Source organism: Lactuca virosa, chromosome 5 (genome assembly GCF_052849685.1).
Source record: "Lactuca virosa cultivar CGN04683 chromosome 5, Lactuca_virosa_CGN04683_v6, whole genome shotgun sequence".
Classification (NCBI taxonomy): Eukaryota; Viridiplantae; Streptophyta; class Magnoliopsida; order Asterales; family Asteraceae; genus Lactuca; species Lactuca virosa.
Genome location: NC_136430.1, coordinates 301,026,765 through 301,098,853, shown reverse-complemented (window position 1 = coordinate 301,098,853; position 72,089 = coordinate 301,026,765). Strand labels below are relative to the sequence as shown.

Sequence of the window (72,089 nt, the reverse complement as noted above, 5' to 3'; positions counted from 1 at the left end):
CTTTGATGGGTCTAGTAGGCGATAGTAAGTTGTATGATTGATATTTTCCAAAAATTTATGTGCCTACTTGATCTTTTGTATGTTGACATTCTAGTCCGATGACTGATTGGGCCATGGTATTCCAGTCCGATGACTGATTGGACCCATTGTATGTTGGCATTCCAGTCTGTTGACTTATTAGGCCAAGGTATTCCAGTTTGATGACTGATTGTACCCGTTGTATGTTGGAATTCCAGTCTGATGACTGATTGGGCCAGGGTATTCCAATCCGATGATTGATTGGACTCGTTGTGTGTTGGAATTCCAATCTGATGAATGATTGGACTAGGGTATTCTAGTGTGATCACTGATTGGACCCATTTCATGTTTTGTATTTCTTTGGTGTGTGTGGTATTTTTGTGGAAACTCCATAAGGTTTGTGCTTACCAAGTAGTTTACATTTCTAGGTTCTATCGGTGATCGTGGGAAGGCGAATGCGGGATGTACACACTCATCAGCAGAATTGAGGATTTCGTGTCTTTTATATTACTCTGATTTTCGATTAATGTAATTTGGAATTAATGGTTTTTCTTAAAATGTATTTATAATTGGGAAGTTTCACCTTAATAAAAGCGAAAAAAATTGTTGTAAAAATGGGATGCTACATTACTATCGGAGATTCATCAAGGATTTCTCCAAGGTTACAGTTCCTCTCACTAGGCTGACAAGGAAAGATGTCACTTTTAGTTGGGGTCCTAAGAAACAGGCGACATTTGAGACTCTGCGGTAGAAGCTTTGGGAGGCACCGATACTTACCCTCCTCGAGGGAGTCGAGGATTTTGTTGTATACTGTGATGCATCGATTATGGGTTTGGGTGATGTGTTGATGCAGAGGGGCGCATGATTTCTTATACTTTGAGACAGCTAAATCCTCATGATGTTAAGTATCCTACGCACAATCTCGAGTTTGGGGCTATGGTTTTCGCCCTTAAGATCTGTCGTCAATATTTGTATAGGGTTCGGTGTACCATCTACACGGACCACATGAGCTTGAAAGATCTGATGGATCAGCCCAACCTTAATATGAGACAGCGTAGATGGCTTGATGTGGTGAAAGATTATGACTACGAGGTCTTGTACTACCCCGAGAATGCCAACGTGGTGGCCGATGCTCTGATCCGTAGGGCGGGTTGTGACCTAATTCGGTTCGTTTAAGGATGAAAATGGTGACTCCAGTATTGGAGATTATTAGGGATGATTAGGCAGAGTCCATCAAGGAGGAGAATCTGTAGAGCGAACGAGTGGTCGGTCACGTTTCAGCTTTTGATATTGACATCAGGGGGCTACTGACTCTTCATGGAAAGGTTTGGGTGCCCTATTCGGGTGGGACTTGATAGGTTTTTATGGATGAGGTGTACAAATAAAAAATTTCCATTCATTCGAGCGTAATGAAGATGTATCTTGACCTGAGACATAGCTATCGGTGCCATGTATGAAGAGAGATATATCTTCGTTTGTGGAGCGGTGCTTAACCTATCGGAAGGTGAAGGAGGAACATTAGCACCCACACGAAAAGTTCTAGCCTCTGGAGGTCCCATTATGGAAATAAGAACAGATAACCACAGATTTCATTATGAAGCTACCAAATACAACAAAGGGTTTTGATTCCATTTGGGTGATTGTGGATCGATTCACGAAGAGTGCTCATTTTATGGCTATTCATGCGAGCTCTGATGCTAAGAACTTGGATGAGATCTATGTTTGGGAGGTGGTCACTCGTCACGGTGTGCCTAGTTCTATCATTTTAGACCGGGATGTCCGTTCCACTTCCAGATTTTGGAAGAGGTTCCATGTGGAGTTGGGTACCCGTTGTATTTCAATACTGCTTATCATCCGCAGACGAATAGGCAGAGTAATTAGACCATTTAGACACTTGAGTATATGTTTAGAGCTTGCATAATTGACTTTGGTGGGATCTGGGACCCATACCTCCTCTTGGAAGAGTTCTAGTACAGCAACAACATTCATGCCAATATTAGTATGCCTACCTTCGAACTTCTCTATGGGAGGAATTGTCGAACCCTCTTTGTTGGGGGAGAGGATAGACATAGAGTTATTGGGATCACGAAGATAGTACTCAAGATGATGGATCTCATACAACAGGTAAGACGGAGATTATAGACTGCTCAGAACCATTAGAAGAGTTACATCGACCGACATCGATCCGAGTTAGAGTTCCAGGTCGGGGATATGGTACTCCTGAAGGTGTCGCCTTGTGCCCCAGGTTTATCGGTCCTTTCAAAGTTATGGCCAGGGTAGGAAAGGTAGCCTACCGGTTGGACTTGCCAGAGGAGCTTATTCAGATTCATAGCACCTTCCCGTTTCCTAATTGCGGAAGTGTGTGACCGACGAGACAACGATAGTACCTTTGGATGATATTCAGGTCGATGATCGCTTGAATTATATTGAGCGACTGGTAGGGATTATCGACAAAAAGATGAAGACCTTTCATAACAAGGTGGTGTGCTTAGTGAAGTTGCAGTAGTAGCACCAGAAGGGTTATGAGTGGACTTATGAACCCAAGGAGGAGATACGTATCCATTACCCCGATTTATTTATTGTAGAGCATTTCGGGGGCAAAATCTGATACAAGTGGGGGAGAATTTTAACATTGTCTTTGTAGGTATGCATTTATGAGATTAGCTATTTTATTATTATTATTATAGACTGGGCCACAGTGTGGCATTAGGGGTACCATGGTGTGGCACTCGTTAATTGAGAAATGCACATCCGTGAAAGGCCACGGCGTGGCAACCGTTTTGGGCTTAAACCTTAATTTCGGGATTGGTTCCCTATTTAAGGGCACTAACTCCTAGGGTTGTCTCATTTGGTATCCTCCACCCTTTGAGAATGAACCCCATCCAAACCCTAGGCTCTATTTATGTGTTTTGAGTGTTTAAGCTCTATTCTTGTGAAGGTTGAAGGAAGAAGGATCCCTTGGTGTTGCTTATGAGTGTGGTTTCAGCTTAGATCCATCATCTTCATCGCATTTCTGACTTGTTGGAGGTAAAAACTCTGTACCTTCATCATTATTTCTTTAAATCTAGTTCTAGGTCATTTTATGAGCTTTTGGTCCCAAATCTTCTTGTTCTTAGAGTTTGAGTGAACTCTGGAACCCTTGAGTGCTTTGTTAGCTTCTTGACCTTGGCGTTGGTAGGAAAGATGGCTTGCATGGCTTATTGAGTGATTCCATGCCTTGGTATTGTCATTAAGAACTTGTGAGATCTTGTCTTAATAGGATGTCTTAATGGATAAAGTTGGAAACTTTATCCATCAAGACCTTGAGGGAAACCATATATGAGCTTTAGAACTTTTGGGATTTAGGAATAACATCTTAATCCATGAAGTTATTGGTGCCCAGTGCCCACGGCGTGTCTTCCTGTTGCTATGATGTGGCGACAGGTGTTTCCATGACAGTTTCACCAAAAAGTTGCCACGACATGGCCTATAGGTGGCAATGGCGTGGCGTATGGCTGGTCACGGCGTAGCCTATGGTTGGCCACGACGTGGAGGCCTGTCAAAGTTGAATTTGACCGTTGAGTTTTGACCATGTTTGACTTTTAATCAATTTGGGGTTTATAGATTGTAGACTGAGTGGGTATTTCCTTATTGTTCAATAGGTATTTCAAAGTACTGGTCTTCATCGTGTGAGAGTTGTTATGTTTTAGCTGCTATCTACGAGGTGAGAACTCTCACTATACTATAGGATACTAGGTGTTGTTTGTGCAAATGTTTATGTGACTATTTGTTGTGATATGTCTCCGGCTCGACTCCTGCTTCGCAGGGGGATGGAAAAAGGGGGCCTGAGAATCACAACAAGGAAAACAAGACCGTCAGTCGTTGTCCGGGAAGATGTACCATGGCTGCTGTGACTGCAGCAGATACAGCGGCTTGAAACGCGGCTGAGTTGACTTCCGGTGGTGTCGGTGGTTGGTTATTTCCGCGGTTTGGTCTCTGAGGCATCTTGCTGTTACGGAACAGAAAGATGTTGAGTATGAATTGTATTTAAGCTGAGAAGTTCGTGAATCGATTTTTGTATCTAGTTGTTCCCATAAATTCACACCAACGATAATAGTATAAAACACATAGCAGGTCACAACATCACCATAAAACACATAATATTTTTTACTAATAATTTCCGTACTTTGATACATGAAAATTTGCTCGAAAGAGCATACATAGAGGTACAAAGTTCGACAGCATAACGACTCTATGAGTAGTGTAATCACTTAAACATGGAGTCGGTAGTACATAATATAGCGAGCATAGGGAACATAGCACTAGTAGGGAACTCTACTGGTCCGAAGTGCTCTGAGATGCATCGGGTGGTGGGGCTGACGATGTGGATGCGCCCTGAAGAGGCACCACCTGACGTTCTGTGGCTCGTAGTCGATCCTCCCACATCGCTTGACGTACCTGAAAGTTATGGATTACCTCTTGAGTTTCTCGCTACGCCCGGGCCACTGCGGCTCGCATCTGATTCAGTTGCTCGGCCGTGTCCTGGGCCAGGTCGCCAGTGTTCCGTAATCGTCTCACCATGACAGGAAGTGCTCGGTCAGCCGGTCCTCCCTCCCTCAAGTCATAGAACTGGCGAGCCATGCCAAACGGGGGTCGTTGTCCCTGTTGTCTGCTCCATCTCCAAATGTCGATAACCCAGGGAGGGGTAGGGCCGTTAGGGCCCATCTGGTGAGCTGGCACCCTCACTGGGTATGGGGGGTTGATGACTACAGACTCAGTGTCCGAATCATCGCTGCTGTTGCCACCCGACTCTTCCTCTTCCATGTCTGCCACAGGTTCTGCAGGTTCCTCTTCGATTTCCTATTCCGGTTCCTCTTCTTCCATGGGGTCCTCTTCAGGCTTCTCGTCGGATTCCCCTAGCCATCCGTTATTTCCCTGATTGGGGAAATACGGATCTCCAGGGAGATGGAACCCAGCCATACTGTCTGCAAGGGGGGGGGGGTATATCAATAAACTATTATTAATCCTAAAATATTTTTAGTTGTTATAAAAATTGGGTTGATGCATTCTTCTTGTTTAACAATAGGGTATGCCTTGGGTTTACTGACCATCGCGATCGTTCCAGGGCATGTGATAGTTGTATTACGAAGAAATGTAGTTGATCAGGCTACATTCATCCCTAATACAACTGTGAACAGTCCTGGCTTAACCGGGATGTCAGGTTCTCCCAATCGTTTTATTCGATTTGTTATTGTGTTCATTTTTATAAGTCGCACAAATAAGAGTGTTTATTGGTATATTTTATTTGTTTTGTTCAGAGTTATTTAGTCCCTCTTTGGGTTTATAGTTGCATATCAATGTGTGGTTAGATATGCTAGTTCACTATAAACAGAGCTCTGATACCAACCTGTCACACCCCCGAACCAGACGGCGGAAACGTCCGAGGGCACGCGTGACTTAAATTGAAATATCATCACAATGAATATATATGAAACATAACACATGCATCACTAACCATTACATAGTACAACTGGCATTGTTTACATCAAGTACAAGGTTTACATTACATGATTTCAAAATATAAAGTGTTTGGTGATTAGCTACTCCAAAAGAAACTTTCAACACACCGGATGCTTCCTTGTCTAACGATTACCTGAGAATACAAGTTATTTTGAAAACGGTCAATATATATAATGTTGGTGAGTTCATAAGTGTGTTTGATGTAAAGTAGTTTATGTCATTGGTAAAACCCAGAAAATCCGATATTTTCTGTATTAAAACTTTTCTTGAAAATGTTGTGATGATCCTGTAAGTATATGCGTGAATGATTTCAAAACATGAATAAATGAGAAGTTTTGCATTATAGTTTTTGAAAGGATAATTGAGTAAGATTGGTTTCCCAGGAAAACCCGATGTCTTCCGAATAAAAAGTTATGATTGTTTTTGTTTTATTGAATCGCTACATAAAATGAATATGATTTCCCTTGATTAATGGTTTTCCTTTGATTAATGATTTCCCCTGATTAATGATGTCCGATTTCTACGTGAGTCGTTATAACCATGCATGATAATGACTAGTTCGTCTGTCTTGGTATTCTAATGAACACCGAAATTTGATCTTAAGACTTTGTCACCCTAGACTGGCCGAGTCTAACTGTAGCGAACAACTTAGGTGTGGGGGAGTCACCCCCGTATAGATCTATACACAAACTCTCGCTCTCCCTCCAGGAGACTTTGATTACAACTACAGACTACGACTGACACTTATTGGTGTCACCCGTTATTACTCACTCAATCCACATGAATTTGATTAACCTTGATTAATGATCTAATTTTATTTGACTTGAAGAGAATGTAAGCCTAATAGACGAGGAGAAGAGGACTACTAGGTCCTACTAATTTCGTATGTTATTTAAGGCTGTCGAGTATACGAAAAGCGCGTTGGCCCATTTCGCATATAATTTATTTGGACCTTACTAGTAATGCTAATGGGCCACTGAGGCCCAATAGCATATAAAAACCATTGATGGTCTATTAAGCATGTAACTGGGTCACAGGAGGCCCAATAACATGTATTATTTATGTTGGGCCCAAAAGCCATGTTAATGAGTCATGAAGGCCCATTAAGCATGATTAGAATCTCTCAAGCCCAACCACTTGAACGTTTACTTGTTTTATATAGAATTAATGTTGCGAGTTGTTTAATCGATGTGTCGTATAAATCACGAATTTGTTATATAACGATTTATAGATTTATAAAAATAGTTATTTTTCTATTTACAACCCATAAGTTATATAGTTTTACATATTTTGACCCAATTATTATTATTATCAACATAATTGACCAAAAACATTAGTTTGACCTATTCAGCCCCTTATTTTGTAAAGTTGGCAATTTTTGCCCTTTTTATAAAAAAATGACATTTTAGGTCCTTGAACCATTTTTCTTGACATCTTTGACCCAAACACTTATTTAAATAATGTTTTAAGCCCAAAAGTAAATTTTTGAAAGTTTCAACTCTTTAGTTAAAAGATTTGCATTTTAGTCCACCTTTTTCGCAATTTTTACACTTTTTTACCCAAATTCCAAAATCTTTGAATTTTCAATCCTTTTTACAAATATGATCATTTTAAACCCCAGAAATAGATTTATTTACCTTTCTACCCACTGTTTTGTGAAATTTACCATTTCAGCCCCTTAAGAACCATTTTTTTCGCAACTTTGGGCCTATGGGCCGAAAAGCCCAAAATTTAACCCAATAAGCCACAAATTTCATTTTTAGTCCTTTGAAAATACATAATGTTCATAGAAGCTTTCATTTTAATTGTTTTGACAATTTGGACATTGTAAAAACCGTAAATGACAACTATTTCCCAAACTTTTGTTTATTTGACAAAAATAGTCCAATAATGAGTTTTATAATGTAGTGTGTTATTTTAAAACTTGTATGTTAGTTTATCTTGACATGTTAAGTGAAATATGAACTAGATCACATATTTTTCCTTTTTGAACTATAGATCTCGAATTATCTTTCATTTTTAGCACATATATACCATAAAAACACAAGAAATCACATATATCATACAAATACACATAGATCTTCACATTTTACTTGCATTCTCCCCCATAAAACATATGAAAACTGAAAATAGAGGGGTATGAACTCACCTTAGGTTTATGGGTTTGGTTTTGAAGAAAAATAGAGGAGATGAGGTTGTTTTTGGCTTGAATGCTTTCTTAGAGGAAGTATTTAAGCTTTGATGGTCCTAGAAGACATGATCACGAAATGAAGCCATATGAAGGAGTGTTCTTAGCTTAAAGATAGAAATAAAAACTTATGTATGACAACAACTTACCAAGGATGGTGATATAAGTGAAGATTCTCTTGAAGCCCTTCTAAGTTTTCGAGATTTTTGAGGAAGGTAGGGAGACGTTCTTGAAGATTTAGAGAGAGTTTGAAATGTTTTGTGTGTGTGTGTTGATCCTCGGCCGCAAGAAATAAGAAGGAGGAGAAGAGAGAGATGAATGCATGGGAACATGAGATTTGTCTTGGATGTATGTTGGATAATCCCATAATTAACCACTAAACAACAATGAGGTGTCATGGGCATTTATTCATCATTTCTCCCTTTTTTTGTTTACTTGGGCCGAGAGAGAGGGGAGAGAAGAGAGTAGCTTGGGCCTTTTGTGCTTGAGTCCATAATATGAGGCCCAATTTGATGATTTTTCGGCCCATTGGGCCTTTAGAGTAGTTCACGGCCCAATTTAGCATAAAGGAATGGATTTAAGTCTATTAAAGTTATTTGGATTTGTTATGGCCCAATAAGGCCCATTAAGGTAAACCAATCCATTTTAGGCCCATTATGGCCCAAAAAGTTAAGTTTCATGAAAGTGGGTTGAACTTCAAGAACAACATGAATTAGGGTTTACGAGTTTACAGTAGATAATGTTTACAAGAGTACATAATTTCCTACCTACAATGCTAGTTGTGACAGTAATTTAGTTTATGCATTTCATCAAACAGTTGGAGTGCATACAATTTAACTATTTTAAAAATGTTAAAAACATGATACTTCCAATTCAAGTTATCAATTCCAAATCATCATATACTTCCGATTTCGACTTCGGATGCGACATCCTATGTCTGATCGATTTCTCATTTTGATTTTGATTTCCGAAAATCCGATTGGGAACCTGTGACTACCGATTCCGAGTCCTTCAATGTCGACTGTGACTGCGAGTCCAGAACTCTGATTCCAATTTCATGAACAACGAAGAAATTCTGATTCCAACTCAGTTCGTTTGCGAATCTGGGAATTCCAGTTCCAAATCCGTTATGAACTTTAACAGATGCTTGCAAGCTACGAACATTTAGAGTATTCAACAAAGAAATCGATGAATTTGATGAATTTGGGTTGTGAATCTGTCTTGAACGGCGAACCTCCCAGCCACGAATATCGATGATTGATTAACACTGGATGACATTGATGATGGTTTAGTTGAAGAAATCTGGATGATTGTTGAAGGTTGGAGGAGAAATTTTGATGATAAACGAACTGTTATCGAATTCTCTATAGTTACGTATTTGAGATTGAAGGTTATTAACATATTTACAAGTTTGTCACCGTGTCTTTTTATGCTTAGATTAAATGAGTGGCTGAGAATGATTCCCCCATTCTCAACATTTTTTTATTTTCTCAATTGAACTTATATATATATATATATATATATATATATATATATATATATATATATATATATATATATATATATATATATATATATGTTGTATTCATGTTTGCATCAATGTCGTTCGACAGCCCTATACTGTATGTAATTTAGAGGAAAATGATTTATCATCTTTTTTCTTCTATTCTAAAATATGCAATTCTTTCTATAAAAAAAATGAAACGTGAGATGTTAATTAAACAAATAAAAAAGTTTAAAAAAATGATAATGAAACATATGGTCATGCACAACAAAGATAGATAACTATAATGTTGGAAACAGTTAAATAAACTCAAGACGAATTAGGATATACCCGATCCATGAACATCACGATAAATTGATTGGAAAAACATGAATTTAAATGTTGAAAAGAAACAAAAACTGCATACATAAGATTCGTTGAGCATTAACGTGCACAATAGCCGCCAATAGGCAAGCAAGAGTCTTTTCAGATCCTATTTCAGACACTCCAATGAGTTCATGACCCTTTAAAGCCATTCCCTGGTCTTGAGGTTGAATTGCAACTGCACCAGGTGGTATCACAAGGAAGCATACTCAACAAATTCAATCATCATTGTCTTTAAAGTCTTGTCTACTGGTTGGAGTAGTTTATGAGCTTCCTAAAATTTAATAATAAACGTTAACATTTTATATAAACATGGTTTTCTTAGTGTCATAGTTATAATTTTAACATATTTATATATACCTACCCGTCTGCATATATATTAGTTCTTCATTCAGGTTTTGGAGCAGAAAGTGCAGCAATACCAACAAACGGAAGGACTGAAACATAATAACAATTACTCAAATATGGTATTTTATGCATATAAATCTACACGTATAAAATATATAATGAGAAAATTCTTGAGCCTTCCTGATTGAAATGCCAAAAGTTTGCCTCCAATGCTCTTCATTGCCATAAAAGCAGTCTTGATCCCAACACCAAAAGCTGAAGTTAAACAAATTGTAGGTAATTAGAAGGAAGTTATGCAAAAGACTATAAAGTATTGATTAACTGTTGAGGAGAGTGAATAACGTATGAGATCAAACTATCTATGGTTAGTATTGAGAAGATCAGATAAACATGGAAGTTATTGGGTGTTGTTACTGTCATATCCCTTCCTTGTATAACTCCTTATCTTGTGTACAAATCCTTATATATGTAATCCCTCTGGAAAGAAAATAATATAGAAAACCCTTCATACGAATTTCTTGTCTACATGGTATCAGAGCATACCGTTAAAAACCCTTTGAATCAAATCGAAAAATCACCCCTCAAAGAATAATAAAGATAATGACGTCATCTCTCCTCAAGAACCTCGCCTTGTTGTTCAGGATGCTCCCTTCCCGACTGGGATCATCCTCGATGACACGAACTATCAGTTGAGACCAAGTTGTGGTCTCAACTGATGGAGATGAGGATTGGAGCACGCAATAAACTAGGATTCCTAACCGGATCCTCCAAGAAGTCTGACTCCGGTGAAAAGCAAATCAAAAATTGGCTCATGGATAATAATCGGGTCAAGATTTGGCTCATAGACTCGATGAGCCCCACCTTGATCCTGAGGTTTATCCGTTTGAAGACGGCGAAAGAAATATGGGACGCGGTGCCAAAGACGTTGTATGACGGGACAGGCGAAACACAGTTGTTCGAACTGAATCGTAGGTTGTTCAGTACAAGACAGAATGGACGACCACTCGCAGCATACTACAACGAATTGATAGGGATCTTTCAGATGATCGATACCCAAATGATGGTCCAGGAAGATGATGTGAGCCATGTAGTTTCAATTAATAAAATATTAGGGCATCTCCGAGTACACATCTTTCTTGCAGGGTTAGATGCAGAATTTAACCAAGCACGAGGGAAGATCCTAAGAAAAAATCCACCCTTGGATCTTGAGGCGTGCTAAGCGCTCAGACGAAAAGACCAGTCCCAAAGAAACACTATGGAAGACATGAAGAATGAACCTGATAGTCTTGTGCATCTCACAACTCAAAATCGCCCTTCAAAACTCAAAAATTCCAGCAACAAAAAAAACACTTTTGTGTGTACTCATTGTGGAGAAGAAGGGCACTCAAAACAGAAGTGTTACGAGATCGTAGGTTACCCGGAGTGGTGGGATTTTTCAAAGAAGCCACGAAGGAAGGTGGGATAAGCCTCTATAGCCACAACAAAGAATGATGAGGCGACCTCAATTGCTGCCCATGCTGAGTCATTCAACAACCATGGTATGTCAACTACAAGTAAGCCTGTGATTAGTGAATAGATTATTGATACAGGTGCGACGGATCACATGACAAATGATTCGTCTAAGCTGGTATTAAAAACCCAGCCTAAGCAAAACATGGTGAAAATAGCAAATGGGGGCTTAGCAAAAGTAACATCTGAAGGTTCTGCTCAAGTGTCGAATTCTATGAATCTTGACACTGTCCTAGTTGTTCCATCCTTGTCATCGAATCTATTATCTATTAGTCAGATCATAGATCTACTTAACTGTTATGTAACTTTTTGGCCAAAAAAATGTGTTTTTCAGGACATTATGACGAATCAGACTCTTGGCTATGGTATTAGGAAGGGTAACTTGTACTATCTTGAAGAAGAAAGACCAGCTGAAGCTTACAACATGGAAGAAGGAAGTTCTTTATGTTAGTTATGGCATCGTAGATTAGGGCATTTGTCATTTGGTTATTTGAAAAAACTGAAACCCGAATTGTTTTTGAATAATAAACAGTTTGATTCTAATTGTGATGTGTGTGAAATGGCCAAAAGCCATTGGATTTCATATTCCCAAAGTGAGAATAAAATACTATTCCCCTCATGAAGATCCACTCTGATGTGTGGGGTCCGACAAGAATAGCTACTCCGAATGGGTATCATTTATTTTGTTACTTTCATTGATGAATTCTCACAGATGATTTTGGATTTCCCTGTTAAAACATAAAAATGAAGTAATACATGCCTTTAAAGAATTATACAAGTTAATAAAATCTCAATACAAGTGTGAGATAAAGATCCTCTAATTTAATAATGGAGGAGGTTATGTGAACCATGACATGGAAGTATTTTGCATGGATAACTTTGTTAGACACCAAACATCATGTTCAAACATGCCTCAACAGAACGGACTAGCGGAAAGGAGAAATAAATAAATACTTGAAATTGTGCGAGCCTCTTTATTTGACATGAAGATTCCACGCCAATACTGGGGAAAAGCGGTAAGAAATGCTGCATATTTGATGAATAGAACACCGTCAAGAGTTATACAGTTTAAAACTCCATTGCAACTGTTACACGAAAAACTAGATATTCTGATTGGGTCCAATCTCGAACCATGCGTATTTAGGTGTGCAGCATATGTACACTCTAATACTGGAAAACTAGAACCACAGGCAATAAAGTGTATGTTTCTAGGGTACGCTGACTTCAAAAAGGGGTACCGATGTTACGACCCGAAAGAAAAGAAAATGAATGTCACTCGTGATGTTAATTTCCATGAGAGCACCTCCTATTTTACTCATGAATATACCTCTCAGGGGGAGAAGTCGGATGAGGGTAACATGCATGATATCAATAAAGATATTGGGCTGGAGGAAGTAATAGATGGACTCGAAGAAGATGCAGATGGGCCAGAAACGTATGAAGATGGGCCAGAAATGACTTATGAGCCTGACAATTTCGAGCAAGGTAGTAGAACGAGCCCAAGCCCAACCTATACCGATTCCGATCCAACGTTGCCACAAGGTACATTAACTAACGAAAACTCTAACAGTTCTCATGAGAATGTCGATGTACAGGTAATACCAGAGATGAGATATCCTGTGAGAAAAAATGGAGGGATACCACGGAGGCAATACCAACCGGATCTTACGTCAAAATCGAAGTACCCGATCAATCACTACGTGTCCATATATAAGTTGGTCGAACCACAACAACACATAGTGGAGGAGTTAGTCGCTGTAGTCATCCCCAAAACCATACATGAAGCTATGAGAGATCTAAAGTGGAAAAAAGATGTATATGAAGAGTTAGATGCATTAAAACGGAATCAAACGTGGGGTGAAGTAGTACTCCCTCCAGGAAAGAGAACCGTAGGGTGCGGATGGGTCTTCACGGTCAAACTAGATTCAAATGGAAAGGTAGACAGGTATAAGGCCAGACTAGTCGCGAAGGGCTATACACAAAAATGCGGCATAGACTATGGGGATACTTTTGCACCGGTGGCGAAAATAAATACTATTAGAATCCTGGTGTCAATTGCTGCAAATAGAGACTATCCACTTAAACAATTCGACGTAAAAAATGCATTCTTAAATGGCTAATTGGAAGAATAAGTGTTCAAGGAACCCCCACTCAGAATGAATTATGATGAAAAAGTATGCAAGTTGAATAAGGCGTTGTACGGACTAAAAGAGTCCCCGATAGTGTGGTTTGGGAGGTTTTCAAGGTTCATGAAAAATGTTGGATATAAACAGTCAGATGCTGATCATACTTTATTCATAAAGAACTATGGGAAGAAGATAATTTCCGTGATTATGTATGTCGATGACATGGTAGTGACTGGCAATGATCTTGATGAAATAAACAAACTACAACTAATATTGGGTAAGGAGTTTGAGCTGAAGGACCTTGGAAACTTGAGATATTTTTTGGGTATCGAGTTGGCGAGGTCCAAATAGGGAATTACAATGTGCTAACGTGTCACAACTAGCAAATCTAGGGCTGAGATGGTAATTCATGTACAAAAATTTCCTCCATGTAACCTTGCAACATCAAATTAGTGAAATTCAAACTACAATGTTATTTGAATACTTATGAGCGTGCATTTAGAATCAAGCTGAAATAGCCTCATGCAAGCCCAAAACTTGATCCAATAGCCAAGCCCAATCAATTTTGGGCTTTAACCTAAGAATTCTCGGCCAAGATCAAAGCAATTGAAGTTTGGGCAACCCCAAGAAGCCCAAAGGAGATCAGGAAATTCTTAGGCCTCGTTGGTTACTACATGAGGTTCATACAGAATTTCTCTAAAATCGCCAAGCCGCTCACCGCTTTAACCCAAAAGGGTGTACCCTTTATCTAGGATATAAAACAAGAAGCGGCTTTCCAAACCTTGAAACAAGCTCTATGCAGCGCCCCTGTCTTAACTCTCCCAGAAGGGACAGAAGATTTCATGGTATATTGTGATGCTTCCAGTCAAGGACAAGGCTGTGTACTTATACAGCGCGGAAAGGTTATAGCCTATGCGTCAAGGCAACTAAAGACCCATGAGGTGAACTATACCACACATGATTTGGAATTGGGAGCAGTCGTGTTTGCGCTAAAGATTTGGAGGCACTACCTCTACGGTACAAAGTGCACCATCTTCATGGATCACAAAAGCCTCCAACATATCCCGAACCAGAAAGAACTAAACATGAGACAACGGCGATGGGTTGACCTGCGGAATCATTATGAATGTGAGATCCGTTACCATCTGGGAAAAGCCAATGTGGTGGCTGATGCCCTAAGCCGAAAAGGGTACTCGGGTCGCCGAGTAAGAACACTAACAATGACCATCCACTCCCACTTGTCTTCACAAATCAAGGATGCTCAACTGGAAGCCTTGAAGCCGGAAAACATTGCAAACGAAGCCTTGCGTGGGATGGACAAGAATCTTACGATCAAAGAGGACAGAGTCTACTACCCCATGGACCGAATCTGGACCCTGAAGTTTGGTGGGTTCAGAGACGTGGTTATGAATGAAGCCCACAAGACAAAGTACTCCGTCCATGCAGGTTCCGATAAAATGTACCTAGATCTCAAAAAACATTATTGATGGCGGAATATGAAAGCCGAAATTGCTATCTACGTAGGCAAGTGTCTGACTTGCGCCAAGGTTAAGGTAGAGTATCAGAAGCCCTCGGGTCTACTATAACAACCGGAGATATCCGAGTGGAAATAAGAACGAATGATAATGGATTTTATAACCAAATTGCCCAAGACGTCAGACGGATTGGAGGCCATCTGGGTGATTGTCGATCGGTTGACCAAATCCGCCTATTTCCTGCCAATAAAGGAAACGTATAAAATGGAAAGGCTGACCCGGATCTACATAAAGGAGGTTGTGAGATTACATGGCGTACCGATATCTATTATCTCTAACAAAGATAGTAGATTTACATCACGATTTTGGTAGTCACTCTAGAGATCGTTGGGAACTCAGTTCGATATGAGCACTACCTACCATCCCCAAACAGATGGTCAGAGTGAGAGGACCATCCAAACATTAGAAGATATGCTCTGATCCTGTGTGATAGACTTCGGCAAGGCATGGGATGCCCATCTGCCACTAATTGAATTCTCGTACAACAATAGTTATCACACCAGCATCAAGGTCGCCCCCTTTGAGGCTCTATACGGACGAAAATGCAGATCACCCCTCTGTTGGGGTGAGGTGGGGGATACACAACTGGCGAAAGGGCAGGTACCAAACAACACTCTTACTGGGCTCGAGATTATCAGGGAAACAACTGAGAAGATCGTTCATATTAAGGAATGACTCCAGGCGTCTCGAGACCGACAGAAGAGCTACGCTGACAGACGATGAAAGCCCCTAGAATTCCAAGTTGGTGATCGCGTACTGCTCAAGGTCTCTCCATGCAAAGGGTTGATACGCTTTGGAAGGCGGGGAAAATTGAATCCAAGGTACATCAGACCATTCGAAAATACGAGTGTTATGCTCAAACATGTTTAACTTTTGGACATATGCATTTTCAAGTCTTATACTTTACACAAATATTTGAATATAGTAAATCTCAAGGTTATTGTATGTGTTTTTGTAAAAATCGTGACTCATTAGAGTAAAAAAAAAAAGAATATTTTGTGTTACAAAACTTTCAAACCGGTTATGGTGTGTTAAACAAACTACAAAACTTGATTATTTTGCTAAAAATAATTTTTATTAGTAAAATATTCGTAACTATGTTGTCACTATTTTGATGGTTTAAAAACTAAGATATTATTCCATTTTCACAACATATGTTACAATTAGACATATTCACTAATGATTATTTATAAAAAGTATTATAAATAATTTAACCAAAATAGTATACAAAACCGAATTTATGACAGAAAAATTCGCGTGTCATAATGTGCCTATCATAAATCTTTTAAAGCATGAGTAATAAACTGTATGTCATAAAAACTGTAAAACGCGTGTCATAAAACTTCAGTCATAAATTCACACTAGTAATGTCATTTTCATTATTCAATAATGGGAGTCAAAGTTCGCGTAAATCCATTAAGGCTCTAGTGAGACACTGTCTTCACCGTACCCACCTAGTGTACATTTTAAGTCCTGCATTATAACCAGAGTCTCCTTGTGGGAGAGCGAGATAGTTGTGTATAGATCTATACGGGGATTGACACCCCCACACCTGAGCTGCTCGCTACAGCTAGACAGGGCTAGTCTAGGGTGACAAATATCTTACCTATTCCGACGCCTGAAGAACGTCGTCCGGGCATAACAGTCACATCAAGCATGGTTATGATAACTCATTTAGGGATTAACAATACTATCTAGAAAAACAGCATTTTACGACGCGCAATACGTGTCGTAAAACGCTCAGACGACGCGCAAATGGGTGTCAAGGAAGGCCCTGTCATAAAGGAAGATGACACGCTTTTGTGCGTCGTCTATTTACGACGCGTGTTTACGACACGCAATGCGTGTCAAGGAAGGTCGTGTCATAAAGAATACGACACGCATTTGCGTGTCGTAACCTTACGACACGCTTTTACGACTCGCATTGCGTATCATTAAAGCCCGTGTTATAAAGAAATATGACACACATTTTTGCATGTCATAATTTTAAAGGTCTTAAAAATATATATATTTTTGATAGATTTACTAAATTTCAAATTAAATAACACATTTAAAAGTCTCATAATGCAAAATAAAATACTTATATAACAAAACAATCCGTTTCATGAAATAATTCTACTAATATTCAAAATAAATCACATTTAATTGTTATTTTATTAACATGAGTCAAAGTAGAAAAACAAATCTTCCTAATCCAAATAACAACAAACATAAAACACAAACTATTTTGAAAATATGGATCTTTGTTACTTGTGTAGAAACAATGTGATCGATTTGTTTCAAGATATGTAACAGTTGTTCTGCACGACTTGTTCCATCTTCTGGCTTCAATTACAGTTGAAGGAGCATATCTTGCAGCATATCCATACATGAGAGCTAATGCAGCATGAATGTCATCAGAATCTTTAATCTTAGTTTTATCTGAGAAGAAGGATAGAATCTGCATTTCAAACAGTCTTTTGTTGTCAAGAAGACTAAACATAAAATAAGCATAAACAATAAATAAAAATTATATAATATAAATATATACCTCTAGAGAACACTTTTTCCAATGTTGTCAAGAATGTCTTTAAGTTTGTCTAACACAGTATCCAAGTGGGATGCTGCAACCCTAAAAAGAATTGACATGGACTTAATTTACTTCACAGGGGTAATTTGGTAATTCCATACATACCAATCCCATGGCTTTAGCCAAACCAAGTCGATTTTCAGGAATGGTGATATTTGCTTGTGTATAATCAGGATCAATTCCATTTCCATTTATATCCAAATGATTTGGTGTGACATATTTCCCAACAATCACCACCACCCCCGATCCATCATGAAGTTCAAATACAGACTGAATCAAACCCTATAGTAATAATCAAGAAAGTTATCCAGATTAATTAATGAATAAAAAGAACCCACAATAACATTTTATTTTTTTTAATTGATAACAATGTTATACAGACCTTTCCATAGGTCTTTTCACCAACAATAATGGCTCTACAGTTGTCATGTAGTGCAGTAGCAACCTATTCAAACTATCACCGATTAGACTTTTATCACTACTCTAATGAAAAAAAATTGAACACATAATATGGTAATATTAGTGCTCACTATTTCACTTGCACTAGCAGTAGTTTTCTTCACCAAAACCAACCATAAAAGAACATAAATCAAGAATTAGTTACCCATAGCTCCAAATTTATAAATAATGTTATTAAAGAAGGTAAAACTTACAATGACAGGAGCTGTAATAAGAGGCATTGTTTCAGCTACTATACTTTTTACATTCTGACTTTCTCTTCCAGCGGTATATATTACAGTCTCCCCTTCATTTAAAAACGGTTTAGCAATTTCAATCCCCTCCTGAAAGAAATTAGGGGTGTTCACGGTCCGATTTTTTCGGTTTTTCGGTCAAACCATAGCCAAACTGTCAGTAACGGTTTTAGTCAATTGAAAACCAAAACCGAACCATGAAAAATAAAACCGAACCATTACTAACGGTTTGGTTCCGGTTTTGTTTCACGGTTTGGAAACTTGAATATGCGTCGATAACTAAGTCAAACTCGGACCGACTAAGTGCAACTCAGACAATATCAAAACTCGTTGATTTTGTCAAAATCAGGAAAAAAATGGTTCTAAAAAACCACTATAACCGGATTTTAAAAAGATATTATGTTACTCTCCTTGGTACAATTTTAAAAAAGTGGGTGGCTTATTTAAGCAATAAACTTCCTTTTAGTACACAAGAAACCTATCGAAGGCTACTGTTGATTAAATCCCAAAGATGCCTTCTCTTTATATAGTGGAGGTTATGCTATTTGATTCCCTCTTACGACTGACGTGAGATGGTAAATGAAAGCCAAAGACGCCTTCTATATATCTCTTTACATACAGACACCTTCTTAGTTTGTTTTTACAAACAAACTAACACACTTCCATGTATATACCATATTTTTAACATTAAAAATAACACATCGCTTAATTGCTCTTATTCTCAAGTCATGAATCATAAGATATGTGGGTTTTCGAATTTTATTATTTTTATATATAATAAAACTATATACAAAAACATATAAGAAAAATTATATATAAATATATATATAAATATATATATATATATATATATATATATATATATATATATATATATATATATATATACACATGGTTCGGTCCGGTTTTTATACGGTTTAAAACTTTTGAAACCTCAAGCCAAACCGTTCATTACGGTTTCGAAAGTTTGAAACCGCAATCCAAACCGTAAATAGAAATACAAACCGTGAAACCAAACCGATGTCCGGTTTGACCGGTTTCACGGTTTCAAACCGAACCATGAACACTCCTAAAAGAAAAAACAATACAACCAGATGATTTACAAACAAAAATTGATTAGATTTATGCAAGTTTACCTGCACTAATCCACCAAGATTATCTCTAAGATCAAGAAAGAAGAATGAGACACCCATCCCTTGAAGTCTCTTCATTGCTGTCAATATTTCTCCTTCAAGTTAGTTACTCAACAATAACAAAAAACTGGTAACCTATGTGGTTTATGACCAGTTGATTTCTTAAAGGAAATAAAAAGTTCTCTGATAATAAAAGCAATTAAACTAATTTATAAAGGTTTTTACCCGAGGAAGAACATATAACCACATGTTGAAGTCAAACAATCTACAAAAAAAGCAAAAAAAAAGTGATTAATGTATTGGGACAGGATGGTCTTTCTAACCCTTTTAACATCCTTTAAAAAGTTAGACAATTTATGTATATAAAAGTTTTTATTGTAATTAATAACCATCAAGGAACCAAACCTTCTTTTCATTTTCCAAAATTTCTCTTATTGGATGATTTATAGCTGCCAAAGAAAGATTTTGTAATTTCAACATACAAAAAACACAACTGTTAGTAACAAAACACACAAATTTATTATATATATATATATATATATATATATATATATATATATATATATATATATATATATATAGAGAGAGAGAGAGAGAGAGAGAATAATAACCTTCAAGTCACTCCCCAAGTAGTCATCTGCCATTTTCCACCGTTTCAAGATGCACACCAAGTACCACCATATATTATATTGAGCATCCATATCTGCCAATTACCCATAATGCCCTTTTCCATAATAGAAAAAGATTACCCTTACCTCCTATGTTGTCTCCTGATTACAGGCTCGTCAATATCTAAGGGTCTATTACTGGGAAGACTGAAAACGACCTTCATATACTTCTCCCCTAATACCAAAACAGGTTTGGATCCACATCTAAGTTTGGGTGTCACAAAAAAGTTAACTCACCATTAAGTTTATAAATACCCATACAAAATCATCATCAAAATTACCTCCTCAACAGATATTGTTCTTTTATACTTGATATACTCTATTCTTTCTAACTAATCCGAGCTTCTTAAGCAATGCTGCTTCAATTGCATCCTTTAACTTGTTATCTCTGGTTTTCACCTCTTTTGTATTCCTAACACCCGATGCATCAGAAACTCTATTCTTTCGTTTACTCCATCTTTAGCTTTTTTGGCCTCTTTCGGGGCATCCTGTCAATGTACAAGTAAATCAATGGTAAGAAGTAAATATATATTATCAACTGTCTGAAGGCCAGTAACTTCAAGAACATAAGATGAGCGAAAAAATAAATCATTTAACAGATATAGCTACCTTTCTTTGGCTCAATGCAGCTTCCTTCCTGAAAACACATTTAAATTGCATAGATCGGCATTGTGGAGAAGGCAGCAATAAAGAAAATACAATGACACTAATGCATTTGATAGGATATTATTAACTGTAGGGGAATTCAAAAATAGGGTTCTAGGAAATCTGGATAACAAAGAGGAATCGTGTAAACACTTTCCTTGTTTGATATTTGACCCTATATGCCTTGGGTATCAGGAAATCCAAACTTGGGATAATCCTGATGCAGCAATTCCGATTTTAGGCACAAAAATCAGAATCAATTAAAGAAGATGAAGTGAAAAATTGTTCTGTGTTTTTATGTGTTTCAATAGCCGTTTTTACAGACTTATCCAATCAACAGATAAGTCACAACAGTTTCCATCTTTTAAGAATTACAAATTAGACCTTGTAATGTCTTTCAAGAATGACAAATTAGACCTTGTAATGTCTTAGGGTTCAGTACTAATAATGTTTAGTAAATACAAGTGTGCACTCCCGCACCTCCTAACTTGTATTATAACTAAAACATTATTCTTGAAACACTTATTAAGTCCATTACACTAAAATATATTTGGTGATAAAATCACCAACAATCCTCCACTATTTTAGTGTAACCTTGAATTAACAAACTTAAAAAACAAAAGAAACGAAACTAATGCATAAATGAAAATATCGATACGATTGAATTTTCATGTTAGTATATTACACATTTCAAACATTCGAGAATTTAAGGTATCTTAAAGATTGAACCCAGCAACTCTTTTGAATATCTGAAGATAATATACACATTAGTTTTACAATCATCTAAAACAAAATAACTTGACACTAATTATAAAGCCGTGTGTCCCAATCCATTCTTGATCGTATAAAAGCCAAGTCCCAAGCTCTTTGAAGTGCGGCTACACTTCACGATCATATAGGTGATTCTTTTATTCATGTACCTGTATACATTTTATCAAAAGAATCATTAAGAAATCAAATTCATCCTGGTCTCTACAGGTTCAAACACACGTACCTTGGGATGGTTATAATATGTGTTCCAATTCATATAAATAAGCTTTCCTCATTGAATTCAACCTCTAACATTGTATTAGAGGGGAATTGGGTGTCTCATTCATAAGAATTTACAAGGACTTTAAGCCCATCCCTATAACAGACTTGTGCACTAAGTCTCGCGCCAAACTCTTAGTGAGATGGTCCGCTAAATTTTGTTGTGATTTTACAAACTCAATCGAAATCACACCATCCATTATTAGATTTCTAATCATCCCATGTCTAACATCAATGTGTCTCTATTTACCATTATAAACTTGACTATAAGCTTTACTCAAAGTAGAAACACTATCACAGCGGATAGATAATGGCGAAATCGGTTTCCTCCACAATGGAATCTCATAAATCAAATTCTTTAACCATTCTGCTTCCTTGCTTGCAGCAGCCAATGCAATAAACTCAGATTCCATTGTTGAACTTGTTATATAAGATTGCTTCTTAGATGCCCATGAGATAGCAGCTCCACCAAGCAAGAATACCCAATCGGTTGTAGAAGAATGATCTTCTCTATTGGATATCCAACTCGCATCAGAATATCCTTCCAAGACCGAAGGAAATCCTGAATAACACAGGCAATAATCCTTGGTTCCTTTCAAATACTTGAAAACACGATGAAACGCTTGCCAATGTTGAGTACTAGGATTATGAGTAAATCTACTCAATCTTCCCACTGCGAAAGCTATATCAGGACGAGTGCTAGTCATAGCATACATCAAAGAGCCAATAGCTTGCGAGTACTCAAGTTGAGAAACTGATCTGCCTCTATTAGGCATCAACTTCATGCTTGAATCCATAGGGGTGCTAACGGGTGTACAATCACTATAATTGAATCGCTTGAGAATTTTCTCAATGTAATGTGATTGTGTAATAGCAAGTCCCTTGTTCACTCGTTTAATCCTTATTCCAAGGATTACATCCGCCTCCCCCATATCCTTCATAGAAAACTTTGAAGACAACAAATTCTTTGTTGCATTAATTTGATTTTGATCAGTGCCAAAAATCAACATATCATCTACATACAAGCAAATGATCACACCAGATCCAGATGAATCAAAACGGCTGTAAACACATTTGTCAGATTGGTTTAAAGAAAAACCATTCGACAAAATTACTTCATCAAACTTCAAATGCCATTGTTTTGGAGCTTGTTTAAGTCCATACAATGATTTCACAAGTCTACACACTTTTTGCTCATTTCCAGGCAAAACAAAACCTTCTGGTTGTTTCATATACACTTCCTCGTCAAGATCACCATTCAAAAAAAGCTGTTTTAACATCCATTTGATGAATTATTAGATTGTGAATAGCTGCCAAAGCAAGTAACAATATAATGGTAGAAATCCGTGCTACCGGTGCATACGTATCAAAATAATCGATACCGGCCTTTTGTCTAAAACCTTGTATGACCAGACGAGCCTTGAATTTGTCAATGGTTCCATCTACCTTCATTTTCTTCTTGAAAATCCATTTACATCCCAAAGGTTTAGAACCGGGAGTTAAATCAGATAACACCCAAACATTGTTCTCCATAATGGATGACATTTCTTCATCAACCGCTTCTTTCCAAAACGCAACATCTCGAGACTCCATAGCTTCCTTAAAAGTATTTGGATCAGTCTCAAGATGAGAGGAATATGAGTATTGATTCTTCACTTTATCCCTCGAACCTTCAACCAAACATAATTGAAAGTCCTCACCAAAATCTTTCGCGACTCGACCTCGTTTGCTTTTACGAAGTTACTGTGTTTCTGGAATTGAAACAACTTCCTTACCATCTGATTTAGGCACCTCATTTGTGCTTGGAATCAGATCCTTTGGTCTTTGAATTGAAGAATACCGCAGCTCATCAAAAATCGCATCTCGCGACTCTATTATGGTATGAACGGAATATGCCTCATTAGGTTCTATAACATAAAACCTATAAGCTTTGGAATGTTCTGCATATCCAATAAATATGCAGTCAATTCCTCTTTCACCCAAATTATTCTTTTTAGGTTCGGGTAATTTCACAACTGCTCGACATCCCCAAATTCGAAAATAATTCAAATTTGGTGCTTTCTTGTGCCAAAGTTCATAAGGAGTAACTTTGTTCCGTTTATTAGGAACTCGGTTTAGCACATAATTAGTTGTGAGCATAACTTCACCCCAAAAACCTTCACTTAAACCCGAAAAAGAAAGCATTGAATTTACCATTTCTTTTAAAACTCGATTTTTCCGTTCAGCAACACCATTTTGTTGTTGATTGTAAGGAGCTGTGGTTTCATGAATGATTCCTACCGATTGAAAGTATTCAGAATCTATGTACTCTCCTCCCCTATCCGTCCTAAGACATTTTATCGAAATACCTAACTGTAATTCGACTTCGGTTTTATATACTTTAAACTTTTCCAAAAGCTTCATTTTTGGAATGTAACAAGTATACATAACAAAACCGACTTGAATCATCAATAAAAGTAACAATGTACTCTTTATTTCCCAAGGAAGGTATAGCATGGAAATCACATAGATCACTATGAATCAATTCCAACACTTCTGATTTTCTATTAACATTTGGAAACGGTTGTTTCGTGATTTTAGTTAACATACAAGTTTTGCATTTTTCAGAATTAATGTCAAAAGCTGGAATCAATCCGGATTTTGACATTTCAACCATTATTTTAATATGAACATGTCCTAATCTATTATGCCATAACATAGAATTATCAAGATTAGATGCAGAAGTCATAAAAGTAGATTTGACATGTGATGCAAAACAACTTATAACATTTAACTTAAAAACACGGTCACAATAATAACCAAATCCCACAAATATTCCACATTTAGACAACACATACTTGTTCGACTCCATAACTTGTTTATAACCCATACAATTCAACAAAACACTAGACACAAGGTTCTTTCGAACCTTTGGAACATATAATACATCAAACAAACTAATTGTTTTTCCAGAAGTAAACGTAATACTAACAACACCAGTTCCTAAAATTGGCTTTGATCCTTCATCCACCATGTGTAAGACATAACCTTTATTTACTATGTTCAACTCCATGAACCATCGTTCATCATTACACACGTGATGTGTAGAACAGGTATCAAGCCACCATGAATCTGTATCAGCCCCCTGTACAAAAGAAACTTCTGGAGTTAGTAGCATAACATTGAATAATGAACTTACAAGATCAATAGTTAATTGACCTTTGGTTGCAGATTGATCATGAGACCCACTGCCACCACCAGCACCCTCTTTTCCACTACCACTAGCACCTTTATTTCCAAGTTTCACCCGACAGTCACGTTTCATATGCCCTTTCAGATGGCATCTCCAACACACAAGTTCCTTGGAATCCTTGTATTTTTTGTTGGACTTTTTGTTGTTACCCTCATACTTACGCTTTTTACCCTTGCCCTTATGATTAGAATTGTCTTCTTTATCACATTAAACCATATGAACTTGGGGCTGTCCAAATTCAGACTTGTCCTTTCCAGTTCCTTTGTCATTATCTTGATCATGAAGTCCTTCTTCGATTTTCAAATGACTCCCAAGTTGAATCAAACTTATATCTTCCTTTTTATGTTTCAAATGGTGTTTGAAATCTTTCCATGAGGGTGGAAGTTTATCAATCACACTTGAAACAGCAAAGGATTCGTCCATGGACATGTTGTGTTGTTTGAATTGACCATAAATTCGTAGCATTTCATTATATTGTTCCATTACAGATCGAGAATCAACCATTTTATAATTGTTGAAATCAGAAACAATGAACTTTTTACTTGAAGCATCTTCTGCAATATATTTTGCTTCAAGTGTGTTCCATAATTCACTTGCTGTTTCAATATTTTGATGAGTCTCAAAGAGGGAATCACACATACCATTCAGAATGTGACCAAGGCAGATGTAGTTGTCATTCTCCCATTTGCTCCTCCTTCTGATCTGTTCCACACTTGCATCTTCAACCTCTTCTGGTTTTGGAGTAGAAAGAACATAGACAACCTTCAAAGTGGTCAACCAGAAGTGCATCTTCTTTTGCCAACGTCTGAAATCTTGGCCCTGAAATTTCTCCAATTTGCCAAACGAAGTATTCATGTCTTTCAGTGAATTGCCGGCCATCTTTTCCAGAAAATGAAAATATCAAACAAGATTGTAGGGGAATTCGAAAATAGGGTTCTGGGACATCTGGATAACAAACAGGAATCATGTAAACACTTTCCTTGTTTGATATTTCGACCCTATATGCCTTGGGTATCACGAAATCCAAACTTGGGATAATTCCTGATGCAGCAATTCTGATTTTAGTCACAAAAATTAGAATCAATTGAAGAAGATGAAGTGAAAAATCGTTATGTGTATTTATGTGTTTCAATAGCCGTTTTTACAGACTTATCCAATCAACAGATAAGTCACAACAAATTCCATCTTTTAAGAATTACAAATTAGACCTTGTAATGTCTTTCAAGAATGACAAATTAGACCCCCGACATGACACAGTAGATTAGGGTTCAGTACTAATAATGTTTAGTAAATACAAGTGTGCACTCCCGCACCTCCTAACTTGTATTATAACTAAAACATTATTCTTGAAAAACTTGTTAAGTCCATTACACTAAAATATATTTGGTGATAAAATCACCAACATTAACCTGCTTAACAATTTCGCTTCCAAAGATATTCATTCACCAAGAGCAACCACCTAAATGATACGTTGAAAGATTAAGAATGATGGAAAGTGGTGAGACACAACTACCAAGACCATATTAACTCAAGAAAAAACTAATAGCTAGTGAAGTGAATAAAAGAAGGGGCTCAAATTTAAATAACAAATAGGGATATCAGTGTCATAACTCTTAAGTTCAAAATAGTGAAACGATTAGATTAGAGCATATTTATTATTTCAGTGGGAATAGGAAGTATGTAACCTTTTAGATCCCAATATATGACAGACACAAAATAAGAAGAATATGGGTGAGCACCTGCTTCTCAAGCTCCTTAACCCTCATCTATGCATCCTGACAACTTTCTTCAGCAAACCTGAGCTGCACAATATAAATTCAACAATGAATACCAGATATATATAAACAAAGAATGCCATAATTAGAACCCACCTTCTCAAGGACATTGTCATTCTCTTCTTGTAGCATATCAAGCTGCATGAAATAGCACAAGTTAACGAATTGTACATCACTTAAACTAAAACTGAAATTGAAGGGAACAAGAAAAGTAAAAATTTCCCATATGGTGGCAGATGAAACGCTGAGGAGAGAAGGAGGCGATCAAGGAGTCACAGATGAAAACAAGATGAAAGACGGAAACCTAGGAGAAATTGAGAAATTGTTTGATGTTTTGAGAGAGAGAGAGAGAGAGAGAGAGAGAGAGAGAAAGAGAGAGAGTGAGAGAGAGAGAGGGAAATGGAGAAATTGATCTCGAACCAGATGTGTGAAAAAAAACCCTAGAATTGCGATTTTCTTGAAATGTTACCTTGTGTTCAAATTGAAAAGCATCGGAAGGTGAGAAACCCAACTAAGAGCATCGATTTTCTTGAAATGTTACCATGTGCTCAACTTGAGAAGCTTCAGAAGGTGAGAAACCCTTGAATATGTTCAATTTACGTACCTTGATTTTTGTAACAAACGCGCGTTTCATTAAAATTAAAAGGCGACGGTTATAGAGGACGCACATTTAACATAAAGCGCCCTCCGCATTTTTAATTTTTTTCTTTGAGACACTAACTTAAGGGCACGCAATAATGCGTGACCTAAATACTTAAATTTTTTGAAGAGATGACACCATTTTAAGGTCACTCTCTTTTGCGTAACATAAATTACTCAGTGTCATGGTTTGCGCGTCGTAAAAGGGTCTTTATGTAGTAGTGGTTTTTATAATAAAACTGCATTTTCCTCACGGTACACTATTGTTTCCACTACTGGTCTAGGGTTTAAGACCATAGTTTTTTTCTCATACAAAAGAAAATATTGGATTTTCTGGGAACATACGCTCACATTCACAACAAAAGAAAACAAAGGACATGCATGCATATATTCACAGTTTTGGAACGAGACTTACAAACCTTTTTCATAGAAAATATCAGATTTTCTGGAGTCATACAACTTATTACAAACAAAGATGTTACAAATACTTTTCATACAAACATGCTTATGAACTCACAAACATTCAATGTTGATGATTTTCAAAATGACTTGTATTCTCAGGGAATCAGTAAGCAGGTACCCAAGAACCAGATTTGCTGCATTTTGGAATTTCATACTTTATGCCACTTTTGTGTAATTGATGAACAAATACAATATGTAAACGATGTATGTTGGAATCTCTTAATGTATGCTGTTGGTTGCTATGTTTCATTCATATTCAATTGTTACGATACTATACAATGACGTCATCCGCCCTCGGTCGTTTTCGTCGTCCTGGTTCGGGGGTGTGACAGATTGGTATCAGAGCATTGTTTATAGTGAGCTAGTATATCTAACCATACCTATAAATACAATGGGACTAAAACACTTTGACAAAAAGTATACTTTAAGAATATAAGTATTTTATAAAAAACGTACATACATGTGTGCATAATAAGGATAGTGTCATTACAAAGGAACTAATAAAAAGTGTTTAGAGGATTTGGACATCGTTACTAAACTTAGACAGTTATGTAATCATATATAGGGTAAATATAGCCTGATCAACTATATTTATTCGAGATATGACCAACATGTGTTTAGGAGTGCTCAAGGTGGACAACAAATCTAAAGCTTACCAACTTTCAAACCATAAGGGTCTAAGAAACAAAACTAAAAGAAATAAAATATTATAGGGGTATTTTGACACTATACCTATTTTTATCGTACTTATATATTCTCGTGCAGACGCAATGGCAGACTTTCACCATCCAGGAGATCCTTTTCCCCCAAACCAGGGGAAAGGAGGATGGATAGAGGAGGATCTGGAAGAGGTCATGGAGGAGTTCGAGGAAGAAGAGATCGATGAGGAGGAGGAGGAAGATGATTCGGACGCGGAGTCCGAAGTCATCGACCCTCCCTACATGGCTAGGGCACCCGTGCATCGATGGGGCTACAATGGCCCTACGCCCCCTGGGCATACGATCTGGAGAGATGGAGCTGGCACCAGGGGCAGCGTCCACCCTTCGGGATGGAGCAAGGGTTTTACAACCTTCATCATGGAGGACCCGCAGACCGAGTACTTCCCGTCATGATCCAGAGCATTTCAGACATCGGGGACCAGGCGCAAGTGACAGCCAACTAAGTGGTGGAGATGAGAGCTGTTGTAGCAGTCACAGATGCACGCACTCGAGACCTCCAGATGGATTATTACCCTATGTTCCGACTTGTCGAGCACCTTACCACCACGCGAGCGGAAGTGAGGAAATACCAGGAGAGGCATGTTGCCCTGGAGGAGAGCGTGCGGGTAGCCGAGCGCCGTTTGGCAGAGTTGCAGGGCGCCTCTACATTATCCCAGGCACCGCTGTGGACGACTCGATGTGAGTAGGATCTATCCTACTCACCAAATGATAGACTAGATGTTTGGGTATGCGTTAGTGCTACCCCTTCTCTTTTCTTTTATGTATGTAGGACCGATCCTACGTCTAAGTAATTACACTATTCGGAGGGTCGTTATGCTGTCAGATTGTTATCTTGATGTATTGTAGACCTTATAAAGGTCAATTTTCCAAAGAGCTATGTACCATTACTTTATCATTAATGAAACAAACATGTGTTTTATTTATGGATGTTGTTATCTGTTATGTTTTATCTATTAATTTTTATTTGGTAAAACAAGATTTCAATTATATGTACAAAATAACGTTCGATAATCACTATACCTGACATATCTAAACAGGATGTTTCATTACAATAGTATCCGCATCATAACCCTTATCAAAAAACTTACAAAATTCCACATGTGGCAGTAGAATGCCGCCCCAGAGATACATTCTACGCAAGAACAACGAGGCAGCACCACCGCCGCCACCTCCACCACAAATGGATTCGGTCGCATTCCAGGCGGCAGTTTCAGCTGCAGTCACTGCGGCTCCAGAACATATCAACAACAATGGTGCCAATGGAGGCGGAAGTGAGAATGGAACGGGCAGTTTTAAGCACGAGGTTAATCAAGGGCCTCAACGAGTATGCTCATATAAGGACTTCACAAACGGGAAGCCAAGACCATTCAACGGAAGCGGAGGTGTCATAGCCATAACTTGATGGTTTGAGAAGACGGAATCAGTCTTCGAGATTTGTGGCTGTCCAAAGTAAAATTTGCAACCTGTACTTTTGCTGATAGAGCCCTCACATGGTGGAATGGACACATCAAGGCTCTAACCCTCCCTATGGCGAACTCGATGGCTTGGGAGGACCTCAAAACCATGATTCTTGATGAGTACTGCCTTAGGGGTGAGGTACAGAAACTTGAGCAAGAATTGTGGAATCTCATTGTAAAGGACTCCGACATCGAAGCTTACATTGCCAGGTTCAGCGATCTGGCGATCTTGTGTCCGGGAATGATCACCTCTGAAAGTAAGAAGGTCGAACGTTTCATTTAGGGGCTAACTCCCCCGATTTCAGGGAATGTGATTGCAACAAACCCAATGACGTTCGACAGTGCCAAGCGCCTTGCGCAAAAGCTATACGACCATGGAGTACAAAAGGGCACGAAGACTCCCGTCACTGAACCAAAGAAGGGGGATGATAACAAGAAAAACTGGGGAAACAAGAGAAAAGGGAAACAAACTCAGGAATCCTCCAAAAAGCAACAAATAGTGGTGGTTCACGCTACTCCTGCCACATCAGCTCCCACAAAGCAATATACTGGTAATCTGCCAAAGTGTGACAAATTCCCCTTCCACCACCAAGGAGCGTGCAAGGAGATGCAATGTACAACCTGCAACAAGAAAGGGCACACTGCCCGATACTGCAAGGCACTAGCACAACAGGCCACCCAACCCACAAACACTGGGGTGAGCCAAGCGTGTTATGGGTGTGGAGAGACTGGCCACTTCAAAAGAAACTGTCCCAAGGCCAACAATCGGAATGCAGGGGGAACAAGCAGAGTCCTAGCGATGGGACATGCGGTGGTAACTGGTACGTTCCTCCTCAATAACATCTAGGCATGCATTTTATTTGATAGCGGGGCATAAAGAAGCTTCGTGAGTTATAAATTTAAAGACTAACTCAGTCAAAATCCCCAAAAATTGAACGAAACTTTCACGGTGGAAATGGATAATGGAAAAATAGAAACAACCAACGACGTATTCATAGGGTGCACGTTAACATTAAATAATCACTCATTTCAAATCAACTTAATGTCGATTACTATTAGAAGCTTTGATGTGATCATTTGTATGGATTGGTTAAGCCTCCACCGTGCTGATATTATGTGTTACGAGAAGGCCGTTTGCCTTCACCTACCCAACGATGAAACCCTGTTTATCTATGGTGATAAACCTGGTGCAAACCTCCGTCTCATCTCGTGTATCAAGGCACAAAAGTTCTTACACAAAAAGAACCATGCCTTCCTAGCCCACGTGGTAGATAAAAAGAAAGAAGAAAGGAACATCAAGTACATCCCGAAAGTGCATGATTTTCCCGACGTGTTTCCTAAAGACCTTCTGGGAGTACCTCCCGAATGGCAAGTCGAATTTCGGATCGACTTGATACCCGAAGCTACACCAATCGCTAAGTCGCCATATAGATTAGCTCCTGCAAAGATGCAAGAGCTTTCCAGTCAATTAAGTGAACTATTGGACAAAGGGTTCATAAGGCCAAGCTTCTCACCCTAGGGAGCTCCAGTCTTATTTGTGAGAAAGAAGGATGGGTCGTTTCGCATGTGTATCGATTACCATGAGCTCAACAAGCTCACCGTCAAGAATCAATAACCTTTCCCCGGATCGATGATCTATTTAACCAGCTGCAAGGAGCAAGTTACTAATCGAAGATAGACTTGAGGTCCCATTACCACCAGCTATGGGTTCGAGAGGAGGATATTCCCAAGAACGCCTTCCGAACTAGTTACGAGCATTATGAATTCATGGTAATGCCCTTTGGCTTGACAAATGCACCCGCGGCGTTTATGGACTTGATGAACCGAGTCTGCCAACCTTTCCTCGACAACTTCGTGATCAATTTTATCGATGATATACTCATCTATTCACGAAGTAAAGAAGAACACAGTCAAGATCTGCGGCAGGTTCTAGAAACGCTCAGAGCGGAGAAGCTGTACGCGAAATTCTCCAAGTGCGAGTTTTGGATTCGCAGGATAGATTTTTTGGGCCATGTGGTCAGTGAAGAGGGAATACATGTGGACCCTTCCAAGATCAAAGCAATTGAAGTTTGGGCAACCCCAAGAAGCCCAAAGGAGATCAGGAAATTCTTAGGCCTCGTTGGTTACTACATGAGGTTCATACAGAATTTCTCTAAAATCGTCAAGCCGCTCACCGCTTTAACCCAAAAGGGTGTACCCTTTATCTGGGGGAGAAAACAAGAAGCGGATTTCCAAACCTTGAAACAAGCTCTATGCAGCGCCCCTGTCTTGACTCTCCCAGAAGGGACAGAAGATTACATGGTATATTGTGATGCTTCCAGTCAGGGACTAGGTTGTGTACTTATGCAGCGCGGAAAGGTTATAGCCTATGCGTCAAGGCAACTAAAGACCCATGAGGTAAACTATACCACACATGATTTGGAATTGGGAGCAGTCGTGTTTGCGCTAAAGATTTGGAGGCACTACCTCTACGGTACAAAGTGCACCATCTTCATAGATCACAAAAGCCTCCAACATATCCTGAACCAGAAAGAACTAAACATGAGACAACGGCGATGGGTTGAGCTGCGGAATGATTATGAATGTGAGATTCATTACCATCTAGGAAAAGCCAATGTGGTGGCTGATGCCCTATGCCGAAAAGAGTACTCGGGTCGCCGAGTAAGAACACTAACAATGACCATCCACTCCCACTTGTCTTCACAAATCAAGGACGCTCAACTGGAAGCCTTGAAGCCGGAAAACATCGCAAACGAAGCCTTGCATGGGATGGACAAGAATCTTACGATCAAAGAGGACAGAGCCTACTACCCCATGGACCGAATCTGGACCCTGAAGTTTGGTGGGTTCAGAGACGTGGTTATGAATGAAGCCCACAAGACAGAGTACTCCGTCCATGCAGGTTCCGATAAAATGTACCTAGATCTCAAAAAACATTATTGATGGCCGAATATGAAAGCCGAAATTGCTATCTACGTGGGCAAGTGTCTGACTTGCGCCAAGGTTAAGGTAGAGTATCAGAAGCCCTCGGCTCTACTACAACAACCAAATTGCCCAAGACGTTAGACGGATTGGAGGCCATCTGGGTGATTGTCGATCGGTTGACCAAATCCGCCTATTTCCTGCCAATAAAGGAAACGTATAAAATGGAAAGGCTGACCCGGATCTACATAAAGGAGGTTGTGAGATTACATGGCATACCAATATCTATTATCTCTAACAGAGATAGTAGATTTACATCACGCTTTTGGTAGTCACTCTAGAGATCGTTGGGAACTCAGTTCGATATGAGCACTACCTACCATCCCCAAACAGATGGTCAGAGTGAGAGGACCATCCAAACATTAGAAGATATGATCTGATCCTGTGTGATAGACTTCGGCAAGGCATGGGATGCCCATCTACCACTAATTGAATTCTCGTACAACAATAGTTATCACACCAGCATCAAGGTCGCCCCCTTTGAGGCTCTATACGGACGAAAATGCAGACCACCCCTCTGTTGGGGTGAGGTAGGGGATACACAACTGGCGAAAGGGCAGGTACCAAACAACACTCTTACTGAGCTCGAGATTATCAGGGAAACAACTTAGAAGATCGTTCATATTAGGGAACGACTCCAGGCGTCTCGAGACCGACAGAAGAGCTACGCTGACAGACGATGGAAGCCCCTAGAATTCCAAGTCGGTGATCGCGTACTGCTCAAGGTCTCTCCATGCAAAGGGTTGATACGCTTTGGAAGGCAGGGAAAATTGAATCCAAGGTACATTAGACCATTCGAGATCCTTGCCAGGATCGGTCCAGTGGATTGCAAACTGCAGTTACCACGAGAGCTCAGCAATGTACACCCTGTCTTTCATGTGTCAAACCTAAAGAAATGCCTATCTGATGAAACTCTCGTTGATCTGCTTGATGAGATTGAGGTGAATGAAAACCTTCATTTCGTCGAGGAACCCGTTCAAATAATAGACAGAGAAGTGAAGCGAACAAAGCAAAGTGGCATTCCCATTGTGAAGGTCCGATGGAGTGCCAAACGAGGACCTGAGTACACTTGGGAACGTGAAGACCAAATGAGGAAGAAGTACCCCCATCTTTTCCCTAGTTCTTGAAGGCTACTTGAGAACGAATTTCGGGACGAAATTCCCTCTAACGGGGGGATGATGTCACAACTAGCAAATTTAGGGTTGAGATGGTGATTCGTGTACAAACATTTCCTCCATGTAACCTTGCAACATCAAATTAGTGAAATTCAAACTACAATGTTATTTCAATACTTATGAGTGTGCATTTAGAATCAAGCTGAAGTAGCCTTATCCAAGCCCAAAACTTGATCCAATAGCCAAGCCCAATCAATTTTGGGCCTTGACCTGAGAATTCTCGGCCCAAACACCCTAGGCCGGAAAACATTTTCTTTGGGCCTTACTGGACCGAAAACCCTTATATTAGGCTAAATTAATCCCAAAAGCCCACATACATACCAAAACCGCAAACCCTTAAGGAGATAGGGTGTTTTCGGCCACCCTAAATCGAAAACCCCCTTTCAAGGTGATGAAATCGGATTTGGAAGCCAAAACAAACAAAAAAAAGGAAAAGGAAATACCAAAAAAGGTGACACCTCACCTTTACCCCACAAACCTCAATGCTATTGACCATAATGTTTCTAGGCTAACTTCCCATCAAGCATCAAAAAGTCAACCAATCCCCCGTTTAAGGGAGAGATCGGCTGATCCCACACCTATACACACAAAAATCATTTACGACCCATTCTACTCTCCAAACAGTCTCTTTTTCTCTCAAGATTTCGTGAGCCACCTTCAAGGGAGGATACATCTTCAAGAGGTCCTAGGAATTTTGTGTAAGATCCTTGTAAAACTCTAGTGCTTTTATACATGTTAGTGTTAAGATCATTCTATTTACACACCCATTTTCATGTGTGATCCTTAGAACACTTGATTTTTTGAGAACTCTTCAAGTTGTGCAAGGCTAGGCTCGAAATATCTTCACTTTCCTTCCTATAACTCACGAAAAATACCAAGGTGGGCTTCATACCACCATATTTTCTTGTTTTGCATTCTTTTCGAGGGGAGGATACAAGTCAAGTTTCGTTTACCTTTGAATGATTGCATGCATCATACTTATGGGTTGAAAATGGAACAAGCTCTTGAATAAAAAGGATATTAACATGTGTTAAAATCATGAAGTAAATGTTGACAACATCCTTGTCATATAAAACTTGTGGTCATGATTGCACAACCAAAAATGGCGAAAATATGAGTGTTATGCTCAAACATGTTTAACTTTTGGACATATGCATTTTCAACTCTTATACTTTACACAAATATTTGAATATAGTAAATCTCAAGGTTATTATATGTGTTTTTGTAAAAATCGTGACTCATTAGAGTCAAAACAAAATAGAATATTTTGTGTTACAAAACTTTCAAACTGGTTATGGTGTGTTAAACAAACTACAAAACTTGATTATTTTGCTAAAAATAATTTTTATTAGTAAAATACTCGTAACTATGTTGTCACTATTTTGATGGCTTAAAAATTAAGATATTATGCTGTTTTCACAACATATGTTACAATTAGACATATTCACTAATGATTATTTATAAAAGGTATTATAAACAATTTAACCAAAATAGTATACAAAACAGAATTTATGACAGAACAATTCGCGTGTCATAATGTGCCTATCATAAAGCTTTTAAAGCATGAGTAATAAACTGTATGTCATAAAAGCTGTCAAACGCGTGTCATGAAACTTCGGTCATAAATTCACACTAGTAATGTCATTTTCATTATTCAATAATGGGAGTCAAAGTTCGCGTAAATCCGTTAAGGCTCTAGTGAGACACTGTCTTCACCATACCCACCTAGTATACATTCTAAATCTTGCATTATAACCAGAGTCTCCTGGAGGGAGAGCGAGATAGTTGTGTATAGATTTATATGGAGATTGACACCCCATACCTGAGCTGTTCGCTACAGCTAGATGGGGCCAGTCTAGGGTGACAAATATCTTACCTATTCCAACTCCTGAAGAACATTGTCCAGGCATAACAGTCACATCAAGCATGGTTATGATAAATCACTTAGGGATTAACTATAACACCCTAATTTTCGAGACCAAAAATTTTGTTTTTAATTAAGTAACTTATAAAATTGTTTACTGTAAAACATCATCGAATAATATCTTTTCATAAAACCATAGTCACATGTCTCAAAACCATATCATAAAACAGTAACAATGTTAGAGTACAATCCCAAAAATCTCAAAATGCGGAAGTCCGGTGTGTGTGTGATGCGCTGCTACCGTGCCGGCTCCTTCCCCTTCGACGAAGAGGTACCTGAAAACAAAAATGTAACACAAAGCTTAGTGAGTTCCCCCATTATACCACATACCATACATAACACATATTGTCAGTCATATATGGGTGCCCGACCTACCCTGCTAGGCTTATCGGGGTGCCTAACCTACCCCTGTCAGACATACCGGGGTGTTCGACCTACCCCTCCGATTTATCTCAACCGGTTACGGGGACTATTTCACCCCTAATACTACCACATAATAACCTAACGTAATCATACTATCAGGCATACCAGGGTGCCTAACCTACCCCTTCTGTAACGCCCCATTTCTGGTATGTGATTTAAATAAAGTAATTTTCATTTCTTAAGGGGTACTCGACGAGTCAGTAGCTCGACTCGTTGAGTAGAGACGGGATTTGCATGCGGTTTAAGTTGGCAACTCGACGAGTCCATATTCTCGGAATCGGCGAGTCTGCCAGTCTGAAGGAAACCCTAATTTCAAGGGTTTGCACCTTATTTAAACATCATTATGCGCCTCAAACCAGCCTCCATCACCCTCAGAACGTCCCTTACTAAACCCTAGCCTCCCTTTAAGCATTCTTGGAGTATTTCTCATTTTGTGGAGGATTTTGGTGCATTTTGAAGTTAGAAGAAGAAAAGAGAAGAGGGGTTCTCAAGAGGAGCAAAGAAGATCTGAGTTTAGTGTGTCTTTCCAGCTTTCATCAAGGTATAAAGCTCGAATCTTTGCTTGTCATCATGTAGATCTCCATAAAAGCTTGCTAGTCTTGCTTTTGAGCCTTTTCTAGACTTTGAGGTCGATTTATGGGTAGTTAAGACGAATGGGTTTCAGATCTAAGCACTTCAGGACTCCTTAAGCTCAAGGTTGCCACCTTTATTGAGCTAAGCACCCATTCCAAACCTAGATCTCCTCTTTTAGCTCCTTATTGGGCATTTTAGCTTATCATGAGCATGCATGCACGTAAATTTAGAAACTTTACGTGTGAAATCAGTCCTAGGACCCCAGATCTATGAATTGGATGCATTGGAATTGAGAAAAATCGATTGTATAGTTTGGCATGCTTGGGACTCGACGAGTTGTTCTTCAGACTCGGAGAGTCGAGTCGAGATTCCTCGGTTTTTCCCCGATTTGAGAGTTTAGGGTGAATCAGTGAGTAGAGTAAGGACTCAGTGAGTTAAGACTTGGATCTGGAAGCAGTCAGACTCGACGAGTTGTTCATACGACTCGGTGAGTCAAAGACTGGGTGTGTTCTTCTGTTCAAGGGAACTCAACGAGTTGTTCATACAACTCGGCGAGTCGAATGAAGATTAGACTCGATGTTAGTATCGAAGAAGAACCCGTCGAGTCTTTGCCAAACTCAACGAGTAGAAGCGAGTAGAGGATTAGAATGGTTGATGGGGACTCGGTGAGTTGGCGGTCCAACTCGGCGAGTCTGGTCAACTGAAAGTTGACTTTGTCTTGGAAGTTGACTTGTCCAAGGGAAAATTATCATTTTACCCTGTGATTTGTTATCAGTATTTGATTTAGTGTTTATGGGATTTGTAGCCGGGGAGTTCCGGAGCAGCAGTGAGGCAGTTTCAGATCTAGCATCTCGGCAGCCAGCGTTGTGAGGTGAGTTTTCCTTCCAGTAGGAACGGGTCTACGGCCACAATTCCGGCCCGTTTAGTTAGCAGTAGTTCCGGACCTCGGTCTAATGCAGAAGATAGAGCGCTTGATGTCTTTGTGATTCAAGCATGTTTTGTGTTATGTGTTCCGGACTCTGGTCCGATGCAGTGTGCAGTATATGTATTTCATGTTAGTTGGTATGTTTATGATATGCTATGTTCAGTCAGTTTCCGGAATTTGGTCCGATGCAAAGGGCAAGGCCCTGGTTAGTTCCGGACTTCAGTCTGATGCAGTTTCTGGACTTCGGTCTGATGCAGAGGGCAAGTCCCTGGCTAGTTTCCGGACTTCGGTCCGATGCAGTTTCCGGACTTTGGTCCGATGCAGTGGGCAAGGCCTAGTATGTGTTCTATATGTTATTGTATGGTATGTGGTAGTTTGGGGGAGCTCACTAAGATTTGTGCTTACAGTTTCAGTTTTGGTTTCGGGTACTTCCGCTAGCGAAGGGAAGAGCTCGGGTTGATGGAATCGCACACATCGCAGCTTCAGTTTTATCCTGGGAGTTTTATTCAGATATTTTGATATGATTGATACAGTTTTGTTTTGACACAGTTACTGTGACTTTTGAGTTACTCATTCCATGGTTCTTATTATATATGACACTCGATGTTGTGATTTATAGTAATATTAAAACAAAAATTTTTGGGTCATACTTTTGGGATGTTTCAAGTTGGTATCAGAGCCTTGGTTTGAGAGATTCAGATACACTTCCGGGTGTGTCTGAACTCAAACTAATGAAATGGTAAAAGGTTTTTAAAAGAAAAACATTTTCGAAAAAAAAAATTTGATAAAGAAACTTAAAAAGAAAAGAACTTTGAAAGGAGAAAAAAAAGGGTGTGGTGCATGCAATCAGCCGAGCTCAAGTAAGTACTCCCAAATTACCCATACAAGTTTATATTATGATTATCTGTTTCAGTTTCAGTAGAACAGCATGCTAGAATAGGACTAAGGATCTAGGAGGATGCCTTATGTGCCTGCTTTATGTGCTTCAACTTTGTATTGAGTAGACAGTAGTAGGATAGCCTGTTAGGGTTATGCCTGATAGTATGAGCTTAGCATTGTATGCTAGTACAATTTCTCGTTCTGAAGATAGATATGCTTGAGTAGTTTCCTATGTCTGAATGCTGCTTGCTTTGTGCTTTGTGGGACTCTGAGTGATGGGAGTTAGCCATTAGGTGAATACGTCACGTCACATGTGATCAGGGTCGAATAATCTCAGAGTGCTGGATTTGGCCCTATTGCGCAGCTCTTGTTTGAGTCTAACCGTTGTAGGGACGAGTCTTTTACTCGAAGGATTATCTGAGTCTCGTCACATGTGATGGTATTCAGGTAATGACTAATTGGCATTACAAGGAGGCCTTCAGCAGCTAAGGACTGGTTTTAGTTGAGTCAGAGATTTCCCTAGGGCAAGCCTAGGATGAGAGTAGCAGAGATCAGTAGCAGTAGTAGTGACTTGGCGGAGTCGAGGCTGTTCTTGAGGAAAGTACGGATAGATGTGGAAGGTAGTATGGGCCCGTACTACTGAAAGCAGAGGATCCGTACTTGAATCAAGGAAGGCCAAGGTGAGACCAGGAAACTTGCAGTAATAGTGATCCCTCGAGATATATCAGTATTTCTGACGTTTGTCGCTATATGTTTCAGAATGGTGGTTTTACGGCCTAGACCAGCAGTCGGCAGTTTAGGTGCCGGTGAGGGATCAAGATCAGGCTCGGGGGCCGAGCATTTGGATGAGCAGACTAGGGAGTTTCTCTCTTCAGAGATTACTCGCATCATACTTGAGCAGACTCCTGTGATCTTTGGTTCGATCAAGGAGGGTATTTTGGAGCTGATGGATGAGAGGTTGAGCACCTTTCGTGCTGAGGTGGCGACCATGATGGGGCCGCGCACGCTCACTTTCATGGAGTTCAGAGCCTGTGGAGCTCCTGACTATCATGGGGCGCGGGACCCCATAGCGAGTACTAGGTGGTTGGCAGATGTCGCCAACGCATTCCGCACCAGCAGATGTCCTGATGGGGACAAGGTCAGATTAGTATCCGGTCTTCTGAAGGACAGGGCACGAGATTGGTGGGAGGAGATCGGGCATGTCGTCGGGGATGACACAACACTTGATGCGATGACTTGGGCTGATTTTACTACCAGGTTCAGAGCCGAGTTTGCACCGGTTGTCGAGGTGCAGCAGTTAGCCAGGGAGTTTCAGGATCTCACCCACGCTACGGAGACAGTGGCGGAGATTACCGCCAAGTTCAGGGAGAGGGCTCTTCTCGTTCCTCAGTACGCAGCTGATGAGGAAATGAAGAAGGCCCGTTATCATGAGATGTTGCGGAGCGATATCCGCCAGTTTGTGAGCCGGTCCAGCTGTAAAACGCTGGATGACATGATTGCTAGGGCTCGTGAGAGAGAGATTGATTTAGAGATGGAGAAGAAGAGGAAGCCAGAGGCGACATCTGGCATAGGGAGTTTGGGCAAGAAATCCCAAGGTATCAGATCACAGATCTAGAGGACAGCAGAGCCACAGTCGGTGTGGCAAGTGTGGGAGATTGCACGATGGGGCGTGCAAGGCAGGGAGTCCCGGTTGCTACAAGTGCGGCCAAACCGGGCATATGAGCAGAGATTGTACAACTATTCCCACCGTTACCGCAGCATCTGATCTGATTTGCTTCCATTGCAATCAGAGGGGACATAAAAAGTCCCAGTGTCCGAGTTTAGCAGCAGCAAGGAAGGTGGTGGCACCTGCCCCTGCAACATTAAGGATTACAGACGGCCGTCAGGGCCGGAGTGAGACGCCAGTGGCGAAGAGTAGAGCTTTTCAGATGACAGTAGAGGAGGCGCGAGCGACTCCTGACGTGGTGACGGGTATGTATCTTTCTCCTATTTCTATTTTGATATTGGTTGTTTCTCATGATTATATGTTTTCGTATAGGGTCGTTCTTAGTGAATGACATTTCAGCTACAGTATTGTTTGATTCGGGGGCTACCCGATCATTTGTTTCACTTGCGCTTAGCAAGAGGTTTAGCAGAGCTCCGGGGGAGCTGGATTGTCCACTTGAGGTTGAGATAGCTGATGACAGGACCGTCAGGGTCGCAAGAGTACATAAGGGGTGTTCGCTTCGGTTGTTCGATGAGCAGTTTTCGGTAGACCTGGTTCCTATTCCCCTACGAGGGAACAAGGTTATAGTGGGTATGGATTGGCTGAGCCCCAATGGGGCAATGATTGATTGCGAGTTGCAGTTAGTGAGGGTTCTCACTCCTAGTGGGGGAGAGTTAGTGATTCAGGGTGAAAAGCCACAGCGCGGACCGATTCTTTGTTCAGCAGCGAGAGCGAGGCGCTACTTCCAGCAGGGTTGCGCAGGGTACGTCGCCTATGTTTTAGATGCCTGGGAGAAGGGCAAGACGACTGTTGATGATGTACTGGTGGTACGTGAGTACCCGGATGTATTTCTAGAGGATATGCCTGGGATACCTCCGGAGAGACGGGTTGAGTTTCGGATTGACCTGGTTCCGGGTGCGGCTCCGATAGCCAAGGCACCGTATCGGCTGGCTCCTCCAGAGATGCAGGAGTTGTCTACACAGCTGCAGGAGCTGCTAGACAAGGGTTTCATCAGACCGAGTACTTCACCATGGGGAGCCCCGATCCTGTTCGTAAGGAAGAAGGATGGGTCGCACCATATGTGTATAGATTACAGGGAGCTGAACAAGGTAACGTTGAAGAACCGTTACCCACTCCCGAGGATAGATGACTTGTTTGATCAGCTTCAGGGAGCATCTTGGTTCTCCAAGATTGATTTGCGCTCCGGTTATCATCAGATGCGGGTCAGAGGTGAAGATGTGCAGAAGACCGCTTTTAGGACCCGCTATGGTCATTCTGAGTTTGTGGTGATGCCGTTTGGGCTCACCAACGCTCCAGCCGCGTTCATGGATCTCATGAACCGCGTATGCAGGCCGATGTTGGATCGGTCTGTGATAGTGTTCATCGACGACATCTTGGTTTATTCCAAGACTCAAGAGCAGCATAAGGAGCACCTGAGGGAGGTGCTAGAGACTTTGAGGAGGGAGAGACTTTTTGCGATGTTCTCCAAGTGAGAGTTCTGGTTGCGCGAGGTGCAGTTCCTTGGACACCTCGTCAACTAGAAGGGTATACTAGTAGATCCGGCCAAGATAGAGGCCGTGATGCAGTGGGAGGTCCCGAGGTCTCCATCTGAGATTCGGAGCTTCCTAGGTTTGGCAGGGTACTACAGGAGATTCATCCAGGACTTCTCCAAGATAGCAGTTCCACTCACCCGACTGACTAGGAAGTCGGTGGTGTTTCGTTGGGGGCTTGAGCAGCAGGCAGCATTTGAGACCCTCAGACAGCGTTTGTGTGAGGCGCCGATTCTTACCCTGCCAGAGGGAGTGGATGAATTTGTAGTCTATTGTGATGCTTCGATCACAGGGATGGGAGCAGTGTTGATGCAGCGAGGGCATGTGATAGCTTATGCCTCTAGACAATTGAAGCCTCACGAGGCTAATTATCCGACACACGATTTAGAGCTGGGGGCAGTGGTGTTTGCCCTCAAGATTTGGAGACATTACCTCTATGGGGTCCGTTGTACCATTTACACGGATCACAAGAGTCTGAGGTACCTCATGGACCAGCCGAATCTAAACATGAGGTAGCGTCGATGGTTAGATATGGTAAAGGACTATGATTGTGAGATCCTTTATCATTCGGGTAAGGCCAACGTAGTGGCCGACGCCCTGAGCCGCAAGGCGGTAGCAGCCCCGATCAGGGATGTTTGTTTGAGGATGATAGTGATTACTCCATTGTTGGAGCAGATTAGAGAGGCACAGGTCAAGGGCCTGAAAGAGGAGAGGCAGAAGTGTGAGAGGATTGTGGGTCGGGTAGCTTCTTTCGATTATGACAGTCGAGGATTGTTGACCCTTCATGGGAGAGTCTGGGTGCCGTATTGGGGAGGAGTACGGCAGGTGTTGATGGATGAGGCCCACAAGTCCCGGTTCTCCATCCATCCAGGGGCGACGAAGATGTATAGAGATCTTCGACCCGATTATTGGTGGCCCTGCATGAAGCGGGACGTAGCCTGGTACGTAGAGAGATGCCTGACCTGCAGGAAGGTCAAGGCAGAACACCAGAGACCCCACGGCAAGATGCAGCCGTTAGACATTCCTGTGTGGAAATGGGAGGATATCACTATAGATTTCATCACTAAGCTTCTTAGGACCGCACGTGGAGTTGACTCGATTTGGGTCATAGTGGACCGGCTGACCAAGAGCGCGCATTTCATACCGATTCAGGAGAGCATATCGGCCGAGAAGCTAGCCGATATCTATGTGCGCGAGGTAGTGGCACGGCATGGGGTTCCTGTATCAGTAGTATCAGACCGAGACGTCCGTTTTACTTCCAGGTTTTGGAAGCGGTTTCATGACGAGATGGGGACTCGTCTTCATTTTAGCACCGCTTTCCACCCCCAGACGGACGGGCAGAGCGAGAGGACGATTCAAACTCTCGAGGACATGCTACGGGCATGTGTTCTAGATTTTGGTGGCAGGTGGGATACGTATCTTCCATTAGCGGAATTTTCGTATAACAACAGTTACCATGCTAGTATTGACCGACCTCCTTTCCAGATGCTCTACGGGAGAAAGTGTAGGACCCCGATTTGTTGGGGCGAGGTCGGTCAGCGAGTCATCGGGAGTACCGAGGTGGTACTCAAGACCACAGATTTGATCCAGCAGGTCCGTAGTAGATTGCAGACTGCGCAGAGTTGGCAGAAGAGTTACGCCGACAGGAGGCGTTATGACTTGGAGTTTCAGGTGGGCGATATGGTACTCCTGAAGGTATCACCCTGGAAGGGTGTTATCAGGTTCCGGAAGAGGGGCAAGTTGGGCCCCAGGTTTATTGGTCCTTTTAGGGTTTTGGCCCGGGTGGTTCGGGTTGCTTATCGGTTAGACCTTCCAGCAGAGCTTAGCCAGATCCATAATACTTTCCATGTTTCTCAGTTGAGGAAGTGTTTGGTGGACGAGTCAGCAGTTGTACCCTTGGAGGATATTCAGGTTGATAGCAGCCTAAATTATATCGAGAGACTAGTTGCGATCTTGGATTAGAAGACGAAGACCTTGAGGAACAAGGTGGTTCAGTTAGTGAAGGTACAGTGGCAGCACCGAAAGGGTTCAGAGTGGACGTGGGAGACCGAGAAGGAGATGAGGGAGCATTATCCAGAGTTATTCTCAGATTCAGTAGCAGCAGACTTCGAGGACGAAGTCTAAGACAAGGGGGGGGGGGGAGAGTTGTAACGCCCCATTTCTGGTATGTGATTTAAATAAAGTAATTTTCATTTTTTAAGGGGTACTCGACGAGTCAGTAGCCCGACTCGTCGAGTAGAGACGGTATTTGCACGCGGTTTAAGTTGGCAACTCGATGAGTCCATATTCTCAGACTCGGCGAGTCTGCCAGTCTGAAGGAAACCCTAATTTCAAGGGTGTGCACCCTATTTAAACATCATTATGCGCCTCAAACCAGCCTCCATCACCCTCAGAACGTCCCTTACTAAACCCTAGCCTCCCTCCATCACCCTCAGAACATCCCTTACTAAACCCTAGCCTCCCTTTAGTGTGTCTTTCCAGCTTCCATCAAGGTATAAAGCTCGAATCTTTGCTTGTCATCATCTAGATCTCCATAAAAGCTTGCTAGTCTTGCTTTTGAGCCTTTTCTAGACTTTAAGGTCGATTTATGGGTAGTTAAGACGAATGGGTTTCAGATCTAAGCACTTCAGGACTCCTTAAGCTCAAGGTTGCCACCTTTATTGAGCTAAGCACCCATTCCAAACCTAGATATCCTCTTTTAGCTCCTTATTGGGCATTTTAGCTTATCATGAGCATGCATGAACGTAAGGTTAGAAACTTTACGTGTGAAATCAGTCCTAGGATCCCAGATCTATGAATTGGATGCATTGGAATTGAGAAAAATCGATTGTATAGTTTGGCATGCTTGGGACTCGACGAGTTGTTCTTCAGAATAGGCGAGTCGAGTCGTAAGTCCTCGGTTTTTCCCCGATTTGAGAGGTTAGGGTGAATCAGTGAGTAGAGTAAGGACTCAGTGAGTTAAGACTTGAATCTGGAAGCAGTCGGACTCGACGAGTTGTTCATACGACTCGGCGAGTCAAAGATTGGGTGTGTTCTTCTGTTCAAGGGAACTCGACGAGTTGTTCATACAACTCGGCGAGTCAGATGAAGATTAGAGTCGATGTTAGTATCGAAGAAGAACCCGTCGAGTCTTTGCCAAACTCGACGAGTAGAAGCGAGTAGAGGATTAGAATGGTTGATGGGGACTCGGTGAGTTGGCGGTCCAACTCGGCGAGTCTGGTCAACTGAAAGTTGACTTTGTCTTGGAAGTTGACTTGTCCAAGGTAAAATTATCATTTTACCCTGTGATTTGTTATCAGTATTTGATTTAGTGTTTATGGGATTTGTAGCCGGGGAGTTCCGGAGCAGCAGTGAGGCAGTTTCAGATCTAGCATCTCGGCAGCCAGCGTTGCGAGGTAAGTTTTCCTTCCAGTAAGAACGGGTCTACGGCCACAATGCCGGCCCGTTTAGTTAGCAGTAGTTCCGGACCTCGGTCCGATGCGGAAGTTAGAGCGCTTGATGTCTTTGTGATTCAAGCATGTTTTGTGTTATGTGTTCCGGACTCTGGTCCGATGCAGTATGCAGTATATGTATTTCGTGTTAGTTGGTATGTCTATGCTATGCTATGTTCAGTCAGTTTCCGGACTTCGGTCCGATGCAGAGGGCAAGGCCCTGGTTAGTTCCGGACTTCGGTCCGATGCAGAGGGCAAGGCCCTGGCTAGTTTCCGGACTTCAGTCCGATGCAGTTTTCAGACTTTGGTCCGATGCAGTGGGCAAGGCCCAGTATGTGTTCTATATGTTATTGTATGGTATGTGGTAGTTTGGGGGAGCTCACTAAGCTTTGTGCTTACAGTTTCAGTTTTGGTTTCAAGTACTTCCGCTAGCAAAGGGAAGAGCTCGGGTTGATGGCATCGCACACATCACAGGTTCAGTTTTATCCTGGGAGTTTTATTCAGATATTTTGATATGATTGATACAGTTTTGTTTTGACACAGTTACTGTGACTTTTGAGTTACTCATGCCATGGTTCTTATTATATATGACACTCGATGTTGTGATTTTTAGTAATATTAAAACAAAAAATTTTGGGTCGTATTTTTGGGATGTTTCACCTTCGGTCCTTAAAAACCGTAACATGGGGACTATTCCCCCTACTACCACTATCACCTAATATCGTATCATACTAGCATATAGAACATATCAGATAGTGGTAAAACCCAAGTAATTATCACAAAGACAACTACTTGCCAAACAATCCTTACTAGTGGGTCGGCCTTGTGGTCATAGACCCACTTCTACTGGAAGGTAACTCACCTCAATGTCGTGAAGTGTCTGAAATGTCCTCGATGTTGGGATCAACTCCTCTCAAACTCCCACACATAACAAACTTCCTTAATTACCATTTCATACTCTTTACCCTTTCAAGGGTCAACTCATGTCAAAGTCAAAGTCAAGGTCAACACCCTGGTCAAAGTCAACTTTTGGTCAAAGTCAACCTCTGGTCGACTCAACTCGCCGAGTTGGTCCACCAACTCATCGAGTTCCATAATCCACAAAGTACTGAAACTTTGATCCTACTCGTCGAGTCTTTCAGGAACTCGTCGAGTCCTCCTTCCTACAGAATTGGGACCTTTTTGCTTTTGACTCGTCGAGCTTGTCCACGAACTCGTCGAGTCCTTCTTTATACATGTTTAAGTGTTTAGCCCTTGACTCACCGAGTTCTTCCTTGAACTCGTCGAGTTCTTCTTCATATTAGTTGGGACATTGACTTGAACTCGCCGAGTTCATCCTTGAACTCGTCGAGTTCTTTGATCTTCAAGTCCATATTCATGTCCATATTATGGAGTCCTCTTTTAGACTCAACCAGATCGATCAGAAATATAAAAGGTTGGGGAACCATAACCTGACTCGCCGAGTCCCATGAACGACTCGTCGAGTCCCCCAAAGTCCATGTTTGTCCAGTCGATTTCAGTCGGGCTTAATGCATCCAGAACATAGATCTGACCTCCTAGGGTCGATATAGCACGTAAAGTTACAAACTTTACGTGCATGCATGGGTTAACTAGCTCATAAGGACCTAAAATGAAGTCTACATGGTGCATGGGATTCCAATGTGTATAAAGTTGGCACCTTTATGCCATTGGAACCCTTAAGGGTTCATGATCTGAATGTACAACCCCAAAGATGCACACAATCCCGATTAAATGGCTTCACTATGGCTTAGAAAAGGTAGAAACTAGCCCTAAATAGAGATCTAAGAAATGAATAGTCACGGTATCAGCTTTATACCTCAACTGAGCTGGAAATATGCCCAAAACCTCTGGATCTACTTGCTTTCTCTTGATCTCCCAAGCCTCCTCTTTCTTCCCAAGCTTCAAAGACACACATAAATGGCACAAAAGCTCAATAACACTCAATAATCAATTACGGTTTCGTAAAGAGACTCTGAGGGTGATGGAGGCTGGAGTGGAGACCCTATAAGTTGTTTAAATAGGGTGCAAACTCTTAAACTTAGGGTTTCATCCAGACGAGTCTACTCGTCGAGTCAGGGCTTCCGACTCGGCGAGTAGATTCTTCCACTTACGTCCGAATTTCGCATCTACTCGACGAGTTGGGCCTCCAACTCATCGAGTCCCTGTGTAAATATGCAAAAACTTATAATAAAAATTACGTACCGGAAACCGGGCGTTACATTAACAATACTCTCTTCATTTAAGGGAAGCTTATACTTCACTGGTTTTTATAATAAAACTGCATTTTCCTCTCGGTACACTATTGTTTCCACTACTAGTCTAGGGTTTAAGACCACAATTTTTTTTTCATACAACAGAAAAAATTGGATTTTCTGGGAACATACGCTCACATTTACAACAAAAGAAAACAAAGGACATGCATGCATATATTCACAGTTTTGGAACGAGACTTACAAACCTTTTTCATAGAAAATATCGGATTTTCTGGAGTCATACAACTTATTACAAACAAAGATGTTACAAATCATTTTCATACGAACGTGCTTATGAACTCACCAACATTCAATGTTGACGATTTTCAAAATGACTTGTATTCTCAGGGAACCAGTAAGGATGTACCTAAGAACCGGATTTGCTGCATTTTGGAATTTCATACTTTATGCTACTTTTATGTAATTGATAAACAAATACAATATGTAAACAATGTATGTTGGTATCTCTTAATGTATGTTGTTGGTTGCTATGTTTCATTCATATTCAATTTTTATGATACTATACAATGACGTCATCCGCCCTCGGACGTTTCTGCCATCCTGGTTCGGGGGTGTGACACAACGGAAGTATGTACTGGATCTCCTTGCTAAGATAGGTATGTTGGACTGTCAACCGATTGACAGGCCTATTCAAGTTAACCACGGGTTGACTCTCCTGTCGGGTCAAGTACCAACGAACAAAGAACGATATCGGAAACTGGTCGGAAAACTAATATATTTATCGCATACACGCCCTGATATTGTGTATGCAGTAAGTGTAGTTAGTCGTTTTATGCATGCACCAAATGAAAGCCACGTGAAAGCCGAATATAGAATCCTTTGCTATTTAAAGTCTTCACTAGGAAAAGGGTTGTATTTTGCGAATAATGGAAATTTAGAAGTCATGGGCTATACAGATACCGACTGGGCTGGAGATAAGTCAGATGGTAAATCCACTTCAGGGTATCACTTTTGTGGGAGGAAACTTAGTGGCTTGGAGAAGTAAGAAACAAAAATTGGTGTCTCAATCAAGTGCAGAAGCAGAGTTTCGGGGCATGGTTCATGGAGTGTGTGAGTTATTGTGGGTAAAACGGGAGCTAAGGGATCTTAGTATTGGTGTGAAGGAAGCTATGAATCTTTATTGCGATAATCAAGGGGCTGTGAAATTTGCAAACAATACGGTTCAACATGACCGAAAAAAACATGTTGAAGTAGATCGTCATTTTATTAAATACGACCTTGAGAAGAAAACAATAAATTTGTCATTTGTTAACTCGAAGGAGCAGCTAGCTGACATGCTAACTAAGGCGGTGAATGAAAGACTATTTAGTGACCCTCTGGACAAGGTGAGAATGATCGACATGCATTCACCGGCTTGAGGGGGAGTGTTGATGAGAGTGAATAATGGATGAGATCAAACTATCTATGGTTAGTACTGAGAAGATCAGATAAACATGGAAGTTATTCGGTGTTGTTACTGTCATATCCCTTCCTTGTATAGCTCCTTATTTTGTGTACAAATCCCTATATATGTAATCCCTCTGTAAAGAAAATAATCTAGAAAACCCTTCATACGAATTTCTTGTCTACATTAACAACTCTAATTGCAATCAGAATACAAGCAGGTTTGTGATCCAGCAAGAATTTCACAATCTGTTGTTGAATGTTTTTTTGTTTTTGTTGATCATTGACATTTTCATGACATATACTAAGCAATCTGACAGATAAAACATCAACCGAACTAATATTTCAAAAATCCATTTCGTTACCAAATCCCAAAAAGAAAAAAAAAAGATGAATAGTACCTTTGTAGATAACAATGCCTTCAACTAACGATCGCCGGGGCAAAAACACAGTGGTGGTTCAATGGTCGTTGGAGGAGAAAGCATGAGTGCGCACAACGTAAGCCTAAATTCATAAAACCCTTTTGTTAGCAAGGTTGAAATCAAGGAACCAATCCGAAATCACTTACAAATCAATGTTGTGATGTTGATGTTCTCTCCAAATCGGTGGGCGATAAACGATGTTCTGTATGTAGCTGCAAACGGAAGACGTTAATTGAATCAGATGTCGAACAAAAAATAAAAACAAACAAAGAAAAAAAACAAATCAACATAATTTTACCAAGAATCAGGAGATGAAGCGAGAAAATCCAATCCTCTATCGTCTATTTGTGCTCTTTTTTCATTAATCGGTGGAGTATTTCTCTTAATTTTACTAAGAATCAAGAGACGAAGCGAGGAAATTAAACCCACCATCATCAATTTGTGTTTTTTTTCCGTTAACTATGAAGTATTTCTCTCTTCATACGACTTATTTTCCATGAACAATGTCTTCCATGTAAACTCTCCTCCAAATCATGTTCTTGAACCTGCAAACCACAGCGACAGATTAATCTCAAAATCGAAAAAAAAAAACCGATCAAATTACTTCTCATACTGTCTTTGAAGGGTTTCTAAAGAAAAATTTATCATATATACTTCTCATACCTGAATCAACAATCGAAAGATCGATCACGGGAATTCGAGGTTTCTAAAACAAAATCCATGGGTTTGGTAATTGGATGTGTAGAGCAGGGTGGTGGCGGTGTTGACGCCGTCGTCGCCAATTATCTACTTTTTTCCCACTTGATCTTTCTATGTGGAAATTAGTAGAGGTAAAAATGAAGTAGAAGAACCGACAAAGAAAGGATTCATTCGGAGCAGAAAACGGTGGAGCAAGAGACGAAAACATGTGTGCTGACAGGGACCAAAATTATCAATCTCTATAACTTTTGTGGCTAAATTCCAGAGTTTACAAAATACACTATTCCTAAGACCATCTGAAATTAACACTATATATAATTCTTGTAACTTTTTGTTTTCTTAAAACAATGACTTATATCTTTCATACTGTTTCTAAAATATAGTCATGAAAGCACTTCGTATATTTAGATATCCTTTGTCAGGTCATATTTCTATTATTTAAGAATGATTTTTTTTTATATATATTCAAATGTGACAACGAAAATCTTTAAGAAATTGATAATTATTATAAGTCATGTGTTCTTAGTAAATAAAACAAAGTTAATTTAGAAGGGACAACCATCCAAAGCTAGAAAGTTGGAGTTGGTTCATACTGATGTGTATAAGCCTCAACAGTTGGCAACTTGATGATTTTATAGTGTATATGAGACCATATGGTATTTATGTAGCTCAAGCGATTAATATATTTATGTATGAGCATTAAGAATGAGTCAAGTGGTTGTTACTCTACTTTAAAGACACTTATAATGTTGTCTTATGTTTTAGTCAAACCTTACAATTTTCTCTATATTGTTTTCTCTATGATTTAGAAAAAAATTCTTATTCCACCCCTCAAGTTTCCAACACAATTTACCTCTTAAACGATGGCTCTCGGGCGTGTTCAACATGAATCTTCTAGAAGATATAGTTACACTTTTTTTTTTCTACGAGACAGTGAAATCAAATAAACATACGAACCATAACTTATTAAACCCATAGCACCTATATTTAAATATATGAAATATGCAACAAGACCATGGAATTGTACAAATTTGTGAGGGTGGAGGGATTAACACACTTGACATCACTTTGATATCAATTTTTCTTTTATGGAAAAATGGAAAAATGACTTGTGAAGGTAATTACTTTTTTGTCTTGTTCATATTTACGTAATTTTTTTTGTTCATATTTGACAATTTAACTTGTTAAATTTGTTCACATATTACTATTGTCATCTGCTATCTCAAGTGACAATGGTAACATGTGAACACATTTAACAAATTAAATTGTGAAATGTGTAAAAAAAAGGTTGCCTAAATGTGAACAATTTTTTTTTCTTTTTTACAATTTCTTAAAACTTTTTATAATTTCTTACAATATTTTTATGATATTATTTTCCTATAGGCGTTTTTTATACAATGTTTTAAACTTTGCTTATAATTTTTTTTTAACTTTTTTTTTATACTTTCATATAATTTTCATACAAGTACTTTTAAACCAACTATTTTTTAAATGTTTTAAACTTTTCTTACAAGTTTTATTTATTTTTAAGACAAAATTGCAAGAATGGTCCCTGTGGTTAGGTCGAAATTGCTACTTTGGGCCAAAAAGGTTTGGGCTAGCACTCATGGTCCAAAGGTTTTCATTTTCTTGCCACTTTGGTCCAATTTACTTTAAACTTTATTTTAATGACCAATTTACCCTTGTTTTTTGTTTTTTCAGGTTTTTTATTTATTAAAATACTTTTATAATTATTAAAAGAAAAAGAAAAAAAAATCTCATTCTCTCTCTCTCTCTCTCTCTCTCTCTCTCTCTCTCTCTCTCTCTCTCTCTCTCTCTCTCTTCATACACCTTCAAACTCTAATGTCCTTTTCTGGCATCATAACCAGCACCTGTCCACATTACCGCCGCCACCAACACCAAACGCCACCAACAGTCGGACGTCGGAAAATTTAACTAGCTCCGGCGAGATATTATTTTTTGGCAAGAAAAAAAATTACTGATAGGTCTCGAATTTGATTTCCGACGAGAAAAAATTGCAGGTGGGTGAGTGGGTCTCAAACTCCCATTTTAGGAATAATGATTTGCAGGTGAGAGGTTCAACAAAACTCAAATAAATCTCAACCCAAAACTTAAGATGATTGTGTTCAAGTGTTCTTGGTATGAACAAATAGAAGCCCAAAATGTAAGATTTGAAATCTTGTTCATAGTGAAGCAAATCAAAATTATTGTCATTTTGGTTCTTGAATTTGGTTCTTGTGTTCCAAAAATGACCACCGATGAGCAAACCCTAGAACTTAACCTGAAATCTTTGGAGTCTTGATGAACTTAACTTGAAATCTTTAGAAAACCCTTCATAACTCAAAAAACTCTAATTTTGATTTTGGGTTTCTTCACAGATCCAACCATCACCGACTCAATTTCTTATACAACCACCATCACTGCAGCTACCAAGTCAGATCGAAGATAAACCTCCATGGCATACAACGATTTCACAGTTGGAGATGACCCAAACATCTTAGCATCTTCGTTTTACTGATGAAGAAAGAGAAACAGTGGGGTTGACGACCGTAATGTGAGTGTGTGTGTGCCTAAGCTCTTGAGAGACTGTAGAGAGATGGTGAGAGAGGTGTTGGAGAAGGGGAAATCTTCATTTTGGTTCATCTGGTGTGTGTTTTTATGTAAAAACAGTTATGTGTTTATATTTAAGAACAAATCGAGAATGGATCAGTCGGAGAAGGGGAAATGTCGGCAGTGAGAGGAAGCATAGAAATCTTGGGAAGAAGAAGAAGTGGTGGAGGATTTTGACTTTCTTTTTCACAGGAGAGAGAGAGAGAGAAAGAGAGAGAGGGTAGGGGGAGAGAGAGAGAGAGAGAGAAAGAGAGAGAGGGTAGGGGGAGGGAGGGAGAGAGAAAGATGTATTTTTTTTATTTTTCTTTTAATTATTAAAGTATTTAAATAAATAAAAAACTAAAAAAAACAAAATCCAAGGGCAAAATCGTCATTACAAAAAAGTTTAAAGTAAATTGGACCAAAGTGACAAAAAAATGAAAACCTTTGGACCATGAGTGCTAGTCCAAACTTGTTTTGCCCAAAGTGGCAATTTCGATCAAACCACAGGGACCATTCTTGCAATTTTGTCTATTTTTAAAGTTTCAAACAATTTTTTATAACTTTCATACAACTATTTCTAAAATTTCTTTTACAACATTTTTAAACTATTTCATAGATTTTATATGACAATTTAATATTTTTTATAACATTTTAAAATATTTTCGTTAAATACTAGTTTAGAACGTTGTATTAAAACAAATAAAACTTTATAAACTTCTAACTAAAAAGTATAATAAAGTTGTAATAATTAATGAACATTTACATTATATAGTTTTTTTTTTGTTTTTTTATTTACTACACAAATATTTTCTTTTTATTATTTTAAAAGACCATCCATACTTATTGTTATATAATTAATTTATTTAATTTTATTTTTTGATACAATTCACTTTTAAAATATTGCATATGCTTAAAAACAAAATGAAAAAAATATAAGAGGCTATATAAAATATTTTAAAAAAAACATATTTATTAATTAAAAAGTAAAGTTTAGAATTGATCAATATTTAATTAATATTTATGATAGTAGGTCTTTGCTAAAAATAAATTAGGTTAAAATTGATTTGTCAAATCGAAAGACTATAAATGAGATAAATAATCAATCATTATGGATAATTTTTAAAAAATGTTTGGAAAAATAATACAAACAAATATGGGAATTAAAAGCGCTTCTAAAAGTGGTGAAAGTAACTTATCAAGGCAATTAACTTTTCGTTTTGTTTATATTTAAGTAATTTTTGTTTTTGTACACATTTGACTATTTAACTAGTTATATGTGTTCACATGTAACCATTGTTACATGAGATAGTCATTGACAATGGTAATGTGTGAACACATTTAACAAGTTAAAATGAAAATATGTACAAAAAAATAGCTTAAATGTGAACAAAGCGAAAAACATAATTACCTTTATAAGTCATTTTCCCTTCTTTATTCCCTCATGACCACCATCTCATCCCACAACATATGGATATCCATCCATCTCATTCATCCCAACCCACACAATTTTTAATTTTAAAATACACACAACCTAATTAAAATCATACAAATATAAAACAATGTATATATATATATATATATATATATATATATATATATATATATATATATATATAGATATATCAGTTCAAAAAGGAACCATTTTCAACCATTGAACCAAGGAACCAATTCATATATAGATTTCATCACTTAGGTGCACATGAATGCACCAGATTTAACAAAAAACTCAATTTATTTTATTTTTATTTTTTATTTTTTTGACAAACCTTTTATCAAAAAAAAAAAAAAAAACCAAATATGCCAACATTCATAATTTTTTATCCACTTTCCATAGAAATTCATATTGATATACAAAAAATAATTTTTTTCCAAAAAAAAACCACTTTGTTTTGTTAGATGTTTAAATATTTAGACTTAATTTTTATCGAAAAAATAACATACATATATCAAAATTCAAAATTTTTGTTAGATGTTTAAATAGACATTCATATGGATGTTAAACACAAAAAAACATAATTTTAGCTCAGATTAACATTGTGAATGTTGAAGCTGAAGTGTATATGCATGTCAGATTCACGTTTGACAATGTGAATCTGACCAACAAAGTGAAAAAAAAAATATTAAATCGATATGGATGTCTATTTATAGAGGACAAAACTTTGAAAATTTTGATATATTTAGTTTTTTTTTTTTGATAAAAAATAAACCTTAGTATTAAAAAACAACAAAACGGATTATATTCACTTTTACATTCACAATGTGAATAATAACAAGTCAGATTTACATTGTGAATCTGAAAATTTGAATTATATGCAGTTCTGATTCACAGTGCGAATAAATTCACTTGTGAATTTTACAAAACCAATTTATGAGTAATCAAAATGTTAAAATATTATAAAGTTACAAAGAAATATTCTTCGATTCACAAGTAACTTTCTCTAAATTAATTTGTCAATTATCAAAGTGTTAAAATAGTAAGTCAGATTCACATTGTGAATGCTAAAAAGAAAATTATATTTAGTTCAAATTCACATTATGAATCTGACTTGCAAAATGAAAATAAAAAGACAAAAGTGCAAGAATGGTTCATGTGGTATGTCGAAAATTACCACTTTAGTGCAAACAGGTTTAACCTATCACCAGTGGTCCAAAACTTTCATTATGTTGTGATTTTGGTCCAATTTGTTATGAATTTTTTTAAATGACGATTTTATCCTTCACATTTTCTTTTTCCATTTTTTTTATTACAACACTAAAAAAAGAAAAAATAAAATACCCCACCCTCCCTCCCTCCCACATCTCTCTCTCTCTCTCTCTCTCTCTAAAGCACATATGAATTGAAATCCACATTGCAAATTCATCCATCAGATCCATCAAAAATCCTCGCCAAACTCCCCTAGATCTCCCACATTTTACTTAATTCCTAAATCCCCAAATTGTAACGTTGGTTACTTCACGCTAGTCAATTAAGATATAATAAGCATTAAAAATGACTTTTAATAGAAGATTATTTAGGATAAATAATCTTAACCAAAGCTATAGTATATTAGACAAGAAATCTGTACATATAAAGAACTCTGAAATCTGATTTCGTATGAAGAAGTTATGCTTCTTCGAAGTTTCACGATTAAACAGGCACGACTCTACGTATCATAAAAAATGATTTTTTGATAGATTGATTTTTAGCCCAAGTGATCTAAACGAAATTCGTAGTAGTCATAAAACCAAGAGCGTGCTTATAGAGAATGTCGAAATCTGACTTCGCATGAGGAAGTTGTGATTTTTAGAAGTTTCTGCGCAGTTGTGTTAACACATAAATTGAATTTTAGATCGGTCGATTTTTAGCCGAAACAATATAAAAGGGAGTTGAAGACCTCGTTAATAGGAGCCCAACGATATAAAGACATTCGAAAACGAAGTCCGTATGTAAAAGTTTTGAATTTTACACGGTCGTTAACAGTGTAACCTTTGTAGACTGTTAGATTTAAGATCGCCTGAGAATTAGCCGATGGGGTCTAAATGAAAGTTGTAGTACTCGGAAATACCAACGCGTGGATATAGAGAACGAAAACAGAGATCGTATGGTCGATATATGAATTTTTGAAGTTCTACCCGTACATACCCCTTCTACCGCATTGCACCACCCATCGATCGCCACATGTCAACATCTGAGAGGGCTGACAAGGCATGGGCGCGACGCTCACCTGATCTGGGCGCGGTGTGCTCTTAGATATTTTCACTATAAATGGTGCTTCAGCCCTCTATTCGATATCCATATCTCCTCATCTCATTCTCTCGAGTTTCTGTCAACTTTAGTCCTTGGTTTCTTTAGTTTTAAGAATCTGGTGAAACCTTGAGGTCTGTGAGAGCCCGAAACTAGTAGCTAGCAGGCCAGAGTTCTGCTAGTGCAATTTCCGGACTTTTGTCTAGGAAATCTATGTAAATTAAATTACACACAAATTTATCTTAGTGATAGTTGTAGTACTCGGAAATACCTACGTGCGGATATAAAGAACGAAAACAGAGCTCGTATGGCCGATATTTCAATTTTTGAAGTTCTGCCTGTACATACCCCTTCTGTCGCATTGCACCAGCCATCGATCGCCACGTGTCAACATCTAAGAGGGCCGAACAGGCCAGGGCGTGACGCTCACCTGGTCTGGGCGCGGTGCGTTCTTAGATATTTTCATTATAAATGGTGCTTCAACACTCCAATCGATCTCAAGTTTCTATCAACTTTACTCCTTTTTTCTTTAGTTTTAAGATTCTGGTGAAGCCCTGAGGTTCCTAAGAGCCTGACATCTAGTAGCTTGCAGGCCAGAGTTCTGCCAGTGTAATTTCCGAACTTTTGTATAGGAAATCTCTATAAGTTAAATTACACTCAACTTTATCTTAGTGTAATTTATATTTATATTCATAGTCGTTATTATGAATCCTATGAATCTATAAATAAGATTTATCATTAATTCCAAGTCGTTATACTGATTGATCTACTTACAGGGATAATGTCTATGTTGGATTTAGTGTGGTGTTTGAAGTAGGATATCCAAACAGTATACTATGTATACCAACAGACCCTACCTCCACTATGATCTCACCTGGTTGTTCGTTATTTGATAAATCTTTATGTAGACATTGAGATTATTCAGGAATCTAGACTATCATTAGTCTCCAGGAATATAATATTAAGGCTTATTGATATGAACCTAGGTCACATCGAAGGAAAAGCTAAGTACTGAAACGAAGCACTGCCCGACTTTTCAACCATCCACTTTATCATGTGAGTGCATAGTTACTTTCATCTTACACATAGATATGAAGTATTTAGATAATTGAATGTTATATGTGATTATGTGCAAAATATGTTCTGTGTTAGATGAAATATTATAAAGACAAATTTTATATGATATATACCGTATATGTATTTAATAAATATGATACATTAGGTAACGAAGGGTAAGAATAAGATGCCATAGTATGATGAAAGATAAGATGTCATAGTAGAATGAAAGATGTAGGCAATGATAGGATGCCATGACGTAGGAATGGTACTAGTGTATCAATGATGTAGTCACCTAACAGAGTATAGGTGACGACCACCAGACTATTTGATGACAATCTTATGGAACACATGCAGGTTTATAACCTGTAGTTGATGGACTTTGTGCCCATTTGATGTACTATACTTCGTACTGACACGTATTAAGGAGAAATCCCTATAAAAATATTGTTAGCGACGATGATTAAGATGATCCTTAGTACATATCCTTAGGAATGAAAGTAGAAAGAAAAGCTACTGACACGTATCACAGAGAAATCCCTACAATAGTATTGTCAGCAACGATGACTATGATGACCCTTAGGACATATCCTTAGGGAAAAATAAAGAAGAAAACGGGGATGGGTATTATGGTTAATTGTTTAATAATTAAACATATTAACCATATTATTGTGGGTTCAAAACCCTATGACTCACCAGGTTTCCCAACCTGACCCGCTCGTTTTCTTTGTATCACAGGTAGTAGTAGAAAGGTACGAGAATGATGAAATATTTAAAAGGGATGTAGACTGTTACTCTAAGATACTGTAAGGCTTGTTTATGCTTATGTTTTGCATCAGTTATGACATCCCACGCTTTTATAAATCAATGAAAATCAATTCTTCGAAAATACTTTTACGGGTCCAAATTCTGCATCTGTAAATAAACTTTGTTTTAAATATGCATAAATAGAAGTTTTAAAACGGCTGTAAAAATAGGAATGTCACACAAATCCCCAACATCCATCATCCATGTAAACCAACTAATCAAATCCCACTAAACCCCTGCAACTTCCTTCGATTCAATGAAGGGGGCACCACTAAGTCAGAGATACAACGGTTTATGATCGGCCTCATCTTATCATGGTACACTTCAAACATTGGAGAACTCCTTCTCAAGAAGTATGTATTCAAGTACCCGATCTTCCTAGCCATATGCCATATGACCGCTTGTTCTTTGCTCAATTACACCGCCATTGTTCGGATGAAGATGATGCCTTTCTAAAATCTTAGGTCTAAGGTTCAATTTCACAAGATCTCTTCCCTTAGTTGTGTGTTTTGTGCCTCCGTCGTTAGCGAATATGTCTCGCTTATGTCCCCGTTCCCTTTACGTAGGCCGTCAGAGCCACCACACCAATTTTCACGGTGGAATCGCATCGGAAAATTGATTGTTGTTGGCGGTAGGCATCGTTGAATCCCTTTTCAAATCAATTCGTCGTGACATACCACGAACTGGAACCAATAGAGACTTGGAATGTAGAGTAGATATCATGAAACTGTTGTCGAATTTCCATTCTCCTCTGTCAATTTGATCTTACACGGCTACTTACGAGCTATATTGGGGAGTCAATGAACCCTAAGAACATTAATACTGTATGTATACAGGTATGATGACGTTGCTGATGTTTCATATATAATAAGTGGGGAAGGAGATTTGATGGAAGCCATGGTTTTGATTTTTAAGGGTGTGCAACCGATGTGGGGGGGGGGAGAGAGAGAGAGAGAGAGAGAGAGAGAGAGAGAGAGATGTAGGAGGGAGGAAGGGTGGGGCATTTTCTTTTTTCTTTTTTTAGTGTTGTAATAAAAAATTGGAAAAAGAAAATATAAAGGGAAGGGAAAAATCGTCATTTCAAAAAAAATCAAAACAAATTGGACCAAACTCGCAAAAAAATGAATGTTTCGGACCATTGGTGCTAGTCCTACTTGTTTGGACCAAAGTGATAATTTTCGACATACCACAGTGACCTTTCTTGCAGTTTTGTCAAAAGCAACAATTTTTTTTACATCGATATGAATGTCTATTCAGGGGGTGCTTGGACTTATGCGCTTCCTCCGATATCTTCTGTCTCACTCCCCCAGTCACCGGTACCTACACCCGACCACACTGCGTCAAGAGGCCACGACTATCCCTAACAAACAAATGATACTATCCTCGGATCCTCTCTATCTTCCAATTCTCTTTCTTCACTCCCTCAACTTGGGCCTCTTTGATCATCTCCAACAATGGAGAGATCACTGTCATTCTCAAACACACCTCCTCTGTCGCATGTTGAGGTTCTGCTGATCCATCAAATACTTCAGACTCTTATGGTCGGTGTAAATGGTACACCACACTCCATACAAGTATTGCCTCCAAATCTTGAGGGCAAACACCACTGCCCCCAGCTCCAGATCGTGAGTGGGGTAATTCGCCTCATGTGGCTTCAACTGTCTCGAGGCGTATGCGATCACGTGCCCCCTCTGCATCAGTACCGCAACTAACCCTGAAATCGATGCGTCATAGTACACCACAAGATCGTCTAATCCCTCAGGTAGTACAAGGATCGGAGCCTCAAACAATCTCTGTCTCAAGGTCTCGAAGGCTAACTGCTGATCCGTACCCCACTGAAACGTCATATTCTTCTTGGTCAGACGGGTCAATGGCACAACAATCTTGGAGAAATCCTGGATAAATCTTCGGTAATAACACGCTAAACCTAAGAAGCTACGAATCTCTGATGCATTCTTCGGTACTTCACTCCGCATCACAGCCTCAACCTTGGCTGGATCAACCGAAATACCCTCCTGATTGATGATATGCCCCAAAAATTGTACCTCTCGCAGCCATAAATCACACTTAGAGAACTTGGCGTACAACTTTTCCGCCCTTAGGGTCTCTAGTACCTCCCTCAAATGTTGCTCATGCTGCTCCCTGGTCTTAGAATAAACCAGGATATCATCAATAAAAACGATCACCGACCGATCCAACATCGGTCTGCACACCCTGTTCATAAGGTCCATGAACGTTGTTGGGGCATTGGTGAGCCCAAACGGCATCACCACAAACTCATAATGCCCATACCGAGTCATGAAAGCCGTCTTCGGTATATTCTCATCCCGAATCCTCATCTAATGGTACCCCGACCGGAGATCAATCTTGGAAAACCAAGACACACCCTGTAGCTGATCAAACAAATCATCGATCCTTGGCAACGGATAACGGTTCTTCACCGTTAGTTTGTTCAGCTCCCTATAATCGATGCACATCCTATGCGATCCATCCTTCTTTTTCATGAAAAGGATCGGTGCTCCTCACGGGGAACTACTTGGTCTAATGAACCCTTGGTCTAGAAGCTCCTGAAGCTGCGTAGATAACTCCTGCATCTCAGGTGGTTCCAACCGATATGGTGCCTTTGCTATCGGAGCGGCACAAGGCACCAAATCGATGCGAAACTCCACCTGCCTCTCCGGAGGCACTCCCGGTAACTCCTCGGGGAAAACATCCTGAAAGTCATGTACAACTAGCACACTGCCCACCTCAGTCGTGGTCTCTTCCCTCGCATCCGAGATATAAGCCAGAAATCCCATACATCCTTGCTACAGAAGTCTCCTAGCCCTCGCAGCCGAATAGAGAGTCGGCCCCTGCGAGGCCCTATCACCATGTATCACCAGTTCTCCACCACTTGGGGTCCAAACCCTCACCAACTGGCGCTCACAATCGATCATGTCCCCGTTCGCCCCCAGCCCATCCATTCCGACAATCACCTTCAACCCTCGTAACGGTATCAGAACTAGGTCAACACGAAACCTCTCACCAAGCACATTCAGGACACAGTCCCGATACACCCTTGAAACACTCACAGTGCGGTCATCTACAATCTCTACCTCGAGCGAGGAATCCAAAGTTCCCGGTGCGTCCCAGAACTTCTTGCTAAGCGCAAGAGACACAAACGATCGAGTAGCACCTGTATCAAACAAAACATGAGCCGACATACCATTGACCAAAAAGGTCCCTAAACAAGCATAATATACATATGAGTCGAGCAAAACATAATGAGCAGGGAATAATAGTTATGTACCAGCCACAACGTCTGGTACTGCCCGAGCCTCCTCGGTGGTCAACTGAAATGCGCGGCTCTTTACTGCTGGAACATCCGCCTTGGCCAGGCGGCCATCGGTAATCCTCAATGTGGCGGGCGCAGGCGCCGCCACAGCTCCTCCCCCTCCCTTCAACTTCGGACAGTTGACCCGCTTATGGCTGACCTGGTTGCAGTGAAAACAAATCAAGCTCTTCGTGGGATAGTCCTTGCTCAAGTGGTCCTGCTGACCACATGCATAGCATCTCGAGCCTGTGACACGACAAGCTTCACTCTGCACCCTGCTGCACTTAGCACACCAGCCCCGACCCTGCTGACCCCTGCTGGAAGTGTTTGAGGTCTTAGGCTTCTTAGCCTGACCCACCGCTGCATGTGCCGGCTCCGGTTTCCGCTTAGTGTGGAAGTCCAACTCCATTTCCCGTTCCCGGGCCTTCTATACCATCTCATTCAGGGTTTTGCACCCTGTAAAGCTCACAAACTCCCTGATACCATCCCTCAACATGGAATGATATCTCGTCCTCCGCATATCCTCATCGTTAGCGTACTGCGGAATCAAAAAAGCTCGTTCCCGAAACTTGGCGGTGATCTCCGCAATAGTCTCGGTAGTCTGCTGAAGGTCATGAAACTCCCTTACAAGCCGTTTCACCTCAATAGGTGGTGCAAACTCCTCATCGAATTGTCGAACAAACACGGCCCACGTCATCTCAGCCACACCAGCCGATCCTACCTGGCTAGTCACCTCTCCCCACTAATCTTGGGCTCTGTCTCTCAGCATACACAAGGCAAAACCCACCTTGGCTGCATCCGGGCAAGAACTCGTGCGTTGGGCGTTCTCAATATCCGCCACCCAATATCAGCTAACGATGGGGTCCCTGACCTCGAGGAACTTCGGCGCTCCGTACGCCTTGAACTCCCGGAACGAGGGAGTTCGGGCTCCAATCTGGCCTGCAGCAATCTAAGTTCTGAATGACCTGAGCCTCTCCTCCATGATCTCCATAATACCTTCCTTGACCGTCCCAAAGATCACTAGGGTGGCGTCAAGGATACCCTTCGTAACCTAGGCTGCAATGATCTCCCACAGCCTCTCATCAACGGGCTCTACACCGCTGCCCGATCCGGATCCCGATCCTGATCCCCCTGTCCCTAATTGTGTCATCACCATGCCGAACTCTGGAATGTCATAAACCGTAATAATTACGACATCTACATAGGGGATCTTCCCACATCGGTCCTCCTTAAAGTTGTCAGGTCTAGCACTAGTTCGGGTACAGGTCGTGTGCTTTCAGTAGTACGGGCCCAATACTACCTTCCACACCTACCTGTACCTTTCCCCAAAGCTCTACCTGATAACCCCAATTCTTCCCTAAACCAAATCACATCCCACAACTATCACATATATCAATCTCAGGCTACCCTAAGATTTACTCTACTCATATCAATCAAACCAATCATAACAGGTTGCCTTTATGCATGCAAATTATACACAGGAAGGATCAAATAGACTTTCGAATAGGAGATTCTACCCTAGGTCCACAACCAGACAAGGAACAGGAAATAAGGCCAAATCAATCATTCTAGGGCTATAAGCTCCTAACCGTATATAATTTTTAAAAGCATACACATAGCAAGTTCCATACGATTATCAAAGCTCAATTATCAGTATAACATGGCTAACATATTGGGGAACTACTTACTTGGCTCAGCTGATCACATGCGTTGCACTCTCGTCTTTTCCATTCCTTAAAAGTTTTTAGCTTTTATTTTGAAAAACTTTTTTACCATTTCCTTAGTTTAAGTCCTGACACACTAGAGAGTGTGCGTGAATCCCTCACACCAAGGCTCTGATACCAACTTGTAACGACCCAATTTATACAAAGAAAATTTTCATTTTTGAATACTTAAACACAATTCCAATATCAAGAAATCTAGTTATAATTGTTTTCAAAACATAATCAAATACAACTTTTATCCCAAACATCAGAGTGTCCCACAAGCTTTGCCATTGCCCTTTGGCTCCAATATACCTGAAACAAATCCACAAACTGTAAGCTAGTGCTTAGTGAGTTTCCCCTAGAGAATACCCCAAGCACAAATCACATAGCACATATCATAACGGCTATAAAGACTACCTCTACCTCATACCACATAACATCTTAGCTATAAATCTATCTGTACCATTAGCCATAAAGGCTATCTCTACCGTTAGCTGTAAAAGCTATCTCTACCAATAGCCATAAAGGCGATCTCTACCGTTAGCTATAAAACCTATCTCTACCAGAGCCGTGAAGGCTATCTCTACCGCATATTACAACAAAATCATTCCACACACCTCTATACAACGAGTATACCAACTAGTATGAAATGGCTCGGCCGTGGTGTCGTAGACCCATTGGTATGGTGGGAAGACTCACCTCTCAAAGGCTGAATTGGCAAACTGAAGTCAGATATATCCCACGTTGCTATTCCCAAACTGCCTATAATCAATGAGTAAATAACTCAGTTTAATCCCATAAATACCCCCAGAGTCAACCCTGGTCAAAGTCAAGGTCTATAATCCATGCTAACCCTGACTCGTCGAGTGTAGCCTGACACTCGTCGAGTTCCTTGTTTAACTCACCAACTCGTCGAGTCACCCCAGTGACTCGTCGATTTCCTTGATGTTTACGGCCGTAAACTCCCAACCGGAAACCCATGACCGTGAACCCTTGCCGGTGAACCCTTGACCGTGAATGAGAAAACCCTTCCCGACTTGCCGAGTCACTTTCACGAGTCGTCGAGTTCCCCTAGTCCAACATGTTTACGGTTCTTTCCAGTGGGACTTAAGGTCCCAAACTTCAGATCTATCTTCTTCTAGGGCAGATGTCACGTGAAGTTGCAAACTTTACGTGAATGCATGGCCTCACATGGCCATAACACCAAAACTAACCTTCAAATAAATTTTTCATGCATGGAGAGGGGATAAGCTTATAAAAGATGCAACTTTATGGTATTTGGGACCAAAGAAGGTCTAGATATGGAACCATATCATTGTGATAGGTCCAGATCCAAGCTTGATTCCATTTTCCCCTCAATAATGACCATAATCATCCAAATGGAGATCTAAGACTTCAAGGCTTAAGATGACGAATTAATACCTCAGTAAAGTGCCCAAGATTCACCAATTTAACTAACCAAGGCTCTCACTTCTCTCACAAGAGGTTTTGCGGCCGTGAACAGTTCCTAGGGTGCAAATGCGGGGCTATGGAGGCTGTTAATGATGTTTATATAAGGGGCAAACCCTAAAGTTAGGGATTTCATTAAACAATCCAAACTCGCCGAGTCGAGCCTTCCGACTCGCCGAGTCACTTCCGACCCGCGTCCATGATACACGACCCTACTCGACGAGTTGGACTCCCAACTCGCCGAGTCCATGCATATAACCTCCCCAATTCGCAACTTTCCAACCAATACCCGAAACAGGCGTTAGACGATCCAACTCGCCGAGTTTATCCATAAACTTGCCAAGTTTGCCAGAAATCCAACATCTTAATTCATTAAGCCGGCCTTATCGAAACTAAGAGCTTCACAACTCAGATCTTAACTGAAATGGCATCTAGAAGGGTAAAGTTTCCAACTTTACCCCTAAGGACCACCAAAATGGGTTCAAAACCCAAACCCTAGGCTTAAAAGGGTGAGGGCTTAATCATTAAACGCTCAATCACCAAAGCCATAGCCCCAAACTGCAGATCTGGCCCTAAAAGCTGAATGGATAGGTAAAGTTTCCAACTTTACACTCATGCATGACTAGGAGAGGCTCAAATACTCAAAAGAGGCCAAAAGAAGGACTTAATGAAAGCATGAAGCCCTTAAGACCATAAAATTGGCACCTTTATGCCAAAAGAGCTCATAAAAATCTTAGATCTGAAAGGCTAACATTTGGGACGTCCTACACCCCCATCACCCACCCAAACATGGCTAAAATCATACAAACTAACCCAAGATGAGATCTAAGCAATTACTAAGCAAGGTACGAACTTGACACCTCAAAAACTTGACAAATGAGTTAGAGACTTGGGATCCAAGAATCCTTCTTCAAGCCAAGCAACTCCCAATTCCTTAGCTCCTTTAGTATGCACCAAATGAACACTTAAGGTTCTCCCCAAGCTCACACACTCAAGAATGGAAGCAAATGCTCGATTTTTGGGTTTTTGGACAGAGGAGGATGGTACGGAGGCCAGCCAAGGGACTTAAGGCCTTTAAATAAGGTGCACCACCCTAAAAAGCAGGGTTTCCTTCCCAACTGCCAACTGGTCGAGTTGAGGCACCTCAACTCGCCGAGTTGACTCATTAAACTTCGCGGCCAAAACAACTTCGACACGTCGAGTTGAGGATTCCAACTCGCCGAGTCCTCCAAGAAAATATAAATAATTGGAAATAAATTCATACCAAAAACCAGGCATTACAATTCTCCCCCACTTGAATCAAACTTCGTCCTCGAAGTCCGTTGTGTCGAACAATCCTGGGTAATGCTCCCTCATCTCCTCCTCGGGCTCCAAAATCCACTCCGATCCCTTGTGATGCAGCCACTGCACCTTCACTAGCTCCACTACCTTGTTCCTCAAGGTTTTTGTCTTCCAATCTAATATTGGCACTGGTTTCTCAACATAATTCAGAAGGTCATCCACCTGAATATCCTCCAAGCGTGCAAATGCGGACTCATCCACCGAACACTCCTGTAGTTGAGAGACGTGGAATGTGCTATGAATCTGGCTGAGCTCGGCTGGAAGATCTAGACGATATGCAACCCGGCCCATCCCGAACCAAAACCCTAAAAGGGCTGATATATCTGGGGCCCAGCTTGCCCTGCTTCCTGAACTGGATGACACCTTTCCAAGGTGACACCTTCAGAAGAACCATATTTTCCACTTGGAACTCCAAATCTGACCGGCGCTTGTGGGCATAGCTCTTCTTCCGACTCTAAGCTATCTATAGCCTACTCCGAACCTGCTGAATCATCTCGGTAGTCTTGAGTATCACCTCGGTACTCCCCATGACTCGCTGATGGACCTCGCCCCAACAAATCGGGGTCCTGCATTTCCTCTCATAGAGCATTTCAAAAGGAGGTCGATCAATGCTAGCGTGATAACTGTTGTTATAAGAAAATTCCATTAACAGAAGACACGTATCCCAACTCCCACCAAAATCCAATACGCACGCACGCAACATATCCTCTAGATTCTGAATCGTATGCTCACTCTGTCCATCGGTCTACGGATGAAAGGCTGTACTGAAGTGGAGACAAGTACCCATCTCGTCATGAAACCACTTCCAGAATCGAGAAGTAAAACAAACATCCCGGTATGAAACCACCGATACCGGCACCTCATGACGTGTCACCACCTCACGAACATAAATCTCAGCTAGCTTTTCTACAGAAAGACTCTCCTGGATCGGGATGAAGTGCGCGCTCTTGGTCAATCGATCCACGATGACCCAAATAGAATCTACTCCACGCATGGTCCTGGTTAGCTTCGTGATAAAATCCATCGTGATGTCTTTCCATTTCCATACGGGAATCTCAAACGGCTGCATCTTGTCGTGAGGTCGCTGATTCTCAGCTTTGACTTTTCTGCACGACAAGCACCGCTCCACAAACCATGCTATATCCCGCTTCATGTAGGGGCACCAATAATTAGGATGAAGATCCCTATACATCTTCGTCGCCCCGGGATGAATGGAGAATCTCGACTTATGGTCCTCCTCCATCAGAACTTGGGTGCACCCCGCCCCATATAGAACCCAGAGCCTCTGATGTAAAGTCAACAATCTGTGGCTATCATAATCGAAGGAAGCCACCTGCCCTACAATCCACTCACACTTCTGACGCTCTTCCTTCATAGCCTCAACCTATGCCTCACGAATTTGCTCCAACAATGGAGTAACCACGGTCATCCTCAAGCATAGATCTTAGATCGGAGCCACAACAGCCTTGCGGATAAGAGCATCGGCCACCACATTGGCCTTCCCCGGGTGGTACAAGATCTCACAATCATAATCCTTCACCACATCCAACCAACGACGCTGCCTCATATTCAGGTCTGGTTGATCCATCAAATACCTCGGACTCTTGTGGTACATGTAAATAGTACAACGAACCCCATAGAGGTAATGCCGCCAAATATTGAGGGCGAAAACCACAGCCCCCAACTCTAAATCATGCATCGGATAATTCGCCTCATGAGGCTTCAACTGCCTCGAAGAGTAAGCGATCACGCGACCCCGCTGCATCAATACTGCATCCAAACTCGTGATCGAGGCATCACAATAGACCAAAAAATCATCGAAACCCTCCGACAAGGTCAGAATCAGCGCCTCACACAGCCGTTGTTTAAGAGTCTCGAAAGCTGTCTGGTGCTCAGGTCCCCAACGAAATGTCACCGACTTCCTGGTCAGGTCAATGGAACAACAATCTTGGAGAAATCCTGGATGAATCTACGATAATAACCAGCCAAACCAAGAAAACTCTGAATCTCAGTGGAGACCTCGGAACCTCCCACTGCATCACGGCCTCAACCTTGGCCGGATCGACCAGAATACCCTTCTGATTGACAAGATGACCCAGGAACTGCACCTCGCGCAACCAGAACTCGTACTTGGAGGACTTTGCAAAAAGTATCTCCATCCTCAATGTCTCAAGCACCTCCCTCTACTGCCCCTCGTTGTCACACCCCCAAACCAGAACTGTGGAAACGTTCGGGGGCGGAGGACTTTAGGTAAGTATCACAACACATGCAATATAGTAATCAAAGTACAAACAACCATTGTATTAATAAGTATAAGTTTTACATAAGTGTTTAAACATTACATATTCAAACACTAAAGTAGGTACAGCAGAAGACAAGCGTCGCGGTACGGTACTAGGTAGTCTTCTCAAGAGCTTCGGGAGTGTACCTGTCTACTGGATTCCTGAGAATACAAGTTATTTGAAAAGAGTAGATCAGCATTTTGTTGGGTTATGAGCATTCTAACACTCCTAAGTGTACATGCAACCCTAAATACCTTGGATCTATATTTTCTCTATTATACATACAATTATGAACATCCAAGGTATTATCCTAATCTAGCATACAAAATAATAAATATAACAAGATAGAATACATACCTCTTTGATGTAGAATGTCTTCATGAAGCTTGAGTGCCTAGTGCCCCAAGTGTGACACCTCAAATTGTTCACAAAACACCAAATACACTTGGAATAACTTGAGAGAAACTTGAACACTCCTTGAAATCGTCTAGCCCTCATATTCACACATTAGTGCCTGATTTCTTGAGCCATGGGATTCTTTTATATGGTGGCTATTAGGGTTACACCATGTAACTCATAACTTTACCTATTCCTTATGCTCCATGGATTTTAACCTCCATGGAGTATCCATGGGTCACCCCATGGACTTAGTCCAACATAAGGAATCTTGGATCACAAGCCCACATATATAAGAATGAATGATTTACACAATCAACCCATATATTTAATTAGTCTCCTTTTGATCACTTAATTAATTCCAAATTAATTCTTGATCAATACTAATTAAATAACCTTATTAATATATTAGAACTTATAATATATTAACCAACCTTAAGTGTTATTTCTCTCATTATAGTCTATCCAAATGCATGATGCCATGCAACCCAAATGGACCATGCCGGGTCGGGTCAAGTCTTACCAATTATAGTTATGGACTTAGACATTAATCCAACAGTCTCCCACTTGGATAAGTCTAAAACTATTATTGCGTATGACTTCAGGAACCGATCAACAATCGTAGCTCTCAAAAGCTTCTGTCGAACTCTGACCTTGTCGATGAACTCTGACCTTTGTTAATGACTTGTCCATTAGATAAGGGATCATATATTCCTCCATTGTAGATATCATATGGACTGAGACATGGATTATCAATCATTCTCTCTGTCCATTTGTTGTTTCCTGATTTCCGATTCATGATGACTAACTGATTGAACAAATCAAATCAGTCCTGGCTTGGCCAAGCACTCACATGTATCATCTTTAAATCATCGAGGGGGCCCACAGATATCGTTTTTATCCCGAAGGTAAAAGGAATGGATAAACTTCGACTCATATGGCTTGTTCTACAACTTGTTGAATCATACACAAAGGCATGTTTTATAACATCGAGTTACCAATGCGTTTTCGTGCAATCAATGTATAACCAACTCATAGTAACAACTCATATCTCTAGGTTTGAAGAATATAAGATATTATCGTCTCATGATCACTCGTGATAAAATCCATGAAGTGATTCAAATGAGCGCGGGTTGAATCCAATACTTAGAACTTATGAGCACTCATGAGTGTTGTAGCACCACTTTGTCCACCAACTTGGACCTCTACAAACCAACCCATGACAGTCTTGATTCATATCTACTTCCAACATATGACCGACTGTGGATGGTTTGAATAACTTAATCATTCAGGAAGAGCGACTTAGTTATTCTGGAAGTCAAAACATGCAAAGTGAAACACAGGAATAAATGAATCAAATATGGTATCAAACCCTATGAATATAAATAAACACTTTTATTTATCACCATACTGATTACTCATTATTCATTGTTTCGGTTTTATCAACTTTATACTTGAATTAAAAACACTAGTTGTCCCATGCTCCAAGCATGTACACTATGTTTTTCTTAAACAATAGCTTTGCCATACACCAAGTATGCACTCTATGTTTGTCTATGATCCTTACTTTGTGAAATAAACCAATTGAACATAATTTCAATGATTCTAATTTCACACTCCCAAATCCTTATCGAAAAATGTGAGAATTTCAAATTCCTATCATTTATCGAAATCTGTTTAGATTTTAAACTTATATGCACTGACCCTCCTGTAATGAATATGTACAAAGTGACAAAGACTTGTCAACAGTCATTATAAGGTATTCCAATGGAGATCAACTCCATGGAAACTACATCTCATATTCAAAGTACATTGCTTTGGACATGCTTCTTGCATTAAGTTTTCTAATCTTACACAGATAACTTCCACCTATGGAGACAACTCCATATTCTCATTTTGACTATCACTTCTGAATAAGAGATGCCTCTTTTCAGAATATGTCAATATGGTCCTTCCAAAATTAGCACTATACTTCCAACTGTCCCTGAGCAACCAATCTTTGGTAAACCTCAGATTGTACTCGACAATTGCTTAATCATTTTAGTCATATCCAATTCTAGACCTTTTCCCTTCTTAATGCCTCTGGGCATTTGGAAAAATTTAGAAATGACAAATAATATAGCACATGCAATCGATCCTGTACCCAAAGCAAATGGTACACGATTCATGAAGTCTCACATAAATACATGATTCTAAACTCCATGGAAACTACGTCTCATATTCAAAGTACATTGCTTTGGACATGCTTCTTGCATTAAGTTTTCTAATCTTACACAGATAACTTCCACCTATGGAGACAACTCCATATTCTCATTTTGACTATCACTTCTGAATAAGAGATGCCTCTTTTCAGAATATGTCAATATGGTCCTTCCAAAATTAGCACTATACTTCCAACTGTCCCTGAGCAACCAATCTTTGGTAAACCTCAGATTGTACTCGACAATTGCTTAATCATTTTAGTCATATCCAATTCTAGACCTTTTCCCTTCTTAATGCCTCTGGGCATTTGGAAAAATTTAGAAATGACAAATATTATAGCACATGCAATCGATCTTGTACCCAAAGCAAATGGTACACGATTCATGATGTCTCACATAAAGACATGATTCTAGACCAGTCTTTTGCTACAATATTTTTATTTGCCATGTTTTCAAAATTTGACTATGAAGAGGGATGCCGTAATCATAATCGAATTTTGAGAACGCAATATATAGAATTTCCTTAAGTTGAACCAATCCAACATGAAATTCATATATATATTCTTGACTAAAGATGATTAAGGTCTCAATCTAAGCCTTTAGAACTGAAATGAAGTATATCCTCTCCCTTAATTATAGCAAAACAACTTTTTCAATCCCTGCAGCGTCACGAATTGAAAATTTTGTTTTCTATAATTAACATTGCTAACTTGCAACACTAACAATAATTATCATGCTCCCACTAAC

General features: G+C 39.9%; 1 protein-coding gene across 1 annotated transcript; it reads right to left on the bottom strand.

Moving 5' to 3' along the window:
• Positions 1-25,265: 25,265 nt before the first annotated feature.
• Positions 25,266-27,503, bottom strand: LOC145112976 (uncharacterized). Its single transcript, XM_079049083.1, has 5 exons — positions 27,438-27,503; positions 26,930-26,971; positions 26,856-26,860; positions 26,017-26,113; positions 25,266-25,937 (listed from the first exon to the last, which is right to left on the bottom strand). The coding sequence occupies exons 1-5, from the start codon at positions 27,501-27,503 to the stop codon at positions 25,266-25,268; spliced, it is 882 nt and encodes a 293-aa protein (XP_078905209.1).
• Positions 27,504-72,089: the final 44,586 nt, after the last annotated feature.

Excerpts from the sequence above, each read along its gene's own strand:
- LOC145112976 (XM_079049083.1), bottom strand. The coding sequence starts at position 27,503 with ATGTGCGTCCTCTATAACCGTCGCCTTTTAATTTTAATGAAACGCGCG. Across the intron at positions 26,972-27,437 it reads CGTTTGTTACAAAAATCAAG|CTTGATATGCTACAAGAAGA; the intron begins GTACGTAAATTG and ends TATTTCATGCAG. Across the intron at positions 25,938-26,016 it reads AAAGTGTTTACATGATTCCT|ATGGCCGGCAATTCACTGAA; the intron begins GTTTGTTATCCA and ends TTTCTGGAAAAG.